This window comes from Mixophyes fleayi, chromosome 4 (genome assembly GCF_038048845.1).
Source record: "Mixophyes fleayi isolate aMixFle1 chromosome 4, aMixFle1.hap1, whole genome shotgun sequence".
Lineage (NCBI taxonomy): Eukaryota > Metazoa > Chordata > Amphibia > Anura > Limnodynastidae > Mixophyes > Mixophyes fleayi.
The window spans coordinates 228,821,490-228,882,696 of NC_134405.1; the positions used below are offsets into that span (position 1 = coordinate 228,821,490).

The window sequence follows — 61,207 nt, forward strand, 5'->3', positions numbered from 1 at the left end:
TAAACAATACATTAGAAAAAAAACTCCCACAATCAGACTCACTGATTCTGCACTGATGCTTACAGTTTGCAATTTGGCAATATCAGTTGGTAGAAAAGTGCTGTGCTCTTAAATTTTCACCTCACACTTAAACCTTTTCCTGCAGGAAAATGGGGAGGAGGGAACTGTGTTTGCATGCTATTATTATAGGTTATATACAGTTCTGGGTGCAATGCAAAATATTTGCACTCATTTTTTTATGTAAATGATTTAAATCAACACTCCCAGTGAGCCGAGAGTGAGTGGCTTGATTGCCATTATAAAGTTGCTGCTGATAATGGATGAGTGTGAGGACCAATTGGTAGCTGCAAGCTCCGTGCTTGAGGCTATTGATATTTGTCCACGTGGTCACACACCCCTCAACAGCTTTTAGCTAGGATAGCTTCTGGGCTCCGATGTAGAGGGGGTGAAACAAAGCTGGCAATGCTCCTCAATAATTAATAACATCATGTCGCTCTCTCCTTTTAACAGTACGCTCTCAGCCAGCTGTCTCCCGCTTATTTCTGTGTGCAACACCCTCTCCCCTTCAGTTCTTTGTCTCACAGTTCTGTCACACCACAGCTGTCTCTGCACTAGCCTGTTATGTTTGTCTAGTCGCTATTCAATGAAAATTGTCCTCTTCGAATAGTGTGGTTCCAACTCACAAAGTGATTTAATAGCAAGAAGAAAAAATTAATAAAATAAGTAAAGCCGATTACATACGCAGGCGCTCTGGATGCAGCATACAGTCATTCAATTCTGAAGTCATGAAGACTGTATGATAGTCCCAGAGATCAGTTTATATGCAGTTGGTGTTACATTGAAAACAGTAGAGATGATATGGCATGTTTCCATTGGTTCAGGCTTCAGGACAGTCTGGTATAATGCAGGTCATAGGTCCGTTCAAATGATGCCCTCCAAAGGTGGGGGTCAACTCTCCAACAGCTGCATACGTATCTTCCGGCCGAAAAGCTGGTTCAAACTGGTCTATTTTCATTACACACACACACAATACCATTCTGATCATTAATTCCCTATCATTCATAACTCACATACGCAAGGTGCGATCTCTTGGCCGATAGGAACGGATGTCTGAGGATAAATAGGGTATTAGAATGATACTAAACATGATATGTTTCCTGTATCCTGAACCTTAGGTCTCACTAAAGTGCATTTAACATTATTATATTTAACTATAAACTCTATTAACTTTGGTTATAAACGACTGTGTTTTGGAACTATTTTAAGGTGAACTATTTACAAATGAATGTGTAAGAGTACATGTGTGTAGAAGTGTTCGCATGTGTTGTGGTTAAATACACCCTTTCACGCCGTAGCGTTCTATTTGCATATTTTCAAAGACAACCAGATTGATGGATATTAATTTGAAATTACTACATCCAATTATTTTACTTCAGCAAGCCTTGAGTCTGTTTTTTTCTGTCCCTGAGCATTCTCTAAGCCTGGATCTTTACTATTTACACTGTACCCACTGACACTAACGTGAAGTATGATCAGAGATAGATCATTTAAAAGGAGAAAGGTGAGACTAAAGAAGAGAAATAAAACTTAAATACAGAATAAGGAAAATAAAAATCTGTCTTCCAAACAAGCAGCTTTGCAGTATTTGTACAGTGTTTACTTGTGGGCAAAAAAGGACGTTACAACTGTGCAAGCTTAGGGTTCTTTGTTCCTGTGAAGTAGCACGTCTTTCACATGACAGCTATTGAGGATGTGGCATTAAGCAAAACCAAGCATGGGAATGTGCACTTTTCTCAGGTTTTTAATGACCCATCACAATACAATAAATTGCAACAAACCTATAATAATCAACAGTCTACTTGGAGCCTTCATATAAAGGCAGTAAAGGGTAAACCAATGAAACATTTTTTATTTCAGTAGAAATTACAGTACATTAAATACTGTACTATATTGCACTGGTAGTCTGTAAATAAAAGCCAGGTTTACAAATTGCGTTTTCCTATACTGCCACCTCCTACTACGTCAGCGTGTACAAGGTAGAACTAGTTTAAAGACGGCTACCTGGTTTATTATATGCTATGTGAAAAATCATATGTACAACTTGACTTAAATGCAAATAAAGATTCAGTCTTCGAAAGGGAGCCTACAGCTGGATGTTTAAAGAAACTGCTAGCCCGATAACTATAAAGACAAAAACAAAATAAAACACACTTCTTCAAACCCAACATTAATCTCTATGACAACCCATGCAATTAAAATAAATCCAGAAATTGCCTTCAGCATTCACAGAATCTAAAAGCTCTCATATTTAAAATAAAAAGAATTACATAACAATACAGCACACTGCAATATTTAATGGGCTTCATTATCTGTACCCTATCAATTTAAACTAAGAAAATAATGTCTATTTACATGGACCTGAATTGATTATATACATAGACTAAACATTTCATAAAGTGCACATATTTAGTGTTAATAAAATACATGGAATTTATGGGGTGGAAAAAGTAAACAGGGTAAGATAAGTGATCAAGTATATAGTCCTTTCAATGGAATCCAAAGAAAAATAAATAAAAGAGCAACATTTTTTAAAAACATTTAATCACAACAGTGTAAAAACATTGTATGTTAGAACATGTTATGTTATCAAAGGACAACTTAACAAGTTATTTTTTTTTTTTTTTAAGAGCCACTAATAACATTCACAAATATGTGTGTACAGGTTGCAGTAGCTTTCCAGAACTAATGATAGGTAGGATAAATTTCAGACTGTGGGGAAAGATCTTTTTCCTATACAAATTTGGAGCAAATACACCTATTTTTATGGGGAGGTGAATGAATTTATAGACCAAGATATCTGGATGCAAAACTGATCTTTCAATTGGAAAAGCTGGGTAAATGGGTTATTCCTTATTCAATGAAGGCTAAACATATATTTTAAAAACAAAACAAAACACATAAGATGCACTAAAAGGGGACTTTCTAGAAGCGTGGGGGCCCTGAAAGTAGTTTTCTCCCCCATTCTTGGAGATGAAGGAAACCAGGATCAGTCTATAATTATTAAGGGTGTGCACCGGCCACTTTTAGTGTTTTGGGTTATGATTAGCTTGAGGTTTTGGGTTCTGATTTGTTTTGCCAAAACATCCGACAAAAGGTTTTGGTTCCGATTTATTTTTAAAAAAAAGCATAAAAAAAGTGCTAAAAACCAGTTTTGTGTTTTTTTTTTCACTCCTACGCTATTATTAACCTCAATAACATTCAATAACAATCATTTCCACTAATTTCCAGTCTATTCTGAACACCTCACAATATTGTTTTTAGGCCAAAAGGTTGCACCGAGGTAGCTTGAGCACATAATGTCAAAAAAAGAGGTACAAGATGGAATTGTTCTGGGTCCTCCCTCCCACCCCTCGCGAGATTCGACGCGAGACTTGGACGACAGAGACTCGTTTTCAATTTTTTGCCCGCCGGAAATATCCGAACAGTGCTCGGATCCCGTTCAGATCCGCACTGTTCGGGTGGGCTCGGATTAGCGGAATCCGAGCCCGCTCATCTCTAATAATTATACATTCAATGGGATGCCTTTTACATCTTCTAGGCACACTTAATAAAAGGAATATGTACTTTTCTAGTTGAATTTTGACCGATTACATAAAACAGACAAAAGACCCTCCACTCTCATGACTGATTTAAGACATAAAACATGTAATTTACTAGGTAAAATAGAAAAAGGTAAAAATGAATGAAAGCTGTGGTCCTAATGTGGCAGTAGATGCATGTTTTTACACTTTCCACCATGTGCTTTTCAAGCTGGATCTGCAAAATCACAAAGTAGGCTCAACTTGACACAGGAACAGTTCCAAAAATCAAAATGCCACACTGTGGTCCTTATGTCCAAAATCAATAAATAGGCAAATTTGCACAAACTAAAATAGGCTGGTTGGTTGTTATGTCAACAACAGTTTTCATAATTGTGCAGCTATGGCAAAAACTTCCATCTCTGTCAGGTTATAGGAACGGTCACATATACATTTCTGAACTTTAATATGAGCTCCTTTATAGTGAGCTCCTGTATTTCAGATTAGTGGTCTTTAAGGAACTACAAAGAATATCATTTTAATTTACATGTTTACATCTACATTTTATGTACCTCTTGGGCATGACTGTAAATCTTTTTTTGCTAAACAAGTGAATGAGGCTGAAGGGGTCAATGATTTGGAACTTGGCAATCAAGGTTATGAATAATGTTATTTGATCACAAATGACCCACACAAAAATGATTTTCCATATTTGGTAATCATTACACAGGTCTGCAACCAAAAAGCTGTTTTCATAATTTTATCTGATTCTTATGTTTTTTGGTGCGCTGAATTCGAAAATGACCACCGTTTTTTCCTGGGACGTCAGGTTTTTTCACAATCGAAATGTGCCTTGGTCAAACAGGTAGCTGAAAATCGCTAAATTTCAAATTCATCATACTTGGAGGGAAAAAAACTGAACATGGAAAAACAAATTTATTTTCACTGCCAGTGCTCCCAAAAACATGAAAATACATGTTTATTGGTCCTGGTGGTGATCACTGCATTGTTGAGTGTGCTTGCTAGGGCCTGCCCGGACATGTTCTTTCATGCATTAACTTGTTCTCTGATTCCTCCACAATCTTGTATTTCATTTCAGTCGTCATCCTGCTATTGTCTGTGTGGTTCAATATTAGTGCAATGCCTCCAAAAAGTGTGTAAATTCACCTGACAGTTTCTGTTTCATATGTGGAGAGTTCATGGTGAAAAAGCAGCAGTTGAATATTACGGATTTTGTTAAGAAAGTTTATTTTGTATATTTTAAATTAAACTTTGGTGACCAAGATAAAGTTTGGGCTCCTCATAAAGTATGTAAGCGTATGTACTTGAAGGAGACTTATGAGAACTTGGAGTTGGTACTCAAGAAAGTGGGTTATCAAAACCAAAACTGGTTGGTATGTGGGGATTTAAAAGTATTGTGTATGCTGCTGGGACAACAGGCTGGGTACACCAAATACCCTTGTTTTCTATGTTTATGGGACAGTAGAGACCGACAAAATCACTGGAAGCAAAAAATATTGGCCACCAAGAAGTCTAGTTGTTGGTGAAAAGAATGTTCTCAGAGATACATTGGTACCGCCTGAGAATGTTTTATTACCACCACTCCATATAAAATTAGGATTAATGAAGCAATTTGTTAAGGCACTTCCCAAAGATAGCGAATGCTTCAAGTACTTGGGATCCAAGTTTCCAGGTTTAACGGAGGCAAAACTGAAAGAGGGGGTTTTTGTTGGCCCGGATATTAGAAAACTCATATCCGACAAAGACTTCATCAGTTCAATGACTCCAACTCAAAAAAAAGACTGGGTTGCCTTTACTGTGGTCATAAAAAACTTTTTGGGAAACCAAAAGGACCCAAATTACAAGGAAATGGTGGAAACAATGTTGAAAGCGTTCCACAAGCTTGGTTGCTCCATGAGCTTAAAAGTCCATTTTCTCAACTCACACCTTGACTATTTTCCTGAAAATTTGGGAGCAGTGAGTGAAGAGCAGGGAGAACGTTTCCATCAAGATATAAAAGAAATGGAAAGAAGGTATCAAGGGAAATGGAGTGTTACGATGATGGCTGACTACTGCTGGATGTTGTACAGGGATCTTCCGGGAAGCCACCAACAAGAGGAAGTGCTCAAAAATAAGTGTAGAGTTTAAAAAAAGACGATTTCACAAGCAATCTACTTGAGTGTGGTGTTAATTTTGTCGTCACCTGTGCAAATGAGTTAATATTTTTCATGTAAATAAAATATTTGCGTTAAGAGATTTTTATTAAACAATGACCACCCGTTTGTTCGATAACCTGACGTCCCAGGACAAAACGGCTGTCATTTTTGGATTCAGCGCACCAAAAAAAACGTAAGAATCAGACCTGTGATTAGTATAAATCACTTATGGTATGATGCAGTAAACAGGAATTTCACATTTTAAATAGTTATAACAAGTTCATACATTATGCTTTCAATTCAATAAAACACACTTAAAAAAAGAAAAATACAAAAGTATTTAAAAATGTATAAAAGTCAATGTACAATTGTCTGTAATAAACTAGATTCAGCTGTTTCACTAATCTCTTCTTCCTCTGTATTCCTGTGCTGGTGCCCGGAACCACTGGTCTCTACCCTGCTGCGGTCTGTGGGAGGACCAAGTTCTTCCAGTTGTTTCCTCTGTGTCATTTCCAACTCCTCAAGTCGCTTTCGGAGCATGGAAATTTCTTTTTGGTGCTGTTGCTCCTAGAAAATGAAAATAAGTATACTTGAAAGAAAAATAATATGCCCTCCTGTAAACTACACTTATATACGCTAAATCAGTGGTCAGGGAACAAAGGGTAAAATTACCCCAAAAAAAAATGAAATTGCTGGGGGTAATGCTGCCGATTCACATGCTGTCAGTTGGACTGTAGACCCCTTTAAATGTGAAATTGCTGTTGTACTAGAAGGGTTGGCAGAGGCACTTATTGAGCTTCAATGCAATAATGAAGCACGTATTGCATTTGAAAACAAAGCAGATCTGTCATATTTTTGAATGTCAACAGCTGCAAAGGCATTCAAAATTGCACATGAGGAGGCAGTCAAAAAGTTGCTGCCTTTTGCAACAACCTACCTTTGCGATCAAGGATTTTCCACTCTAACAAACATAAAAACAAAGCAGAGAAATCGATTGGACACTGAAGACTGTATCCAACTTGCTCTGACATCAAATTGCCCCAATATTGATGCTTTCGTATCAAATATGAAGCAACATCATTTCTCCAAAATATGAAGTTTTGAAGTTGGAGCTTTCAAAGAAATTTTCAATAGATTCAATAAAAATTTGAATTCCAGTAATTAATAATATATGATTTCCTTCCTTTCAAATCAAGGGGGCAACAACGGCGTATTTAAATATATTTTGGGGTAAAAGGTAAAAAAGTTCCCAGACCTCTGCACTAAATGGACAAAGGATTCAAATGATTGACCATTACACCAACAGGGACTGTAATGGCATTGTATTCAAATACATATACTTTAATATGGAGTTGGACCCCCTTTTGCAGCGATAACAGCTTGAACTCTTCTTGGAAGGCTTCCCACAAGATGTTGGAGTGTTTCTGTGTGCCGATTCATTCTATAGAGCATTTATGAGGTCAGGCACTGATGTTGGACGAGAAAGCCTGGCTTGCAATCTGCATTCCAGTTCTTCCCAAAGGTGTTCAATGGGGTTGAGGTCAGGGCTCTGTGCGGGCCAGTCAAGTTCTTCCACACTGAGCTCATCAAATCATGTCTTTGTAGTCCTTGCTTTGTGTACTGGGGCACAGTCATTGGAATAGAAAAGGGCCTTTCCCTAACTATTGCCACAAAGTTGGAAGCATATCATTGTCCAAAATGACTTGGTATGCTGAAGCAATAAGATTGCCCTTCACTGGAGATAAGCGGCCTTGCCCAAACCCTGAATAACAGCCCCATATGGTTATCTCTCCTCCACCAAACTTCACATTTGGCATAAAGCAGTCACGCAGGTAATGTTCTCCTGGCATCCGACAAAACCAGACTCGCTCTTCTGGCTGCCAAACAGAGAAGTGTGATTCGTCACTCCACAAACACATTTCCACTGCTCCACAGGCCAAGTGTCTGACGCTTAGCATTGGTCTTGGTGATGTGAGGCTTGCATGCAGTGGCTCGGCCATCGAAATGCATTCCATTAAACTCTCGCCGCACAGTTTTTGTGCTTACATTAATGCCAGAGGAAGCTAGGAACTCTCTTAAGCTATGGAATCAGCAGAGTGTTGGCGACTTTTACTCACCATGCGTCTTAGCAGTCGTTGACCCCGCTCTGTGATTTTACGTGGTATTAAGCTTCGTGGCTGCAGGCAATATCTTAAAAGAACAATCTCAAATCTGGCCAAAACTGGACTAGTATTAGCAAGCAGTGCATTACTTTGTAAACAATGTTTTACTGCTCCCAGCCCAAGCGGTCAAGTACACATTTTCCTATAAAATCCAAGTGAAAAAAATATCAAGAAGTACAAACTAAAGATCAGAGCACTAATTAAACCACGGTAACATAGCTAGATGGTGGCTAGATTGTCTACACCACTGTTTTTCAAATCTGATCCCCAGGGACTGCTACCAGTTCATCTTTTCCATGTCTCCGAGCTGGAGTCATAGATATATTAATAACAGACACAAGAGATCTGCAGGAGGTGCTAATTATTTCACTCGCTACTCTAGAGGAGACTTAGAAAATGCACTATTAGCGTTTCTGGAGAACCGCGTTTGAGAGACCCTGAACTACACAACCATGGCATGGTTGTGCTTGAAAACCTCAGCAGTTTTTCTATTCTAGGTAGCCAAGTCAATAAGAAGTACAGAAATAAACTGTACTAAATAAAATGCCCAGTGTGTATATCTATCGTATAATACCAATATCGGGTTAATATACAACTTTTTGTTTCCTTGCATATGTATAAAAAAAGTGTCCATACTCTAAGATTCCAATGCAATTCAAATAAATGAGTCATGCGCATAACTATTTATATAAATCAGCAGTGATACTTTATGGTACTAGTGGAAAAGTTTATACCGTTGAAAAGCCTATAAATTAAGTTCATCCCATTAAAGTATAAAGAGTAAGTAACATAGATACCTGAGCATTATGGAAAGAAAACTCTGCTTCTGGGACCATCGTGGATGACATGTAACCAACTGGATTAAGGAACCCAGAGGTTGCAATATTTGGTCCAAGTATTAAAGTTCGAAACTCATTATGTCTTCGCTGAAGATCCTTTAGCCTTTTCTGAAGACGTACATATTCTTCCTGAGGAATGTTCTGTCTAAAGTAGACATGAATATAGAGACAGTGATTAAAAGCAGCCAATCCCAAACAGGTCTTAATTCTAGAAACAGATATCGAATATGAAACCAACCCTAAAATATTCCCTAGTTCTGGTCTTTGGTTTTAGACTGTAGAACTCTACATGAACATAGGTAGATAGCTCAGTGCGCACAGTTGGTAAATACAGCAACTCACCAGGAACTGTGATGTCTTCAGTTGCCAGTTATGTATAGCTACATTTCCTTGAGTTTGAGTCCTGCTGTATTATGCTGCAAGCACGCTTGACATCTACATGGAGCATACTTATACTATAGACAAGCAACCCACCGGAGGACTTTCCAATAGGAGGGTGATTGAGCCTGGCGTCCCCTGATGGGTTGGTTTGTCTGGTCCACATGCCATTGTGATGGATTTTCTGCAGTGCCTGAACATGTTCCCTTCTGGGCTTCCAACCCGCCAAGAAGACAGAGAGTTATATCATACTATCTCTTCCTAAGTGAGTTTAGAAAAATCTAAAAGTAATAGTATGGCTTAAGTAAAGTTTTCTTTTAAGAAAGATAATTAAAGAACACAATCTATACTCTTTCCCTCACTGCCAAGAATATCTTACATATATCTAGTTAACGGTTGGTATGGGCTACGCTCACCGAGATTTAATGTGCGGAATGCTGGCAACTACATAAGATTTGATACATGAAGTTCTTTAAGTACTCCTGCTACTTAATTGGATGTTTACACGCTAATATTCATGAATTTATACACGCCCAGAAGATTGCCAACTGTTAAAATAGAAGAAAGGATATGCTTGCAACACACAGTAAATGTAACATACTTTTAGTTATATATAGCTGACATTATATATATCCAGCTGACATTGGATGGTGTAGCGTCAGAGTGCTGACAAATGCGTTAGGTGTATAAATTATAATCATAAAAAATGTGAGAAGCTTTTGCTTTTAATACAAACGGACAATTATTAAATACATTTCGGGACTAAAAATGATAACCTGCAATGGGGGTTATGTGCCACAAAGACGGCAGTCACACACTGTAGCTTGTGCAACCATCGTTGGACCACTGGGTTGCTGAATGGCCCTTAGTTCCGTTACCTATAAACATAGACACCTGCAATGCAGGAGTGTTAAAGCTCTTCCGCATATATAGAGATTTTAGGTTCTAAAATATTGCAGGAATACAGTACCCTGGCAACATTTTAAGATCTCACAACCCTATCTGGCTAAACATCCAATAATAAGAGTGGAAAGGAGAGCGTATTGGACTGTACATCAGGTCCGGGATACAGCTCTATGTCAGCCTGAACGCACCCTCACTCACCTATTTAAAACAGATTTTTCAGTCTCAAGTTCTTCTTTCTTTGCTTCCAAAAGTTCTATCTTTTCTTGAAATTTTCTACATCTGTTCTCGTGCATATTTTTTCTCTGAAAAACAACAACAGGTCAGAAAAACTTAACTAAGGCAGAGAAAAAAAAGTTGTGAAGCTTATGATGAACAGATATACTATTAAGAGATAGTTGGATTTTGCAGAAAAGCTTGTGAAATTACCTATTCGACTCTATATGAAATTTGCTGTAGAAATAAAGAAGCAAATATTAATATAGAGGACACAGTTTTTGTCAGTAAAGTTTGCATTCTAATGTGTGCTACACAGAGCACAGATAAATTGTGACATAACTTGTAGAAAGCCCAGGAGTGGAAAACAGATTAGCAGTACAATAGATTAATGTGTTCAAAATCTGTGGAAATTTCAGTAGAAGATTGCTCTGCTGAAAACATCTGTCAACACTTTAATTGACAGAGCCACATCATTGGGTAAACACCAACTCAAAATTGTAGATATGGACATCTTTCACACCATACCCGTTGGGGCAAGACAAGTGAGAAATCTAGAGGCTGGTCACACAGTTTTAGGATTATAATTTATACATGAAGATGCAGCCGTTAAAGGGTTGAGGAGAGCATGAGCAAGGTATCTTAGCACTCCGACAATCCTCTAGTCCGGCGGTTCCCAAACTGTGCGCCGCGGCTCCCAGGGGTGCCGCCCGCCAGCCATTAAAAAAAAAAAAAAAAAAAAAAAGAACACAGAAACTTACCCAATCCGTCGGGCGCCGGGACCCAGCAGCCTCCTCTCTCCCGCAGCTGTCACTGAATATCGACGTCAGTAACAAGCTGCGGGAGAGAGGAGGCTGCTGGGTCCCGGCGCCCGACGGATTGGGCAAGTTTCTGCGTTTTGTTTTGTTGTTTTTATGGCTGGCGTCTGGCGCGGGGCAGAGTGAGAGGGATCGCGACAGCGGGACAGAGGATGGGGACAGCGGGCCAGAGGATGGGGACAGAGGGCCAGAGGATGGGGACAGCGGGGCAGAGGATGGTGACAGAGAGCAGAGGATGGTGACAGAGAGCAGAGGATGGTGACAGAGGGGCAGTGGAGGGGGACAGAGGGGCAGTGGAGGGGGACAGAGGGGCAGTGGAGGGGGACAGAGGGGCAGTGGAGGGGGACACAGCGTGAGAGGGGCAGTGGAGGGGGACACAGCGTGAGAGGGGCAGTGGAGGGGGACACAGCGTGAGAGGGGCAGTGGAGGGAGACACAGCGTGAGAGGGGCAGTGGAGGGGGACACAGCGTGAGAGGGGCAGTGGAGGGGGACACAGCGTGAGAGGGGCAGTGGAGGGGGACACAGCGTGAGAGAGGGCAGAGGAGGGGGGACAGCGTGAGAGAGGGCAGAGGAGGGGACAGTGTGAGAGAGGGCAGTGTGTCTGGATGCAGAGGGGGCAGAGTGCCTGAGGGCAGAGTGTTTGGATGCAGAGGGGGCATTTTTGCATACAACTAAATAAGTATTTCTGTCCTGACCTAAATGCTTATTACAATTTGTTGACCCAACTACTTCTAAAACAGGACTGCTCAATAATTATTTTGGAGGGGTGCCTTGAAAAAATTTGGAGACTCTAAGGGTGCCGCGAACTGCAAAAGTTTGGGAACCACTGCTCTAGTCATTAAAAACCAGCATCCTTGGTAAGTGCTTGCTATGCAAATATTGAAAATGCCTGATGCGCCACCTGGTGGCAGAACTGTATACAATTTTGTTTTATTTGTATAAACCTGGTAAGACAGCCAACACACTGAATAAGAACCTTACATTTAAGACAATGGGTGCTTTCAGAGTCCAGGCCAAACATTTTTACCATGTGTCACTTACGCTAAAAATGCATTTCTTGTAAAGTGAGTTTTATACGGTTTAAAAAACAAAACAATATAATGTATACAGTGCTGTAGGTCTTTACACTAGCCTGGGTTTCCAGAGCAATGGGAGCATGCAGCAATGCCCTAGTCATTGTAGATAATTGAGGTGAACAGTGGTCCAGCCATTACCACAAGTAAATCCAGGCTTTATGGCAAATAATGTTTACATAATGTCATACAGTGCATAAGCAAGTCTGGTCCTGCCTGAGTTTTGATAGAATACTGTTAGAAAAATAGTCACACAGTTCAATGCATCACATTCAGCTCAATGCAAGAACTTGTTGACTATAACATTAATCGACTGGTTCTACATATTAATGACACACAACTGGAATAAAGCACAATCCAGAAGCACAAATGTTTTTACATTAAATTCAAATTCATTAGTTATAAAGCTCAAAAGAATTTAACATTATGCACCTATGATGATACTGTGCATTCCAAGTAAAACAGAGTTTCTCAATCTGTGGTATATCTGCTCACAGGGGGATTTTGTGAAATTTACAGAGAGGGTGCACTTAGTAAACCTCTACATAAAAGAGGACATGATAGACCTAAATGTGGAACTGGGTCAGCTGCTTTCTGGCATCTCCTCTGGTCCTGTCAGAAGGTAAGGAGTTTTTGGGTAGCGGTTGGTGCATGTATTCAGTTGACAGATATTAAGATCCCCTTATTGTCTCCCAAGATCTCCATTTTGGAATTTCTCTTGATCTTCCCTTAGATAAATCATCCTTCCAGTATGTAATCAACCTGTTATCTCTCAGGTTATTATAGCGAAAATGTGGATGGCAAATAATATACCCTCTTTTGGCTGCTGGGTAGCCTAAGTAAATTAAACTGTTGACCACGAAAGTTACATTCATACAGCCAGGAACTCCATGCCTAAATATCATAAGATCTGTTCCTGGTGGGGACAGAGGATTCAGATGATGATTCATCCTAGGCGCCGGCCCAGTCCTGCTCTCATTTCTACTGCATTTCTTCTGCTTGTTTTATGCAGTCTCAAGTTTTTCACTTTGCCCTTGTGAAATATAGGTTGTTATTATTATACAATTTTGATGCTTTCCTATGTCCATTCTACTTTGTTACGTATTTTGCTTGTATTTTTATTACATTTACCTCACTGTGTATTTTGTACTCGTCTACACTTTGGTTGACATTGTATTGTTGTACCTTAGGATATTGTGTTTTGTTTGGTGGGGGAGAGGTTTGATTTTTACTCTCTCTGTATTTTAATACAAAAGATTTGTTTTAAATTAAAATAGAAAAAAAGATAAAAAGAAGAGGACATGCATTACCACCATTTATATTACTTGATCACAGACACAGAAAGGTGTAGTTTAACTAGGAGAAAAGACTGAGAACCGTTCGAGACAGAAGGGCCTCTGTACTGTACGGGCGCTTGCCATCAATGACTGTACTCTACACTCACATCAAGCTCTGTACTGTACAATAGCCAGAGATAATGGACTTTGTTGCCTATACTAGTCAAACAAAAAAGGCTTTGTTGTAAACTGGTCAAAGGAATGGACTCTGCTCAAAGTCACTCACTGGATAAGAATGGTTGGATAATCATATCTCTTTCATGCACATTCCACCGTGGCTATGGCTCCAGCTCAGGCTGTGAAACACACTTACACAAAACTGCACCATAGTCATCACTGCCTTTCCTAAACTTTAACATGCAAATATTGCTTTTGAAGATGATGCATTTCGTCTTCTATGGTCGTATTAATGCGCCTTGATCCATTACAGTAGCTCAAAGCAAGAGTTGCATAAACGTTGAAAGCATGATGGTTATTACAGTCACCATGCCTTTCAGTGAAAAGAATAAAAAGAAGGGGTAATATATATATATATATATATATATATATATATATATATATATATATATATATATATATATATAATCTATATATAGTTATATATAATCTATTTCTATACACATATATACACACACACATTTTCATTGTTGCACTACACACTGTGTTTGAGAATAATCTTTTATCGCTATTTATTTTCTTGTCCACTTATTACTAATAAGAGACACCTACTGCTGTAATAAAAACAGCAGTAGGTGTCGGGAAAGAAGTGGTGTTGCTTCGGGGAACTATGGTACTTCTGATTGCCGTATACAGTTTAGAAGGAGGAGGAAGAAAGGGAAGGGGGGGAAGAAACCCCCATAGCCAGCCACCAAAAAACCCAAAACACAACATTACCTTTTTCTGGGCTTGGGCCGCTCTGTGCATTTTCTCTTTCACCTCTTTATATTTTTCTTGTAACTGAGACAGGTTCTCCTGTAATTTGTGTTTTTCCTGTAACCACTCTATGTGGTTCCCCTCTAATTCTCTGCATAAAATAAGTGGAAAAACATATTGGTAAGTCAGAGGCATGTGTGTGTCTTCATCACAACATTTCCATTTCAGGGACATAAGAACAGTATTGCTCATGTTTTGTATAAAGTCGTACAGTTATGGAGTAAAATACAGAGTACATGTTCAGTTACGGAGCAAAAAGTTCAATAACATATTGGGGTCCATATGTGATTTTTGCTGCAGGGTGATAATCAACTATGTACAATAAATAGGGATGTACCAAACCCGGAATTCTATTAGGACTTTGGTCAAATCCTAAGGGCTTTTATTAATGTTCAATTGTTCGGCAACCAATGTAAAATCTTAATTTCCTGAAAGTTCAGCACACAGGTCACAAATTCATTGCTTACAAGAGCAAAAACAGACTGAATAAAATCAGATCCTCTGGTGAAGGCCAATTGTAAGGCGATTGTGTCCTCCTTTCACAATTGATTTTCACCAGTGTAAACTTTGAGCTTCCACAACACAGAGATTAAATATTTATGCAAACATATTGCATGTTTTAATTTTATATTGTAACATAAAATGATTCCAAAATAAGATAACAAATAGTATGTTTTAGTTTCAGTGCTTTGAAAAAGAAATATCAAAATATCAGTTTAGGATTTGTTATTCAGTAACATGAGAATTGGTCTTCTTTGGGAAGAAACTGAATGTTTGTGTTCTATGTAAATATGTTAAAAATGCACAGTAAATATTTAGTAACTACCATTAAGTAATGCAAATTTACTTGACTATTTTGTTGGCACAAGTTATTCTGGAGATATAAACATAATGATCTATATCTATTTAAAGAACCACTAAACCTGAAATATAAGTTGCTTTACTAAAAATTTCAGGTGACTTCTGATCATGGGTGTTGATCTCTTCCTAAAAGTAAAGAACATAATTAAGTAAACTCTATGGGGATCCTGATCGTGAGTACATACACACTGCAGAATTGGAAGGACATCGTTTCATTGTTGAACAAGATTCATTTAAAAATCAAATGAAGTGATATGATGTACTTTGGAACCATAATCGCTTCTTGTTGCAGTGTACACACTAATGCAATATGGGGCCGCACAGTCACTTATTGTGTGATTGGCATGATAATTACCTGAAAAGTAATCCCACTAAGTATTTTTCTGACTCCACTGCAAATTGTGTTTAGATAATTTTCTACATTTTCTTGCAATACATTTTCATTATTAAATTAAATGAAAGCATCTCAATGTCCCTGCACCTCATGGAAGTTAAGGAAATGTACAGTATGCATGATTCAGTGGGGGCATGGATAAAAACATTTGTACAAATAAACTGTGCAAAACAGTGCAACTAAGAAATAATGGTCAAAATACCTTAGCATCCATTAAAAAGAAATTAAGAAATTATATGAAAGTGACTAGTGGGTTAGGGAGAACAACCTAAATTGTGGTTTGTTTATTTTTAAAGTACCATTTCTATTAACAGTGTAATCCCTTCTACACATATAAGCTGTGCTTATTTAACAGAAATCACTCTGGTTACCCATAAAAAGACAAAAGTTGGTATTAAATGTTTTACAGTATGCTAAGTGTCATGCGATTACCATGGCAACCACACTCAAATGACATAATGTAGTGGGCAGAGAGGCTTGGAATGTTCATAAAATGACCCCTTGTTCTGCCATAACATGACCACAAAGGAGCTTGGCGACTGACTGGCTCAGACTAAGAGAACAAGCTACACTCTTGTGGGAACGAGCAGAAACCAAATGTTTCCAGGAGAGAGACTTTTGTTTAAGCTTCACATTAAAAAAAAAAAAAAAAAAAAAAAAAGGTACAAAACGGTTTAAGAATAAATTAATAACTAAGTTATGATAAAACAGTCCAATCATCATTTGCATTGTGTTACAGTATAAAGCCTTTTTCCAGAGAAAATTATTTTTATACCATCAGATTAAGTTATGTTAGAAAACAAGCAGCAACATTTACAGACCAAAATGAATTACACTTACTTCTCTGCATCTTGTTGGGCCCTTTCTGCCTGACTTCTAGCACTGCGATTTTCGTGTTTAAGTTGTTCCACCATTTCCCGGAGTTTTTCATTAGCACGTAGTAAATTATTTTCTGACTCTGACAATGACGTTACCTGAGTTTTCAAGTCATTCATTTCCTGGGTAAAAATAAAAAAATGGAGAAAAAGTCAGCACTATTCTTAAACAAACTGGATACATATAGGGGAGTTTAGGTTAGATTTGGCTAGGCAATGTCAGTAGTGTAACTGGGCTGTGCTTACATCCAATCCATCCCCAGGCTATTGAAAACTTTCATCTTTCAGCAGTATTGTAGTGTATCTATAAGCACATAGATGATAGAGAAATTCACCCATGGCCTGGTGAAAGCCAATACAAATGAGGGCCCACAACCATATCGGGCACTCCATCAATAAGCACATTGACTTTAATTCCCAAACGTAAGTGCGTTTGATGCAAACAAACAACTGCTTAGTTATATCTAGTATTTACAGATGTTTTGCTACATTTGGACATAAACTGTTGCCACCTTTCCAGGTTGACATTATATATGCCAAGTCCTGCTCATCAATGTGATAAATGCAGAATGCCTCATGCTCATGATTGTTTTTTTCCAAAAACAGTATGTATGAGGCATAAATATTGTTACCCGCTTGAGATCTGCTTCATCGTGTTTTTCTTTTTTTATTTGTTCTGTGTAAGTCACTTGTTGTTGGAGTTTAGACCTAAGAAAGGAAGTAATAGTAAATCTTCAGGTATCATGAACATCAAATTAAGACCCCTTAGTGTTTAATGCACGCAAAAGTAAATTGAAAATTATGGAATCTACTGATTGCAAAGACTCCTAACCGGATACTGCCTACTCTATTTACTTGAGTCATTGGAGTGTCCTCTACTGCTCCCCCCTCCCTCGACCTCCAGTGCAAGCTTTGCTTAACCACAGTATGTCAATCATAATATGCCAGTTGGTATCCAATCTAATAATTTTGTTAGGAAACAATTGCTGGATTCTTATTGAGTTCACAGAAGTGTTTAACTTCTCAACACAATTGTCAAAGTTTAGTACTGGTAATAATAATAAAATAAATATTGTAAAGATGCTCTACTTGCATATAAGCCAAGATATGTCTGAATCCTTGCGTTTCAACGTGTACATTTGGAGGTGCACGTGTCTTAAGATGCGAGCAAGCTTTAATCTAGAGTATAAATGCGCTCAGAACAAAGATTGGACAATCATCACAACCTGCAGCCAAAACTTGCATCTATCTAGTTTATGCAGTTGCAAAATTGACATATCTTAGCTAATGTATTTAAAAATCTATGACAGACTGAATAAGATTAATCTCAAAAATGGCATGGATAACTTGCACACCTGATCCTCCTATCCAAGCATAGGGGCCCATTGTGCTCTAAGGCGCATTTTTATGTTGCACAAATGCACTTGCATGCAACTGTAAATCAGGCCCCAAGTGCTCAGAGGTCAGTGACCAATACCTGTAGGTTTCAGAGTCTACCTGGGTCTTGTCAGATCTGACTGTGCTGGGAGAAGCCAGTATTCAGAAATTATGAAAGTCATTACCATAAAAGACAGGTTTATAAAAAGTCCTGTTATCAACTTCACTAAATGGTATAGTAGATAATGTGAAGCATTGAATTGTTCTCGATAAAGTATACACAACTAGTCATAGAGCAGGATCGTTACCAATATTAATGCTCCTCTAGGATGGGCATTTAAAAAAAAACAAAAAAAAAAACACTAAATAGTAAATATAAACTATATAGTGAAAAGCTAAGCGGAACAACAGTGGTGTGTGAAAGAGTTAAAGTAATGTACCCCATATCTACCAGGAATGTTTCTTACATGGCACCACATAACTAGGCAAAATTAAAGGTGATCTCCTTCTTCAAAGAATTCTACTGTTCATGCAGATTTGTTTAGTTTGATTCCAACGCATAACCTTGTGCCATCAAATCAAAGAGTCAGAAAAAGAAATACATTTGCCTGGACAATATAATACTATGAGGGTAGATATCCCCTTTGACCCCACTTTGGCTCCTGCGTGCTTAAAACACACTTAGCTGTGTTGCCACTAACAGGTTCTAGCATTTCTACCTAATCTTTGCGCCAATGTTATCCTGCATGTAGTCTTCCATATTAAGGTTTCAATAATGCATCAATTTGGGACAGGTTTTATCTTTTCTTAATAAAATTTGGTGCTGCTTTTAAAATAAATGATTATATTTGTCTCGATTTTCTGATAAAACACACCATTAAGAAATAGGACACATAAAGCTGAATGCATCCACACAGGACATCTAACCTTAAACTCTGAAGTTGCCTTCTGGCCGATTCCTCTGCTAACTGTGCAATACGCAGTTTTTCTTCCAGTTGGCCTATTTCAGATTGTTTTTGTTGGTCCTGCTCCAATTTATACTTTTCCAACTCAGTTACTCTACTTTCCAATTCCATCCTGAGAGAAAAAATGCCCCATTAAATGAAAAAGTCACATAACAGAGATATATAGTGAACATATTGAGGAAAATATATATGTATTTTGTATAACCTTTCATCCTGGATTGCGGCAATTTGCTGGAATCCTGCTTCTCTGGCTGCCTGCACCTTACGTATTACTTCACGCTCTTTTTCAGCCAGTAGTTCTTTTTGACGTTCCAGCGTTGCTTTTAGGATTTCGTTTTCAGTCTCTATAACTAAGGAGATAAAATTTCATGTAAAACCAATGTGTTAAAAGCAAAAAAGTTTGTAGAATTAATTGTACTAATGACTAGCACTGATGTAAAAGATATACAATGAAACCAAAATGAATGAACTGAGCATTCAAATGTTTTAGTCTGGTATTATTATCTTGTAGTTTAATGGCACAATCATATTACTAAGTGCTGTATGGTCAAAAGAAAAGAAAAATGTTCAGACACTCAGGTCCTTACTAAGGATGAGCGGGCTCGGATTTCTCTAATCCGAGCCCACCCGAACAGTGCGGATTCGACGGGATCCGAGCACTGTTCCGGTATTTTCGGCGCCCAAAAATATGAAACTGAGGCTCTGACGTCCGAGTCTCGCGTCGGATCTCGCGAGACTCGGAATGCATAAATTCCTCGCTCGCGCCCGGCATCTTCAGTCGGGCTCAGATCATTGAAGAGGGAGGTTATAGGTTTAGTGGTGCTCCGTCCTGTGTCCTGTTACTCTGTCCTGCTTAATATCCAGGGGTTACTTGTCCTGTGCTTTGTCCTGCTGATCAGTCCAGTGGTTATTTTTTCCAGTGCTCTGTCCTGCTGAGTGCAGTGGTGCTTTTGTCCTGTGCTCTGTCCTGCTGAATCCAGTGGTGCTGCCTGTGTCCTGTGCTCTGTTCTGCTAAAGGCATTGTCATTTATAAATTATTCAAAAGTTATAAAAAAAATGTAAAAAAAAATTATAAAAAAATAATTGAAAAAAAAGATTAAAAAATGAGTTAAAAAATACTAGGTACTGCTATTTCAAAGTCAAACTATGTTCACTGTTGCTGCTGTACCAAAAAATAATAGGTACTGCTATTTACTATTTATTTATTTATATACTGTTCATTATTTCTGTAGTTCCAAAAAAGAGGAACTGCCATTTCTATTACTACGTTCATTGTTTGTGTAGTTCCAAAAAATAGGAACTGCCAGTTATATTACTACGTTCATTATTTCTGTAGTTCCAAAAAATAGGAACTGCCATTTCTATTACTATGTTCTTTGTTTTTATAGTTCCAGAAAAGAGGAACTGCCATTTCTGATACTATGTTCTTTGTTTTTATCTGTGCAGCGGAATTCAGACCAGTTGAGGGTGATATATTGTGGCCCCGGTACCAAATTGGGTACCGGGGCCACTCCACTACGCAGTCCAGATAGATGCGTATCAGATATTAAACTACATTCAGTGTTGGGGCCAAATCCAAAATTAATGAAAATGACCTGTCATCGTCAAAAACAAGAGGTATTGACGCGCTCGAACTACACCCTATATACGCTGCAGAGGATGTAGGAGCAGGCAGCTGTGCAGTGGAATTGAGACCATTTGAAGGCGGAGGTATTGTGGCCCCGGTACCAAATTGGGTACTGGGCCCACTCCGCAGTCCAGAAAGCTACCTCGGTGCAACGTTTTGGACTAAAAACAATATTGTGAGGTGTGAGGTGTTCAGAATAGACTGGAAATTAGTGGAAATGATCGTTATTGAATGTTATTGAGGTTAATAATAGCGTAGGAGTGGAAAACAACAAAAAAACAGGATTTTAGCGCTTTTTAAAAAATAAATCAGAACCCAAAACCCGAAATCAGAACCAAAACCTTTCGTCAGGTGTTTTGGCAAAACAAATCAGAACCCAAAACCTCAAGCTAATCAGAACCCAAAACACAAAAAGTGTCCGGTGCACACCCCTAGTCCTTACCCAAGTGGAGCTTGCAATCTAATTAATCTACTACAGGCACGCATACACACATTTAACAGGGCCAGTTTAGGTGGAAGCCAATTAACCTACCAGTATGTGTTTTTACCTTGGAAGGAGACTCACACAAGCACAGGAAGAATAGACAGACTGCATACTACTTTTGCATATTTTAATTTTACTGTAGTTTCATGTTGGTTATTTTTTCATACTAGTGATATTTCCCGCATGAATCTATTATGCAGATTGCTGTATAACACACAGTTGCAGAGCCGTAACTTAGAATTCTAGCGCCCGGGGCAAGAAAGACAAATGCCGCCCCCCTAGCCCTCAATTTTAACCAAATTAACCTAAAATATTCCTAAATTGCGCCCCCCTTCAGCGTTGCGCCCTGGGTGGTCGCCACCGTCTCACAGCCCTAGTTACGGCCCTGCATAGTTGCCTACTCTCCCAGAATGTCCAGGAGATTCCCGAATTTTTGGGAGTTCTCCCATACAATAGGGAGAGCAGGGCAACCTCCCGCTACCTGGCCTATTTGTGGGTGAAGTGGGTGGGGCTAAATGCGTCATCCTGGCCCCACCTCCTGCTGAGGTAGGCAGATATTGGTAAGGTTTGAGAGGGGATGGGGCCTAAATACGCAGTTTACATGGCCACGTCCCTATAACGGAGCCCCCCTTGCCGGACATCATGCTGCCACAGTTGGCAAGTATGGTATAACACTAACTGCAGAAACAGGGAAGACTTGCATTTTAAGTCTTCATAGCTTCCTATGAACTGTCTCGGAAAATCTTATAGGTTCTTTAACTTTGCACCACAGTGATGTTCAAGGACAGAGAATTGAGAGCGAACAGGAAAAGGATAAAGTGTGGAAACCAAGTAAATTGAGATAATATATCACTCAGAACCCCATGAAACAGGAGAGAGACCAAAGAAAATATTCTGTTCAGATGTGGTCATTTACAGATGTAGGATCTTTGTAACTAATTTTCCAGTGTGTTGACAGAGGAAGAGATTCAGATAATACCATTATAAACCTACATCCATAACATCAGAGTTAAATGCATCTGGGCAATAAGAATCTTAAGGACCTTTATACACTGGATTTTTTTGTATCTGTTAGTAAATGCAAGTAAAAACACATGAAAATGCATGTGAAATGCAAACCTGTTTGACATGTTACTAGCGCTTTGAGGCCACTGGAGGTCACTGTTGGCTTCCCCAATGTATAAAACTTGTGTTAAAATACACTCAATGAAACAAGATGCATCTGAAACCGCACAAAGCAAAATGCAACACACCTAAAATCTAGTAAAAGTGCTAGTGGGTATGGTAGTATTGAAAACAGACCTGTTTACATGAGTTGTGCTATCATTTTTAATGCTAGTACAACGCACAACATTTATGCTGGGTACAAGGTGTAAAGTGGACAAAGATTGTAGTGAGAGAAAGCACAAATTTGTATACTTTAGCGATTGTATCCTTCCCGCAAGTTCAACCCCAGTCTCCATTAGTTCATAATCTGCAATCTGGCTTCTGCTCCCACAACACTTCCCTCACAAAACTGAATGATTTCTTCACTTCAGCAGCTTTGTATACAGCTGTCCACTTTCTCCTCTAAAGCCGGTAATCTCTTGGCCTCTGTGATTAAGCAGATTCCTGTATGCACTGTAACTCTGCCCCTACCCTTCCTTCAGACACTTCCCACTGCCGGACAGCTGTACAAAGTAACAGATAGGAGGCAAATATGGTAGAAAGAGTGGAACGTGCCCCGAGTACACGCACCTCTTAGTGTCTCACACAAATGAGAACATTTTCTCCTCTCCTTTCAGTACTGCAAGATTCTGTCCTAGGCACACTTTTGTTTTCATTTTCCTTCCTTGGTAAACTGGATCTCTAGGACAACCATTATCAACGCAAATGATAGCCAGGTTCACGTCTCTATCACTCAGCCAACACCATTCTCACCATCTCATATTCCAGATTTCCTATCTGACATTTCAGTTTAGATGTTCCACCACCACCACCACCATAAATTGAACTAATCTAAAACAAAACTGTTAATTTTTCTCCCATATTATGTTTCTAATGTGCCCAAATATTCCATCACCGCCAAAAACATAATCATCACATCTCTGACATTCTGGGGATTAACTTTGTCTTGACAGTCTTATTCGAACATACAATCGTCCAACCAAATCCGCCTTAACGTATGCAATACCCCCAAAATACACCTCTTCCTGGCGCACAATAACAGTAAGCTCGTTGTTCATGTTACGGATAACTGCCTTTCCCCTCCACAAGCCTTTCTGTCCATTATGAACGCTGCTGCCAGGTTATTCACCTCAACAACTACTCAACCTCTGCTACCCCTCTGCCAAGCCTTGAACTACCTCCAATGACAAAATGCAAAGTAGACCTTCACATAGAAAGCCATCATTTTGACCAAACCCCTATGCAACCTCATCGCTATGTACTCTCCCAATCACTCACATAAAGACCTGTTCCTCATCACCTCCTCACAAATATGTGTACAGGACTGGAGTGACTCCTGCCTCTGGAACACCCCCTTATTCACATTATATCCCCCGCTTCTTAAGATTTAAGCATTCAACAAAAATGAGTCTTTTCAGAGAAGCTTACCCAGACCCCTTTAAGGTCTTCCAATCGCAGCAGTTTTAACCTGTAGGACCCCACATCAGCCCAAGTCTTGTGCATAACTTTTTCTACCTTTTAGATCTAGGACCCTCTTCACTCTTTTGTACTGTTACTAATGTAATGTCTGTGTCTTACAATTTGCACAGCACTAAGTAAAAAGGTTGGTGCTTTGTAAATACTGAATGATAACAAATAATGCCTTGTTAGCACCAATGCACAATTATTGAGGAAAATACTGAAGAGTTAAGTTATAATCAGGGTGATATGTCAACTTTAGTTTTGTTAGTTGGAGCCATGGTTTATATTTCATTTTCAAAGCAATACATGGAGTTTGTGGACTATAAGGTGCTTGCAGATAGGCAGAGACAGAAGCTCAATCCAAGCGCAGAGTGGCCAGATCTCAGGGGGTAAAACTAGTGGCATCAGATGAAGGCCGCACAATGAGATACTGGTCATTGTTCTATTGCACTTTCTGCCAGACCCAACCGATATATGAGCAAATCAGGATAAAAAATATTGATCGGGATTGACAGTTGTCCTGTGCTCATACATGCAATTTGTGGCCAGTTAGGTCTAAAGCTGGCCTAACTGGTTGTCAGAAAGTAAACCATGAATAAGTACCTTAAATCTGCAAGTAGAAATTACAAGAGACAAAATAACCTGACGTAGCAGTTTAAATACTCGCCCATCCAAAATCACAATAAACAAGCGTAAAGACGTAAAATTACCATCAAGCCGACTTTGAATCTTGTCTTTATCTTTCTCAGCCTCATTCTTTGTTTTTGCTGCTTCAAATTTTATGTTGTCGATATCAATTTTTTGGGAATGTTTGAGTTCATCAATCTGATAAATAAATATTACAGTTTGGTGGATAGTGTAACTTGTCAAAAAGAATTAAACAATTGGATAAAACCTCAGATGCATGACATATAAGATAACAGATATTAAGATATATTTAGAGAAATAAATCTGACAGGAAAATAAGCTGTATTGCCACTAGGAAAACCAGTAGACATGACTTTCCTGTTGCACATGATCATATTTTCAAAGCCCAAACTGTCATACAAAATAGTCATGTAACAAAATATTAAACTAAACAACTTCAAAAAAATAAAAATAAATAAAAAGAGCAAAAACGGCCATTAATCTTAAAACCACAACTCTTAACTATGGATGGAGATACGCCACAGTTATTTGGAGGGGATGCTGGGCAAGGGGGCATTTGCCCCCTGGGCTGAACCCATAGTGGGGAGAAAGTGAGGTGGATAAAATAATGTACAAATCAAGAAGCCAGCAAGAATTTTAACATAGCCAGGAAAGATGTGTGTCCATTGACATATATATATAAATGGCTCCAAAATGGTAATGTGGCTAAAGTACAGAGATGAGAAATTGTGAGGGATTACACAATCAGTCACCCTTGGGGATGTCTGAATATTCAAAGGAGGAGCAATTTTAAAGACAATTAATTTTTTTACATCTGTGTGCTATTTTTTTTTTTTTTACATTTTTAAATGCTAAATACAACAGCTAATTGCATTCACATTAACTATGAATGTCAATCACACAATACTTACTTTGCTAGCGAGTGTATGAACTTCTCTCTCAGATTTGTGCAACTTCTTATTCAAAGTATCACTTTGTTCAGCGGCCGCCTGAAGTTCATTCTCCAAACGTTCAAGCTGCAGTTTCAAAGACTGCTTCTCAGCCTAGAGAAAAGGGATAGTCACCAATGACAACAGGGCTGTGATCTCCTTACCATCACTGGGCTACATTTACCTGCTGATCTTGTTTCAAAGCTATAATCTGATACCCATTTAAAGAACTTGCTGAGGACTCTTTAATCTACAAGTTCTGGTAGGCAGGTAGTCCTAGATATATGTGATTAAGGATACCATATGTGTTATATTTTAAACTGATGTTATTATTTTTTCATATGAGGAGAAGGAGAACCATATTTTATTAATCCCAATTATTACATATTTTGTTGTGTCACATCACAATATATGTTTAACCGTATTACACTATATATGTTTTATTTTGCTTTTTATATTCTACAATATTTGGAATTTCACTGGAGAAATATAATTCATCGAAGTGAAAAAGATCACCATGTACTACTTTAACATATTGGACTTTTTCTTGTTCTCAAGTGATTTTGTATAAACTTTTGCAAAATATTGGTTTATAAGTCACATGATCAATTGTGTAGCGCCAGTTGATGCTATATTCTTTTTAGTGCATTTTGATGTTCATTGGTGGGGTACAGTGAACACCCCGAGAGCCATTGTAGGCAGCCACATTCCATATAGGAGTGCTCCCAAGTTATATTATATCTCTTTCTTAAATGTAAACTCTCAGTAACGGCAATGGGTATATTGAAGTATTGAGACATATTAGTCAAATACATCAAACACCACATCATCTGCTTAGCAGTTCATATTACATTGTGATCACTGTCTCAACCTTATTAAAAACTTTTATAAGTAAAGACTACAGGTTGCAGATCAGAGAACCAGATACAGCACTGCTCATATACCCAAAAGTTACTGGGCTACAAGCAAAAGACAAACAGTGTTCCCCTAGCTGTGACATATCTTCTAGTACAAGTTCTGGATTGTAAGTCAGAGAAATACTAACAAACTTAAGTAAATATTCCAAGAACAGACAAATCGAAGGACCTTTCTAGCCACAAACCGACATAAATGTAAGATATCCCTGTAGGAGCAAACATGTAAACAGACAAAATACTCAATTCAACATAAAAGTACAATAAGCATGTTTAGCACGTCTTTGCATCTGTTAGTGTGGTGTAACTAATGGAATGCATGGAATGTCCACATGAAGGTAACAAACATATATAGAGTATATAAAAATAATCATGGGGGGGGGGGGGAATTAAAAATGAACTGGGCCTGGATTTCAAGTCAAATTACAGTCAAAGGGCACGTCCATATGGGTATATTGTTCCATGTGATCTGTTGCATAGTTCATGGAGCACATGTTCTCTAAACAACATTACACATGCGGAAATAAACAGATCACACATGGAACAATATGTGCCCACAGTAGTGAGCTCAAGTTTTTATTTAAGTAACTTGAATAACAGATGGAGAGTTACATCTCCTCTCTCTGATTTTTCTCACGTCTAATTAGCTTCATAGCGTTCGTTTGGTTTTTTAAATTTCATTTTTATATGTTTACCCAATTCACATTATTCACATTTCAAAAGGAAGATAGGAGATTCTAATTGTGTTTACTCTGATATTTAATTACATAAAAATGATTTTAAACAACAAAAAAGTCCTTGGGGATTTAAAAAACCCGAAAACAAAAACAAAACCAAAACATAAATAGGATATAAATCCAGTAGCACATCCACAGCTCTTAAATACAGCTTATTGGACACCTACAGATAGTCTTAGCCTGCCAGTGCGGACCAATTGACATTAATCAATATTTAAAATTTGTTCTACATCTTATATTTAAGATAACTTTATTACCTCAAGCGATCGAATGGTTGCCTGGGTCTCAGCCATCTGTCGCACCTGTATCCTCTGGACATTTTCGGCTTGAGTACCATATTGGTCTCTCTCTGCTCGTAGCTCTGTCACTTCAGCTTTTAAATCCTTTAGTTTTTGGCATAAGTTAACTTTTTCTCCCAGGAGAGCCTCCACACGTTTGCAATCTCTTGTGGGATCAATACTTATTAACTGATTATTAAGTTCTTCTTTATCTTTTTCCAGCTGTGAGATCTGCAAAAGTGAACAATTCAGATATTTACTTAATCAAGCATTGAGTATTAAAAAAGCTATTTTTTTTTTTAGGTTTTGCAATATATACATGCATTTCATATGCTTGGTTTCATGAACAGATATAAGCTAAATAATTTAAAAGAGAAGACTGGTGCCCCTCCTAATACATACACCATTCCACCTTCCCTAAAGCTGCAACAGCTATGTTGTTGTTTTTGGACCAAACTGGTCCAAAATCACACTGTGTTTGGGGCTACACAGGCCACTAAAAAAGACTTATTGATTTTATTAATTTCCGAATTTAAAAAATACAAGTTAATGAGCGCTATAAATGCGTGTGCGGTCATCAGCTGACTGTGCTAATGGAGCCTTTGTGAGATCAGGAAGATCTGTCCAGTTAGACCAACTATGTTTGCTTCAATATGCTCCATTTGGCAATCACGCTGTCCGTCTGGATGTTAACATCTTTACTTTGTCTCGCAGAGTGGTGGAAAAGAAACTGTGAGGTGGCTGATTATGGAGAGCTATCATGTAGCCACGTTGCACGATTTCCGCAATCCACCAATTCTAAGTGGAAGCCGCCCCTTGGTTCAGGAATAACAAGAGGCATCCACCCACAACAGCCGCGAGGTGAAGAAGAATCCCGGCAGGTTGCAGGCTTTTCAGGGTTTTAGGCCCTGGACACCTGTTGGAGTAGGACAGCCTGCCCTTCTGTGACTGGTCTCTGAACGTGATAGGCGTACCTCTATAATACTGCCCACGGTTAAAAAAGACACCCTGAGAAGGCAGACGAAAGGAATCAAAACAAGGTCCTCGTGGCTTCTGGACATTAATAGGGAAGAAGAAACTTTTTCCTCCTGTAGCCTGACTTATGATGTTGTATAGCTCTGCACCTAAAAGAACAGAGCTGACATAAGATTCCAAGAACTTTTTGGATTTGTTATCTGCATTCCATGAACACAACCACAAAATTCTTTGATCTGTAACTACTGATGCGGAGATGGAAGAAGACAATGAGGCTGCATTCCGAGCTGCCTCATATAGATATTCTGAGGCTTCTTTCAGATGTAATGCCAGAGGAAGCAAATCAGAATCCTGTATACCATCAATAAGCTGACCTGTCCAGGTCTCTATCTATCTAGTCACTTGTGTGGAAGAAAGCATAGTCTTCAAAGTACTTTCTATTTTACGGTCAGAGCCCTGACCACATCCAGAGACTCCATGGAACCTGTCCCTGAAGACTGTGGGCCACCCCTAAATACCGGAACCACTATTTCAGCGTTCACATGATAGCTGGACACCACCTTTGGTAGGAAAGCGGGAACTGTTCTGAGTTAACTAAGCTAACTCAATGAGATTCATCAGCTCTTCAGAAGGAGGAAGGCAGACTACACACTTCTTCTGTCTCTTTCCCACTGGACCTATGCCTTTTACAGGAAGTCCGAGTTCTAGTGGACTCAAGAAACTTATTTAATATTCAAGGTTCTGTACCAATGAAGTAGACCAAGAAACTTTTGCCTGGATTTGACCCTAGGAATTAAGAGGAGTTGATAGGACAGAAGAACATTCCCTTGCAACCTGTGTCCTATGACTGGTGCCCTTACAAGGCTGCACTGATACATTTTGAAGCAGAGTGATAATTGTATCCACTGCGGATATGTCCGCAGGATGGGCGCGCAACTGAAATAACGCCGCCACCGTCTGTCCCAATGCAGTCGCCTATGCTGGATCCCCCATCTGAGGGGTGCCCTCGTGCGGACCCGCCCGAGCCATCTGCATCACAGTCCACATAAACTGACCCCGGATCCAACCATCCACTGGGTAGTTTGGTTTTACATTTTGCCGAGGTAAAATATTCCACCTTGTTTGTTTTACCTTTGTCAGACATGTTTCGCAATATTTATGATGCAACAGAAATAGCTAACCTGCAACTCTATATCAATAGTCGCAGTTACACTACATTTATTTAATTTACTTATTTTTATATATCAGGCATATGACCACCAGGATACTTCTAGTGATATTTGTGAGCTACGGTGCCCTCTTTCTTTCTTTGTACAACTTTTCAAAGCATCACATACATATAATTTGTGAAAAAAGTATCAAAACAAAAGTCTGTTAAAAACAATACCTCAGCTTCATGCTTGACCCTTTGTTTTTCTAAAACATGAATTTGTTCTTCTTTTTGATGCTCAAACTGAGATTTAAGAACACTATTTTCATATCGAAGTTTGTTGTATTCTCCTCTATATTTTTCAACCTCCTGTAAACATGAAGCATGCTTGTTATAAAGGAGTAAAAAACAAGTACAATAAGGAGTATTTCCCAACAACATTTCAAACAGCTTAGAACTTTAAACTATACAACAATACACACGTACTCAGATTGCCATAAAGCAATTGATATTTTCACAGTAATACAAAAATGTAATGAAATTAATGTTCACAAATGCAAGATGGTCCCAGTCAAATTCATTAGCCAATTTAAATAAAAATGGACGGATATGTGAGCTAACATGATCATAGTAATCTATAAAAAAAAAAAAAAGACGATTTTTATACTTACGATAAATCCATTTTTCTGATTCCATCTGGGGGACACTGCTACCATGGAGTTGTGAAACTGGAGGTGGCACTTAACAGGTTAACTTTGTTAATGTATCAAAGCTGACAAACCCCTCCTCTCTACAACCCCATGTAGCCTCTCCAGTCCAAGTTATAAAGCCCCAAGGAAGGGGAGACAACCAAACAGAGATCACATAGCTGAAGAGCAGAAGGAAGGGAACACAGTGTCTCCCAGATGGAATCAGAGAAACAGATTTATTGTAAGTATAAAAATCATCTTTTCTCTTTCATCCTATCTGGGGGACACTGCTACCATGGGGATGTTCTAAAGGTGGGGCCTCCATTTTTCCTTAAGTGAAGGGCCGATCTGGCCACCCGGCACGTAGAGCACTACTGCCAAAAGCCGCGACTGTTGATGCAAACATATTGAGTTGATAAAGTTTGGTAAAAGCATGGACAGAGGACCACATGGCTGCTCTGCACAACTGGTCAGCTGAGGCCCCATTTTGTGCAGCGCAGAAGGCCCCCACTGAATGGGCTACAATACGATCTGGCACAGGTCTGTTAGCACCGACTTAAGCCCGCTTAATAGCATAAATAAGCCACCTAGCCATCGATTGCCTAGAGGCCGGCCATCCTCTTTACACTTGGAACAGGTATAATATCTTGCCTGAGGTGCCTTTCCCTTATCAGACATATTTTTAAGGGAATAATATAACAGCAAAAGAATGAAATGCTGGCAATCAGTCACAAGCAAAACAGAAAGATACTAACTAATCTATGACAGAGTCAAAAATTAGTACTTCTTGTAAAGGCGATGTGTTATTCAATTAGTACTCTATATTTGTTAAAAAATGCTATTGCAGCAATTCTATTTCAATATACCCCTATCTATATTATAGATATAAGAAAAAACGGTACTTAGCCTGCCAATCAGGCTAAGATTCTTATGGAGCAGGAGAGGTCTATCAGCAACTCAGTATCCCAGAGAATGTCTGCAGCTCCTTTCCCGGGCAGTGTTTGCCACCCTTGGAACAGCCCACTTGCTTCAAAATGCAGGAGGGGGGGGGGGGGGGGCTCTGTACTTAATATCCTCCAACTGCACCTTTTACCTGCTCCTCCTCGAGTTTCCTGCTGTTAAAGAAGGCGATCTGCTGCATCTCTTATGTAGCAGACACCTTAGCAGAATTCTGGTGGCCGTTTTTCTTATTACACAATTACCCCTGAAAAGAGAAAGGTTCTATCGCACTAGTTGTCATCTGGAAATGTAACCCCAATAAATGTGTAATCTTATTTGTATATCAACCTGGGGGTGCCACCTAAACTTTAAATACTAATATTTATAGAAGAAGAAAAAAAGAGAGAAGAAAGTTATATTATAGGTGCACTAATACTTTCAGATGATTATGTTTAATTTTACCCCCCCTACTTTGCTGAGGAGGGGACTTGGTATCTTCCAATATGGCGGTCCCCGGCATTCCGATGACCGGAGCTCTTTGCCGTTTCTGACAGCACAAGTATATCGCTCTTCAAGTTCCGATGTTACTGAGAGCCATCCAGCTCTCACTGTCTGAATAAGTGTGCTCTGTATAGCAAACAGAGCACATTGCTGCAAAATTAAAGTTAAGTTATTAGAAAAAAATGAATATTTATTCCTATCATCTAAAGTAAGCCCAACTCCCTTGGGCACTTAACTAAGACTGGAGAGGCTACAGGGGGTTGCAGATGGGAGGGCTTTGTCAGCTTTGATACATTAGCAAAGTTAACCTGTTAAGTCCCAACTACACCTCCACTCTCACAACTCTATGGTAGCAGTGTCCCCCAGATAGAATGAAAGAGAAATCAAATCTATTTTTCTATTGATGAAAAAATATAATAGCCAGTCAATGACAGGAATCTGTGCGATCTAGATGTCTTCATGTGATCTATCCATTCAGCCAATACGCCAAACTGGATCTATTCAATTTGGCCATAAATGTGTGTGGCCTAAATTGGATACAGATCCGATTATTCAGCGACCAGGCCTATCAACCACATCTTAACGTGCCAGACAGCAGAGGATCTCCAAATGAGTCAAATTCACAAGAGGAAGGCATTTAACATAAACTAAGCCTAAAATAAAGCAGGTGATACAGAAAAAGGAGGGGGAAAAACCCAAACGTACTACATCCAATTTTTGAAAATGTTCCCGCATTGGAGCTTCAACTTCTCGTTGCACTTGTTGTTTTAATAGTTCCAATTTCTGAGGCGACAGCACCTACAAGTAAAAATTAAAAAAGATGAATAATTTCTCTTCACAAGTGGTCAGCCCCCAGCTTGCCCTCCAAGTAAATGTCCACAAGTACAAAATAAAGTTCCAATTTAAATTTCCCAAATAAACCAATATAGTTTGCTTTGTTTGAATTTTATGCAGTCTAAAGGTGTTGTTCACTCAATACGAATATTTTGTATAGGTGTGTTTGGGAAAAGTAAAAAGATAAAAAAAATCTTTTCATATATATTATATGCTTCATACTTGCTCCCCCCTCCTCATTCACACTTTAGTAAAAGTGGGCAAGCATGAATTGCGCAATTTTGGCTCCGCCACTGGGACATCATGATGCAGCTGCGTTATTTCGCCATGAAGGATAGGGTCAAAATGACAGAGGTCCCCATCCTGCACACTTCACTAGGAAGTGGACAGAATATGAATTCAAAAGTTTCCCAGAAAATCCGAGAGTGAGCAAGTATGATATACTTAGCCTTCAGACATCAGCTTTTCAGCTGTTGGCTGCCAAGATCTGTTTGCAATGCAGGGGAGATGCTGTAGTTATTATGCAGAAATGCCTGTATAGTAAGCCAACAAAAATTAGAAATCATCCGCACATATCCTGGACTTGTATTAACAGCAGACTCAGACTGCTTCCACAGCGAATCGAATGCTGCATCATAGCTATAACTCATACTTGCCTATCTCCCGAATTTCGGGGAGTCCTCACGGACTCCCGGAAGAGTAGACAAAACTCCTGAAATTTGGCGAAATTCACGGGAGTGGAGGGGACGGGGCTTAATCATGTCATTAAGCTCCGCCCCTCCATCCAATGACGTTGATTTCGGCCTTTTTATAGTGGGGGCGGGGCTGTGGTGACGCAAAATGTCACCACGCCCGCCTCCTACCTCATGTCACATGACTTCTCCACCGGGGAGAAATCTTCTTAAAAGTGGGCATGTATGCTATAACTTTGGTCAAGTTGCCATGCAGGCACTGCCGTCTAGTAACCACGGTATCTCTCTTCTATTACGGGCCACCGTAGTAAATTAGAACGGAAAAGCTGAAAAAGGTCAGCGCTTGGAAGGTTGAGATTTCATTTTTTTTTTATTTGCATCAACCCACATGCAACTTAAATATTAACATAATTATTAAAAACAAACTCACAAAGTTTGACTCATGCAGTTTAAAAAATAACTGGAACAAAAATAACACAAGTTACTATTTCCAAAATCAAAGTTTCTCCCTCCCGTCATAATAGTTTATTTAATATATACAGTATATTGACAACTTTTAGACAAAAGCAATAGAGGACTTCCTATTGTATTTATCAGTACTTGATTGCCTTGCCTACTGGAATCCATAGTAAGTCTGTAACACACATTCACACATCGCTTTCAAGGAAATAAATATCTAACAACTACACAACTGTTCTTTGGGCTCAGTCATATTTTGTTGTTATGACAGCCACTAAGGGCCAAGTAAGTAGTCTCAGAAGACCTACTGCAGTAGCAGGTGTTACATTTCATGTGGGCTTTAGTAAAACACAAAGAACAATTACATAAAAATGTAAAATACACAGCAGCAGTTTGTTAACCCAACTAGATCATTTGAATTAATCTCACTTGTAGCTTCAGTTCCTCCACTGTTTTTGTTCTATCTAAAAGGTCATCTTGTAGCTCAGCAACTAAGAGTTGAAAATTTTCTTCCATGTGCTGCTTCTCAGAGAACAGTTGTTTAAATTCATTTTGAGACTTTATGTAGTCAGTGTGCATCCTGAAAATGAGATTAAACGCATTGCAATGTAAAAATCTTAAATGGAAAAACAAACAAAAAAAAACAAAAACATCACACAGTGGAAGTGCAAATGTAATGTAAGTCATAACAGCCAATCAAACATTTATGAAAACTGCCGCATGCAAAAACAGATTAGTTGTAAATGCCCTACATTATGTTCCCCAAAGGAAAACCTGCCTTTGCTCTACACCAGGTCGGATCTTGTTCCGGACAAATGCCTCTTTTTAGAAATACTGTGCCAATGTGCAGGGTGGAGTTTGTTTTGTTTCGAAGGTGCAGGAAAATAATATTTCTTGCACCCCTGCTTTATAAGTATGACACTCTACTGAGCACTATATTTGAAAATTATTTCACTCACAAAAGGGCTTTATAAATGTCCCTGGTGGTCCAACTTGTCCCACATAAAGCAAAACAAGGTCTAGAAAAATGTATCCAATATTTAAGAGTCGGGACCAAATATTAGGAACCTACGATTTTGGAACATAAAAATGTATCAGCCTCAATGCACAATACACCGATCTGGAGTGTACACCCTCTTATATACACCAGTCTGGGCCTACATTTATTGACTGCCATCAGAACTTGTTCTTTGCACATGGAGTTGAAATGCACAGTATTTCCGAAAGTGGTGGCAAAAGATGCACTGGTACACAGATACCTTGGTCATAAAGGTCATCAGGGTTTCAGGGGAATGCCGAAGTTCAGTAATAGTACTATGAAATGCTTTCCATGTTAATTAATAGCCAGTGCATCCTTACCGTCCCTCTGCATTATACACAAAATCTAACATATATATATATATACACACACATATATATATATATATACACACACATATATATATATATATATATATATATATATATATATATATATATATATATATATATATATATATATATATACACACACACAGAAAACAGTACAATAGATTCTAAACATGGCACTGTACCTGGTGTGTTCTGCTCTCAGAGTTTCATAGTTGGTCTTATGGTTTTCGTATCTCATTCTTTCATCAATTAAAAGCTTATGCAGCTCAGTTTCTGACATGGTGGCACTATTGTGTCCACTCAGTTGGGAAAGCATTGCAGGAAGGGATTCCATCTTGTCAATAACAGTGGTACTTGCAACCATGCAAAAAGCTAAAGAGCACAGAGGCAGCAGTTGTTGATTTACTCCTTTTACATCATCTCTCGTGGGAGTAAATTACACAGGTAACTAGAAGGAGGAGGAAGGGAGACACAAAAACAAGTAGGTACAAATAACAGTTTACATTAATTTACCTTAAGATACTGTTTTGTAAAGAACCAATCAGCATAAGGAGTGACGTTTTGTCTTTCATAAGCATGTAGTTGTCAGCACGGACACTGAGGATGCTATACGTCAATCTGCCATGCTGTCAGCGGTGTTGGGATCATTTATATACACTGTTACATCATACTGCATTACAGGATTTCTGGGTTTCCAAAATAAAAATGCTACTAAAGCATCTACATTTCTTCCAAAGTCTTTTTCAAAATAAACTTTTTGTTGCCATCTAAAACTATGAACACGTGGTGGTTGTGAAGTAAATGTTATTGGTTGTAACATATGTAGCGTACTAAAGTCTGAGAAGAATGTTAGGATTTCTCTCAGGGTTTGATCAGCCAGTATGTTCACTTGGAGATAATATAGTTTCTTTTGTTTACGCATGTGCTTATGGCCATGCGGTATACTCATCGGTGACTGTGGAGGTGCTAAACCTTGTTCCTACTTATGGGGGGATCTGGGCTATCAAGGCTTTCCCGCTGAGTGCAGGCTAGTAGTAATGTGCCTCATACTGAACCAAAAAGCAAAAACAAGATTATATATTGAGGAACAAAAGTATTAAAAGAAGCACCAAGGTGCAGGGGTGAAGAGTGACCCTCAACTTTTAAATTTTCTATTGGGCATAGCGTGTTAGAAGGTTACATCAATCAGACTATATTGTACCACTCAGCAATACTTTATGCAGCAAAGAACATTTCTATGCATGAGAATAGCAATGCGATTAAAGGATTAAGAAGTACAGATGGGACACAGGAAATAAAAACAGTAATGATAGCCTCTTATCCTTGTGACTTAGAGATATACAGGAAGCTCCAGAGAGCAGCAGTTTAGTTGTATGGATATGGAAAGTTGTAGTAATTAAAGATATGATCCAAAGTGATAGTAAGCAGAACTTGCAGTGACATTTTACATTAATGCATAATAAGAGAAAAGTAATGCTCAAGTGTTCTTCCCAGCACCTATTTCCCGGGTGCTATACCCGGCTGTTTCTACTTGTCATCCAGCTCTTGGAATCCAAAAGAGTCCTATTTGATAGAATAAGCCATTATTTCTCCTATTAGAACAGGCACTATGTGAGCACTACAGTCAGCAGTGTGTGTTAGACCACTGACCACCAGTCTAACCAGTCCTGGCAGGTGTGGATAATAGCCTCCAAAATATTTCAATATTATTGCAAAGTATCACAACTACCCCCACCCAGATGCTTCTTAATGCCACCCAGCTGGCAATTTTTTCTGGGGAGAACACTGTTGTTTCATATACAATTTACATTTGGATAACAATTACAAGTCCATATGTATATAATAATAATAATAATAATAATAATAATAATATGATTACAGAATAGAAACAGATGACAATTGTTTCCCACAAGGCTGCTTACAAACAGGTTGGTTTGCTATGTATGTTAATCACTGATATTAAGAGAAAATATAACACAACATGCAGTGACCTCTTCACACACCACACTTCACGGAAATGCCAAATCATGCCATGAACATAATATGCCGTAAAATAAAGCAAAGACCTCAAGCTTGTACTACAAAATTACTCCCTCAAAAATAAAACAAATTTATATTATATAAACGGTCATCTGCATTTCTGGCAAGTGATCTCGGTGATGTAGCTGTTTTAACCCAATTTTTTTTTTTACTCGGGCAGGTAAAAAAAGCAAGTTACCCCAAGCACGTACTCGAAGGGTGTTTCCAGTTGCCTGGAACACCCCCCATCAGCCTGTCTGCTCCTGCATTACTGATAATTTACTTTGTATTCTTAATAAACATAGTAGGTAGACTAACCTTCCGGACCACGAGAAAATGGCCGCTGCTCATAAACAGGGACAGCTGTTGTTACTCATTTAATATTGATTAGTGACCTCCATCACTTGTCAAATCACTGCTTTCAACCCTGCATAGTTAACTTTTAACAGGACTGGTGCTAGGAGGTTCTGGAGTAACCTGAAAGCGAGTGGTGTTTGAATGTAGAAAGCTGCTGTATGGGGGGGGACAGAAAATAAGGTACTTTTTACTTATGACTTCCTTCCTCTGTGAGAGATTGTTTAGAGAAATGTAAGAATGTTGACAGGTATACATTCTGTACACGACCCTGAGCTATCTGCTTGCCTGCCATAATAGGACTGAATACTGAATCTGGACACCTTCTTTACTTGGTATTTGCTGTTGTCCATATACTCCACCACACAGATATATCATTAGTAAAATGTATCTATCAAAACTACTTGTATTGACTAATGTAATGCCATAGGGAATAGTGAACACTTTTACACATAACACTGCTTTGACCCAATGTAGTGGTTTTCTCCCTTACAGCCATAGATTTATGCAAGTACTGGTTTATTGTGCCTAGCAGACACAAAAGATATCAGAATTTACTGCTGGATGGACACCTGGGGCGAGATTTACTAAACTGCGGGTTTGAAAAAGTGGATATGTTGCCTTTAGCAACCAATCAGATTCTAGCTGTCATTTATTTAGTGAACTCTACAAAATGACAGCTACAATTTGATTAGTTGCTATAGGCAACATCTCAATTTTCAAACCCGCAGTTTAGTAAATATAAACCCTGGTTTCCTTAAGGTTTTCATGAGTCACTAATAATTCATACACTGTTTTTTTAAATGTAGTTTAAAATAAAGGTTTTACTTCCTGCTGATTGCATGGGAAGGATTTTCAGTGCTATTTGGAGCAGCAGTGTTTAGTTTTTACTATCTTGATTGAGCATGGAATGCAGAAATTCACAAGGATGGCTCTACCCTCAGGGAAGCCCCACTTTATTTTATGGGACTGTGTGCGTGATTATGCATGCTGATCTTTGTCAATAGGGTCTCTATATAGATGTAACCGGACTCCCAGCAGAGTTTGGTAATTTCATATATATTTTCCACCTGTTGGTACTAGACACATTGCTGTGTTTCACTAGATATGCCAATAAGAGGCGCTAGACCAGCCCCCCTGGATTGCTATACATCTCATTTTAATGGGGCGGATGAACCACAGGTCGGTGGGAGCAGAAAATGAAATACATGGAAGGAGGGTAGGGAATGAATTACAGGGGAAGGGGAGATTTTTTTTACTCAATCCCACTGTACCGCAGACAGGACTTTGTACCGACAGCCAGGACAGTTGGGAGGTATGTCCCCCGTTTTGCTGTGCTGCAAAGGAAGCGGGATGGAAGAGGATTATCTTTGTTAAGTGCCACTCACGCCTCTTCAATGTGCTGACCATTCCCCCTCAACATTCAAACATTTGGCAACCGTCCTCTAGAAATCCTGCATTTCTCAACTGGATTCCTCTGATCAAGACCCGCTTCTCTCATTCACGCTCATTAGTTGGTCCAATTACCGTTGATAGAACTTTTTTTCAGAATGCAAACACTGTTGAATTCCCTCACTTGTACAAGCTTCGCTAAAAACGCACCTCTTTATGTAATCTTATCAAGTTCCTAAACTACTTTCTTAACCTCCCTAGGCTATTCAACCTCATTACCAATCCTCTACACAGTTCACACAATTTACAAGTATTTTCCTTCTATACTTAAATAACCTGGTGATTCCCAGACTAACACTGTTGTGTAACTGGATCACATTCCCCATTAAGCACGTTTTCCCATTATTATTTGGCTGGACTGATATACAATCTGTGGCAGTTAACATCACTTATCAAACCAACTATTTCCGTAGTTTGTAAGATTCTGAGCAGAGCCCTCTTAACAATTTGTTTGTTAATACCCAGTGTTGCTTTATAACTTGTTTGTTCCCAAATGTAAAGTATATTGCCATTATATAAGGGTTAATAAATATAGCTTCCAACAAACATTCCAATCTCAAACTGACAGAGACAACCTTTTCAGTGCCTGCAGAATCTAGGACAGTTGTAGGATCTTTAGACTAATTCTACAATTACAATAAACACGTTATTCAGCTTTAATTGGATAAATGGAAAATATACCATATTTCTATCTAGAGTTCATATTAACTGCATGTTTCTATAAAACTGCTGTAAAACATTTGGACACACATTATGCAAACCACCTACAAAATTTTATTGCAAGTTATTTCTTTGCAGTGTAGTGTGTCTCTCTTTGTTACCAAGTGACATGAAGTCTCTCCTTGTAACATAATATTCAGCAACTCTAAGGAATAATTTGCCACTCGTAGAGCGGTGCTTTTTACCTCTGGGGGAATACTGCACAGCACTAGCTGCTTGTACATGCAGTAAAAAAAAAAAAAAAAAAAAGGGGAAATCTCACACATCCTGCAGGCAAAAATTGAATGCAACATATGCTTTAACTGCTGTCAGTTGCATATATTATTAGCCGTTATTTATAAAGTGCAGATATATTACTCCGTGCTGCACATTGAGAGGACAGCAATACAAACAAATTACATATACTGACAAGAAACTGAAAGTAAAGTTGGCCAAAATGAACTTACAATCTAAGACGTCTATTTATTAAACGTCTGGAGCCCATAAATCATGATGAAGTCCAACCTTCTAATACTTCCACCCCCTTTATTATTTTTGCTTTTTACGTCTCAAATACTGCTTTAGCTAGCTTCATTTATTTCTTAATTAATCATGTGAGCAAAGGGATGACTTGATTGTCTTTATTACACGTGCCACTTTTGGGTGCTTTTATTACAATGGTTAAATTTGCTTTTATGCAAAAGTGCAACTGGACACCCAATCTCTGCCTCATTAGAGGCATTGAAAAAATAAAGTCTTTCTGCAAGTAAAATGGCAGTACGCCCTCCAGCAAAAACAAGGAGCAACCACTGCTCAACCCCTTTTAGCTCAGTTAAATAATCTCAATCTATATATACACTCTTAATACCTTCGATACACCCAATTCCCCCTCCCCCGCCACCACCAATTCGCATGCCGCTGGCTTTAATATATTTCTTTACACCCGACATACAACCATTAGTTGACATCTGAAGGCCCTCCTGATCATGGCAAACCTTCTCCCCTATAGACAAATATCTAATAAGAAAAGTAAGTAATTCTATGCAATAATTCAAATTATTAATTTAACTAGTGTTTGTAGCAGGCATCATCATCATTATATTTATATAGCACCAACATGTACTGTAGCGCTTTACAATTGGGGACAAACACAGTAAACTAATAAACAAACTGGGTAAAACAGACAAAGAGGTGAGAAGGCCCTGCTCGCAAGCTTACAATCTATGGGACAATGGGAGTTTGATACAGGAGGTTAAGTCTACATTTTGCATTTCGGCCCAGCCAGACTGCAAAGATAAAAGTGACTCATAAATCAAATGATCCTGTCACACAACAATCTTGGTCAGGGGGTAGTTGTCTTGTGTGAAATTGTGTAACGGGTGGCAATAGGGTAATGTTATGAGGTTAAGAGGGTGGTTGAGGAATATTATAAGCTTGTCTGAAGAGGTGGGTTTTCAGAGAACGCTTGAAAGTTTGTAGACCAGAGGAGAGTCTTATTGTACGAGGGAGAGAATTCCATAGAGTTGGTGCAACCTGAAAAAAGTTCTGTAAACGGGAATGGGAGGATGTAATAAGGGTGGATGAGAGACGCAGATCTTGTGCAGAATGGAGTTGCCGAGTTGGGAGATATTTTGAGACAAGAGGAGATGTATGTTGGTGCAGCCTTGTTGATGGCCTTGTAGGTTAGTAAAAGTATTTTATATTGGATTCTGTAGAAAACAGACAACCAGTGTAGAGGAATAGCAATTTACAAGGAAAATCAATCTTGCCGCTGCGTGCAAAATAGATTGTAGGGGTTTCAGTCTGTTTTGCGGAAGACCAGTAAGGAGAGAATTGCAATAGTCAATGCAGGAGATAAGTGCATGAATTAAGGTTTTTGCAGTGTCTTGTGTGAGATATGTGCGAATTCTGGAAATGTTTTTTAGATAAATGTAACATGATTTAGATATAGAGTCAATGTGGGGAACAAAGGATAGGTGTGAGTCAAGGATTACACCTAGGCAGCGAGCTTGTGGGGTGGAATTTATGGTTATGTTATCAACACAGATAGAAATGTCAGGTATGCTCTTGTTGGTGGGTGGAAATATTATTAACTCTGTTTTAGAAAGATTAAGTTTGAGTTGGCGAGTGGACATCCAAGATGAAATGGCAGAAAGACAGTCAGTTACACGGGACAACACAGATGTCGAGAGATCAGGAGAGGATAGATGAATTTGGGTATCATCCGCATAGAGATGATACTGAAATCCAGAGAAACTTATTAGATTTCCAAGAGAAGCGGTATAGATAGAGAACAGCAGAGGACCTAGCACTGAGCCTTGTGGTACTCCAACTGATAAAGGAAGCGAAGCAGAGGTGGCCCCAGAGAAACTAACAGTGAAAGAGCGATTAGAGAGGTAGGATGAGAACCAGGATAGAACAGTGTCTTGAAGACCTAGGGATTGCAGCGTTTGTATGAGAAGAGAGTGGTCAACGGTGTCAAATGCAGCCGAGAGATCCAGGAGAATTAGGAGAGAGTAATGGTGTTTAGTTTTAGCAGTGATCAGTTCATTGACAACTTTAGTCAACACAGTCTCTGTGCAGTGTTGAGAACGAAAGCCAGACTGAAGAGGATCCAACAGGTTGTTTGTGGAAAGGAAGCGTGTGAGGTGGTGAGTGCAGGCAAGTCTCTCTAGAAGCTTGGAGGGGCACGGGAGCTGAGGGACAGGACAGTAATTTGATAGAGAGTTTGGGTCGGAATCTTGTTTCTTTAGAATAAGAGTAATCACTGCCTGCTTGTATAGTGATGGAAAGATGCCAATAGAGAGCGAGAGATTACAGATTTAAATTAGAGGTGAAATGAGCACTGTGGTGGAATGCACAGAAAGCTGCAATTGAATCTCTGTCGGCTTTTCTACTTTTAGTGTTGCATACATTCCTTCATAACAACGTTAGTTAACATTCTTGAAAGCTTTAATCATGGGGTTAATGTGCCTTTACAACTAAGACTATGGGCTATATTTACTAAGCTGCGGGTTTGAAAAAGTGGGGATGTTGCCTATAGCAACCAGATTCTAGCTGTCATTTTGTAGAAGGTACTAAATAAATGAAAGATAGAATCTGATTGGTTGCTATAGGCAACATCCCCCACTTTTTCAAACCCGCAGCTTAGTAAATCTAGCCCTATATGGAAAAGGATCAAATAAAGCAGGTACAACATCTTTCTGCCCATAAAAGTAGGAAAGCATACACAATGAGAGACAGAAACAATACATATGGTATATCAACAGACTGAACGATGCAAATTTGACATGTATTGTTGTTTGCTATCCATTTATTTTTATCGTGTCGGAAAATACAACATACCCAACATAAATGAGTAATTCACATTCGGTAATTGCACAAAACGACCCTTTATAACAAATTATAACTTTACAGCCAGTGATAGATGTAATTCGTACCTGTATTTCTCTGGTAGAAGTCCGCATACCCCTGTGATAATGAACATATACATTGAACAGGCGTGAAGCGTCTGGTTCCCATGGCAACCACACAACTCCCGGCCCTAACACTATGTTAATCCCTAACACCGTGCATCGGCGAACATAGATGAAACAGCCGGCAATATAAAGTAGCGTGGAAGAGTCGAATGAACGATAGTTTTATACAGGAAATAAAATCAAGTCACCTCCAGTACTGATTGTAACGCACACATAAATATAAACATTGGCTTACTGTACAAGGGTGAAACATCGATGCTATTGCAGACCACCCATGGAAGACATGAAGGAAGGGAAAGAACATTCAATTCTCAATCCCTTACACTGTTAACCGCAAAACATTTTAAAAATGGCGCCTTTGTCCCTCCCTCAACCAGAAGACTACTGTCCTTCCCTTCCCTTGGTGATCAATAGATGTGGGTGGGGAACTTGAACCCTTCACGACGCCATTTTTGAAAGTCCAAATTCATGGTACAAGACACAGACTGACGTCATATCATAGCTGTCAACGGAAGCGCCGCCCTAAAGACATGCGCATGCGCTATATGATCGGGTTGCTGCAATTGCATCTCTAACTGTCGTCGTCCGCGGGAGGGTGCGCGCGCTACTCGGTGAGCGGGAAGAATGGCGGATTCTTCTGTAATGGCTGATATCAGCACCTTGTGTGCGTGCCCACAACCTGTCCCGAGAGTCATTTCAACCATTCAGCAGACAGGCAGCCTTTTTTTCAAAGAAAATTTTGATTTTATTTGTATAGAGTCATTATGGATAAGGTTGTTGATGGCGTTCAAGTTAGAGTTTGGTTAAGGTTTTTTTTTTTCCCATTTTAGTAATATTTGATGTTTAGTTTATAGAGGAATATATTAACTATATGTTGGGACTAACTTTAGTCCTGCAAATCCATTCGTTAAACCCTGGACCTAAAACCTTTTATTGAGTGCAATTGTTTGAAATAATTGGCAGCCATAGAGGACTGCCTGTCTTGTATTGATTGTGTACACAGGGGAAGGGATGCTCAATATGCCATCTTTTCTTATAACAGGTCCTCACAGCTAATTACTAACAGAATGGGGAATATAATTTTTATGTACTTGATTTGCGCCTTCCTTGCACTAACATTTTATAAACTGCTAATTGGAAAGGTTATATCTTGCAACATTCTCAGTATGGAAATGATGGCATTGACGTCGCAGTCAGTACTACATTCTTCAGAGCCACTACTTCAGATGGTTTGCATGACATTTCACATATCTAGGAAATATTAGGAAATGTAGACTGTAAACTCCAATGGGGTAAAGACTGATGTGAATGAAACCGGAATTAGTGGCGCTAGAGAAATAAATGATGATGATATCTATCTTTAATGACGGATATCTGTAAAAGTAAAGCTGTGACCACGAAGCATTGCCTAAGATTACCACATATATTGCTGAGTTCAGACTAGTTTATCTGATGTAACTCGTACCTATAAATTTGTACATTTGATAATTGCTAGATGCTTCAGAAGCTTGGCTGACCGTTTTGCCCATAGTCTTTATATTTCACCTAAAATACAATGGGATAGAAAGAGGCATTTTCCAGTGTGGCTCAGGTAATGTCAGCTACAACCAGGGTTCTTAATGCATAATCTGGTAATATATAATGTGTGGATTACACAAGTTACGTAAAGGATATAAAAAGACAAGGTAAAGGTGACAGGACTGGCACGCATTTTTTTTGCAGCCTCACAGAGCCGCCAGGTCCTCTTCTCCCTGTCATCAGGGGTCCATACTGGATGTAAACGTCCTTCTCTTATAGTTTCAGTAGCATAACTGCTCAGGCCTCCTCCCCTTCCCCTGCAAGCACTGGGCTGTATTTAAACTCACCATGTGCACTATTTGGGCGGTAGTGCGTTTATCTCTGTGTCTGCAGTGACACCTGGCTCCCCTGTTCATTATCCGTATTTTGTAATCCTTCTTTGATACGTTTGTACCCCTGGTATCTGCAATCTGATTAGATAATCCTGTATTTTTCATTGCCTGCACATGAACTACACTCAATTCCCCCCCCCCCCCCCATCAGGGGCCTTGGCCTGCATGGTGCAAACTGGCATCACGTTAGACTGCGCTACCCCCACCCAGGGAGTGGAAACTTGAGCTGGTTCAGGATCTCTATCTCTGTGATTCCTGATAGACTGGATGTGAGGAATAAAGCATAGAGCAGTGCCAACAAGTCTAATACGAAGAGAGCAGGCAGGGGAGACTGAGGAAATTGTGGTGTTTACAGTGAAAGATTTGAAGGGAGGTTGTGATTCTGAGAGTAGGGAAGATGAGATCAGTTTTGGATATGTGAGTTTTAGGTAGCATTGAGACATTCATAGGGAAATAGTAGAGAGACAGTTGGTTACTCGAGTTTAGGGGTAGATTTGGGTGTCCTCAATTATTTAATTTATACCCCCAAAAGAAGACTTTTACAGTGAGAAAAACAGGGCCGAAAACAAAGCCTTGTGGAACTCCAACAGATAGAGGGAGTGGAGGAGAGGATGTACCAGAGGTAGAGACACTATGATAGTTGATAGGAATGAAGTGAACGAGGAGAGAACTGTGGCCCAAAGTCCAATGGAGTGAACAGGGTGATCAGCGTCAAAAGCAGTAGAGGACTCTAGGAGGATGAGTATCATGGAGATGTGACCCTTGGACCTTGCTTTAAGTAGATCATTGATGACTTTTTTGAGTTTAGTCTCAGTGGAATGTGTGGGTGGACGTCTGATTGCAGAGAGGCGAGAAAGTGAGATGGCGGTAGTACAAAAGTCACTCAAGTAGTTTGGAAGCAAAGGAGACGAGAGAAATAGGAAGATAGTTGGAGAGAGAGAGGCAGGGTCTATGGTTACTTTAGGTTTGTGAGATTGTAACGTGTTTAAAGGAGGATGAAAATGTATCTCTGGAGTGACAGGTTGAAGAGGTAAGCTATAGTGGTGGGTATTGTTGTGTGAGGGAAAAATGGAGGAAGGAGAAAAATTCTTTTCTGCACAGGTTATATTCCACAATGAGAAGGAGTGATACAAAAAAGAATATAATGCTCAAAATGAAATATTTGTTCCTATTAAAGTTGAAAGACATTCATCATAGTTCATTTGAGCACAGAGTGGTCCCCTAGAGAATAAAAAAAATGGTATAATGCAGTGGTTCCCAAATATTTTCAGTTCGGCGCACCCTTAGAGTCTCCATAATTTTTTCAAGGCACCCCTACAAAATAATTACCGAGCAGTCCCGTTTTTTAAGTATGAGTCAAAATAACGTAATAAGTATTTAGGTCAGGACAGAAATACTTTAAGTTTGCAAAAATAATATACATAAATCCAAGGGAAAATAATATTTTTATATATTTTTTTGTAATTATATTTCTGTCAAAGAATAATTTACAGCTAATATTAGGAATAAGAACAAAATAAAATAACGTACTAAAATCATCACACTGTCTGCCCCTCTTCATCCTCACTCTGCCCCCTCCTTCATTCTTTTGCCCCTCCATTGCTGTTTCCTTTCACCTTCCCCTCCGTTTCTTTACTTACCATACTTGGCCTTCTTCTATTTCTTCTGTCTTCTATCTTACCAATGCGGCGGCGGCCGTGACCCAGCATCCTTCTCTCTCCTGCCGCTTCTGCTGAAAATGTCGGGTGTGATGACATTCAGTGAGGAGGTAGCAGGATGCTGGGTCCCAGGCGCCGCAGGGAGCCACGGTGCACACTTTGGGAACCGCTGGTATAATGTAAAGAAGCAAAATGATTCTCTTCAATGAGTGGCCCCCCATGCAAGAGAATCTTTTTCTTCTTTCCATCATATAGTGGTGGGTATGTAGTGGGAGACAAGGTGCAGAGAAGCTGGGAAGGGATAGGTTGTAGTGTGAGATAAGGAGAGAACTAGCGAGACTTCATCTTTGGATACTGGAGAGAAAAAACTAATGGTGGGTAGGGAAGTGTAGGAGAACGTGGGTTGGGTGTGTGGCATGAGGAAATATCTTGTCAAATGGTGATGATATTGCCTTTGAAGTACCTGGCAAAATCATGGGATGTGAGAGAGGTAGGAGGTGAAGGTGTAGGTGGGTAGAGAAGCGAGTTGAAGGTGGAAGAGAGGCATTGGGGGTTAGAAGACTTGTGGATATTAGAGACGTGTAGTATGTTTACTTAGCGGTTGAAAGGGCAGTGCTGTAAGATAAAGTGATGACTTTATAGTGGAGTATGTTGGCACTAAGTAGTGTGGAAACACTTGCATGTTGCAGATATGTTTGGTGTGCTATGGTCGAGGACTGGATGATCAGAGACTGTGTTGGCAGGAGCTGCATTGTATATGGCTGAGGAGAATGCTTTGTTGTAGAAAGCGGCAACCTGATCAGGACAGGACAGAGTAGTCATAGGATAGAGGTCCTGTTTTAGTGAAAATCAGAAGTGGATCCAGTTGAGAGTATTTAGGTGTCGCGTGCAGTGGGGAGAACAAGGTAAGGTGAGGCTGAAGGAAAATTGGTTGTGGTTGCAGAGCGTGAAAGAAGACAAAGGTCAAGGTAGTGTCCACAGTATGTAGGAGATGAAGTCCACTGGGAGAGACCAAAGGAGGAAGTAAATGAAAGCAGTTTTGTGGCAGCAGAGACAATGGGAATGTTAAAGAGTAGGCAGATCAAATCAAATAAGTGAACAGGCTGCAAAGTTGTGAATTGTGAAACTGGACTTGTCTACACCATCTTATCTGTTTCAGGGTCTGGTAGTTTATGGGGAAATAATAATAGGAGAGAAAGAAATAGCATGTTGGAGAGAGATGTGTGGTGAAAGTAAGTAGGAGAAAGTCAATTGAGTAGGTGCAAGATGTGGATTAGCTGGGGTAATGAGTAGGGAGGAACAATTGATCAAAGTTGCAGGGTAGTGGAGGCGGTGAAGACATTCTCTGCCACTTTGCTATGTGGTCCTGGATGCTGAGTGGGCCCAGAAACCAAACATTAATATGTCAACAGGAATGTCAGTTGAGCTCTGTGGGTGCAGCAACTGAACAGAAATGGAAAGCCTAAACTAGTCTTGTTTGTAGTGTGATGTCAATTTTCAGAGCTGTAGTTCACCAAAAATATCCACAAATATTCAATGCTTTGGGAGAATAAGAAAAACTGGAAGGTAGAACATAAAGGGGAGCTAATAGGTAGCTAACTTTAACTGCTATCCACATGCCAATAAAAAGTTAAAGGGGCAGATTCAATTAGTAAAAATCCACACAAGGTACCTCGAACGGCCACGAGCAAACTTGTGCTAATTTTTTTTTTTTAATAGATATAATGCTGATTTTTGCTCGCACCCCATATAGGTGTGAGCAAAAATCTGTGTTACTTATTTCCGTAATATCGGTTAAAAAAAAACAAAACGCGTCTGATGTTCTTAGGAACATGGTGGACAATTGAATATGCCCCCAAGTGTATACAATTACTAAAATGGCATATTATTTTCTTAAACTCATAATTGCAATTTAAAGAAAGTTTCAATGGTTGATTTAGAGTGGATTTTTTTCGGTAGGGGAGGAGATATTACAAATAAACATTTTCAGCTGGAATGGTAGTGGATTAGGCTCCTGTAATCACAGGCAATATTGGAGGACTTAATATTTACCGTTGTAATGAGACAAGTAAAAGGTGGAGACATGGAATGAAGCTGTGACTACAGCAGAGGGGTCAATTTAAGTGATTCATTCATCGGAACACACAGGGAAGGTGGTACAGTACAAGTTCCGCGTGGACTGGGGCTCCAGCGATTCAATGGGTATATTGCAAAGGTAAGAAAATACAGTTTAATAAAAAAAAATTGAGAATTATACTCACTGTTAATTTCCTTTCCTTGAGATACTCCATGGCAGCCCTTACAATGGGTTAATCCCTAATCAGCTAGTGTAGACAGGAAGAATTTTGTCCCACCTGGCCCCTATATAAGGCAGCTCCTCCTCTTCCTCAGTGTCTTTCGTAACTTCCCAAGCCGTCCTATAACATAACTGTCAGAACAAGGGTAGGAAAATATAGGGCTGCCATGGAGTATCTCAAGGAAAGGAAATTAACAGTGAGTATAATTCTCAATTTTCCTTTCCTTACTCCATGGCAGCCCTGACAATGGGACATACCAAAGCAGTACAATAATCGGGAGGGCAATAAAACAAACACCTTAATAAGGTCAAACAGAAAATTTTATTCACAGCGCTTGCTGGAGAATCTTTCTCCCAAACTGTGTCTCCTCAGAGACCGAAACGTCAAGAAGATAATGTTTAGAAAAGGTGTGCATCGACGACCATCCGGCTGCCTTACAGATATCGGGTGCCGATGCAAAAGTTCTATGTGCCCAGGAGGTCGCTATCGCCCTAGTTGAATGTGCCTTCAGTATCCTAGGTACTTCACACCCTTTCCTCCTGTAGGCCTGTGCAATCACTTCTCTCATCCGTTTCACCAATGTGGGTTTGGATGGAGCCTGTCCCCTGCGAGCACCTTCAGGAAGTACAAACAGTTGCTTTGTTTTCCTAAGATTTTTTTGTCTTGATAATATACGTAGATATAGCTCTCGCCACATGTTTCATCACTTCGTGGGATGAGGGTAGAGAGATGGCAGAATCAACTCCTGATTGATGTGAAAGGAGGATACCACCTTGGGTAAATAATCTGGATTCGTCTTCAAAACTACTCTATCTTCATAGATATTCAGCAAGGGTTCTTCACACCACAAAGCATGTATGTCAGTTATTCGACGAGCTGAAGTGATAGCCACCAAAAAGACCACCTTCAGAGTGAGGTATCAAAGAGATATGTCTTGCAACGGTTCAAAAGGATAGGCTGTTAAGGCATCCAAAACAATATTAAGGTCCCAAGTGGCTAAGAATGGTTTCCGTCTTGGGCGTAACCTCTTTAGTGCTTGAAAAAAACGAAGATAAGACCCTAAGATGCCAGTTTGATATGAAGAAGGATGCTAAGGGCAGATACTTGTACCTTTTAATGTAGGAGGTGCTAGTCTTTAACAAATCCATCTTTGAGAAATTCTAACACATCCAACATACTGGCAAACATGGGATCCTTCGCCATGTCCCCTGCCCAAAAAATATTTTTTTTTCCAGATTCTGTAATAAATCATAGAGGAGTTTTTTTCCTGGCTTGAATTAGAATGTCTATTACTTCACCTGACCGGTAATGGCCATGGATTTTTCAGCAACATTCCCTGTGCTACAGCGAACCAGGGATGCCGTGGCCATGCTGGGAGGACCGCTATAATCTCCACTTTTTCTTTCCTTATTTTCCTGAATATCTTAGGGATGAGTTGAAAGGGAGGAAACAAGTACACCAGTTTGAAGTTCCACTGCATTGACAGAGCATCTATCCCTAGGGGCCCTGATGTTTCTGACAGGAGTAGAAGAGGGGTACCTTGGCATTTCTTCCTGTGGCCATAAGGTCTATTTCTGGTGTTCCAAATCTGTGTTGTACCAGTTGAAAGACTTCTTTGTGCAGCTCCCATTCCCCTGGGTGGACTTGGTGTCTGCTTAAGTAATCCACCACTACGTTGTCTTTGCCTGCTACGTGAAGGGCTGAGAGAAATTTCAGATGCACCTCTGCCCACTCTATTAGCGCGGTTATCTCTGGCACCATGGCTCTGCTCTTGGTACCGCCTTGCTTGTTTATGAAGGCAACCACAGTCCTGTTGTCGGAGAAGACTCATAGATGCTTGGCTCGTAGATAGGGCTGGAAGTACTGGACCGCATGCCAGACTGCTCTCATCTCCAAGATGTTTCCCTGAAGAATTCTCTCTTTGTCTCGCAAAGTGCCCTGCGTGACCATATCTTGCATGTGAGCACCCCAACCTTGTTGATGTTTGTGGTAAGGACATACCAGTCTGGCACCGAAAGAGTCACACCTTGTTTTCTCAGGCCTGGGAGTTGTCACCAACGTAAGGCCAGCCTCACTGACCTTGAGAGGTTGACTTTGGAGTCTAGAGACCCCACTGTATGATCCCATTGCGCAAAGAAGTTTGCTTGAAGATCCCTCATATGCCATCTTGCCCACAGGAGGATTTCTATTGTTGAGGAAAACATTCCTAGGAGGCGCAGACATGTTCGTGCTGACACACGAGGTTGAATTTGAACTTGATGCGCTAAGGACCGGATTTTGTCCGTCCTTTCTTGAGAGAGGCAGACTTTGTGTGATCTTACATTTATTTGCACTCCTAGAAACACAAGCTGTTGTGACTGTGTCAGATGGCTTTTTGATACATTGAATAACCAGCCGTGCTGCTGCAGAAACTGAATTACTTGTGCTGTAACCTCCAAGGCTGTACCTTCTGACTTTGCCGAAATTAGAATATCGTCCAGATACGGCCACAAAGTCACTCCTCTATTCCTGAGTGCCGCTATGAGAACTATAAGGACCTTGGTGAATGTTCTTGGAGATGTGGAAAGGCCAAACGGAAGGCAAGTGAACTGGAAGTGACGTCCTTGAATGCAAAATCTCAGAAATTGCCGGTGACTGAATGTAATCGAGATATGAAAATATGCATCATTTAAGTCTATTGCTGTCAGAAAATCTCCTGTTTCCACTGCTTTGAGAATTGAGCTGACAGATTCCATCCAGAAATATTTTGCTTGTACATAGCAGTTGAGAGCCGTTTAATCTAGCATTGTCCTGAAGGCACCTGATGGTTTCTGGACAAGGAATAGTCTGGAATAGAACTCCATGTTTCCCTGACTTGATGGTAATGGCACGATAGCCTTTGTTTTCACCAGGCCTCTTAGGCTTTCCTTCAGCGCTTGCTGTTCTAAGGGAGACTAGGGGCTCCTTGACGGAATAAATTTGTTTCCCACTGGGTTTGTATGGAATTCTATGGCATAGCCCTTGGTGACTATCTCCTGGACCCATTTGTCTTGTGTGGTCTGAATCCAAACTTTGGCAGAACATGATATCCTGCCACCCACTGGAGTTAGTTGAGACTGGATCTGTAGATAGTCATTGGGATCTCTGCTGTCCTTGTTTCCCCCTTTTTGGTCTGAAGGGCCGAAAGGACTGTCTTGCCATATTATCTTGATGTCTAGAGTATTGTCTCTCTGGCCTTTAGGTAAAGGCCTCCCTGAACTGTTCTTTAGGAGAATAAGAGCAAAAAAGTTTTACCTTTCTGTCCTGTGGTAGGCGATTGGCATTGCCACTTGCAAGCCTCTGCATTAGAATATCCAGCTTTTCACCAAACAAGAAACTGCCTTCATATGGAAGTGTTGTCAGACTGCTCTTGGATTGGTGATCTGCTGTCCACGGACGTAGCCAGACCGTCCCTCTTGCTACAACCACTGTGGTTATGCTCCTGGAAGAAAAAACAATTGTATCCAACGAAGCTTCACACAGGAAATCAATGGTTTTCTGCATAACCTCTAAGGATTTAAGAAGATATAATCTATTTATCTGATCCTCAATGTCTGTATGTAGAGTACTGGCCCATAGCCTCAGGGCTCTAGCTACTGAAGCCATGGCTATCCCAGACTTTATGCCTGAGGAGATGTGTAATTTCCCGAAGGAAGTTTCCTTTCTCCTATCCATAGCATCCTTTAATGGACCCCCATCATCCCACGGGAGAGTGGTCTTTGAGGATAAGCCAGCTATGGCTGAATCCACTATAGGCACAGAACACAATTTCAGTACATCTTCATCCTGAAAAAGATACATACGATTTAGTCTCCCTATGTTAGGATGACTCTTGTCTAAGGCCTGACATTCTTTAGCAATCAAGTCTTTAACCACTTTATGCGTATGGAACAGTCTAGACTTCACTTGGTGCTCTGAAAACAATGCATCCTGTGGTTTAATTGGTACAGTTGGCTCCTCAATACCTAAAGACTTGTTAATATACTTAAGTATAATATTTACAGTATCCAAGTTAAACATCCTGGGATCCTCTTTCACTTCCTCCTCACTATCTGACTCTGAATCCCATTTCTGAGCAGAACTAAAAGTTTCAGAGGATGGCCCTGGCCTTACTTCCTCCATATCTTCTGCTATAGGGATCCTGTCCCTTATCCTTCTCTATTCTGGGGTCTGATACTCTTACATTGCTTTCACCATCCATGAAAAGAACTGCTTAAATTGCTCAGGGGGCCCAGGCTCCTCTACCGTTTCTGGGGTGCATGACACACACAATGGATCAGTACAATCTTTCGGTAAACTGACATCACAAGCTGCACATACACGATTCTTCAGTTTATATTTCCTTTTTCCCTGCACAAGCTCCACAGAGGTACTGTAAACGATAGAAAAAAGGACCTAAGTAAGCTAATAGAAACCAAAACTCCGTTTTTAAGGGCTTACCTTGGGGTGTCCTTTAGCTTTTATTGGGTGGGCTCCTGGTCCATAGTGTACTATCCAGTTAAACTGCTAGATCCTGTAGCATCAAACACCAAGCCAATACTGAGCCTCATAAATGGGCTGCAGCTGCTCAACAGTGCCTGCTTTTGATTTAAACCAGGTGAGTCATTAGCAGATTATTTTACTACCTCACCTGTTTCCATCCTGACAGGTGAAGTAAACAGGGAATAGCGCTGCCGCGGCCGGCAGTGCACTGCGATTTCCAAGTGTGCACGCCCACCGGCAGTCTTACTAAACTTCAAAGAGGCAGACTTGTCCGACACTTGCCCTGCTGGAGCTGTCATCCCAACAGCCAGCTCAGAGGAAAGCCAGCAAAACCTCCAGGTAAGCCCTCGAGTAAAATAAAAAATAAAACAAAAACCACTCACTACACTTCCTGTTCTATACACTGCTGAGACAGGAAGAAAAGACACTGAGGAAGAGGAGGAGCTGCCTTATATAAGTGCCAGTTGGGACAAAATTCTTCCTGTCTACACTGATTATGGATTAACCCATTGTAAGGGCTGCCATGGAGTAGGGAAAGGAAATGTAATTTCTGTGCAGAACTGTGATAACAATGTAATAAACAATATTCAATACAAATAGTCAATAATGCAGTCCTGCAGAAGACAATGATTAAAATAGGTCAACTTGTGTCCATGGTAAAAGATAGTAAAAAAGGGCTACTTGGTACTCCTATATTTGTTAGCACGGTAGTACGGTAGTTCAGGGACACCTGAGCCCAGGGACAGTTGAGTTTAATATGTCCACCTAGTCCAGAGGTAGAAATAGGGACTTATGGGCAGATCCCAGTACTGGACTTGGTTTAGTCCACGGGTGCAGGTTATAAACAGTTTAGTAAAAAATGTAGGCAAAACAAATCTTGCTTGAATTGTAGAATCACTGGATATCTAGGAGATGGCTTGTAGGGACTTTTTTCCATACCACTCAGGATGAGTGGCTAGTGTTGCTTTAGATCCCAGAAGTAATCCTCGGCCCATTGTGTGCCAAAAGTGAGGAAAAAATAAAGCTGCAGTTTTAGGGTAGTAATGAAGAACAGAAGGTTACTGCTGAAGTAGATATCCATGTATAAGGAAATTCTTCCAGACTTTTATAGCAATCGTAAACAGCCCTTACAGAGCTGTTTGTTCATGTTCCAAATTATAACCCTTTGAGAGTTACTACAACATACAAATCTAAGTAAACCAAATTGCAGGGCAAAGGCAAATTGAATGTAGTCTTCCTATATTCGCTTGTTGTCAGAGGTAGGGACTGACAGTCTTCACTTACAATTCATGGACCGAAGCAATGTTCTGTAAAATAATACAGTTGCAGTAAGTGAGCAACCCGTATTTACTAAATGGAATTAATCCATAGCCAGAAAGGTCCCTAAATCGAAATCAAGGTTTAGGCCCCTTGGGGAGAGGGTGTAGAGATCATAAATCCAGCAGGCCTCTTCTCTGGATATGGGGACCTTCTTGATACCTATGAACTTAAGTGTGGTAGGGTCATGCTTGTGATGTTGCAAATAATAGAGACACTGTAGGGTTGCCTATAGTAACCAATCATTCTAGTTCTCATTTAGTACATTCTACAAAATGACAGAATCTGATTGGTTGCTATAGGCAACATCTCCACTTTTTCAAGCCCACAGTTTAATAAATATACCCATGTCTGTTTCCATCTGTTTTTTTTAAAATATTTCTCGGGTGTTCCGAGATTCTTATGTGCAAGCTCCATATGGTGCACACTATGTACTGGAATGTACATGGGCATTCAAAAAGGTAAATTACCCCCACCGTATTGCAATTGATTTTTTTATTTTATCTTAAATTCTGTGCTGGCGTGATTAGATTTGAAGGACCTGATGACTTTAGTCATAATTTATCCTGTGATTCTTCTTGCTTGGTCGCGGTTGCAATAGGAAAAACCTTCTGTCTCTTCACCTAGCAATGTCTCTAGCTTCCTTTTAATCGCACATGGTAGAAAGCTGGAAACTAATTTGCTTCTGAGATTAGATTATTTTTATATGTGAACGTGGGTTTAGCAGGGAAAATGGTCACAATTTCGCATCCTTCATAAGAATTGGCCAATGTTTTTCGACTATTTTTTTCAAATTGTTTGGAATGGTCGTTGTATTGTGTGATAATGGACAAATGTTCGGTTTTGAGTTTCCTGTTTTGTTTGAGTAGGGGATCTCCATTTTTACTGTGTCTTTGTAAGCTTAATCGACTGTTTTGAGCTCATAGTTCCTTTCTAGAAACGTGTTCCTGAGTGAGGTGGCTTGTTTTTAAAAAACTTCAACCTAAGAACAGTTCCTCATGAACTACCCCATGGGGATGTTCCTAAGCCATGTATGGTGATGGCTGCTTGATGCAGGTATAAATGTATTGTAATCAACTTTTTTTTTTTATAAAAGTGTTAGTCTTAAGTGTTTTTCATTCAGTATACACTTCCATATCGAGGAACTCAACCCTGGTCTTAATCCTGTAGGGCGTGAATTGTTGAAGTCATTGTTATTGATGCAAGTGATGAAGGATTCTAGATGGTCGTCAGTGCCTTTCCATGTACATAGTATATCATCTATGAATCCTCTCCATAGGCAAAGATTATCAATGAAGGGGTTGTTTGGCCAAATGCACCTATCTTCCCAATATGCCATGAAAATACTAGCATAACTGGGCGCAAATTTGCTGTCCATTGCAGTCCCCTGGATCTGTTTACGATATTGGCCTCTGAACCACAAATAGTTGTGCTCAAGCACGAAACGAATGACATCAATGATAAACTTAATCTGGGTTGTGGGGATGTTAGACTGTTTGGTCACAATAACTATCATTATCGTCATCAACATTTATTTATATAGCGCCAGCAAATTCCATAGCGCTTTATAATTGGACATGTGGTACTTTCTAGGTGATAGAAGGTGGGTAAGATGCCTTGATATAAGTGTAGTGAAATATTAGTCCAGCTGGCTTATCAGGATCATCTGTGATTATACAATCTGCTATAATAGTTGATCTTAATATGTCTAGTAGCTGAACAGAGATGGTGTCATGTTCAATTTCGTTTTGTTCTGCTTGTAGCAATACTCCATTGGCTAGACCTCATTTTGATATGCAGAGCCTGTAGTTTAGCATCTATTGGACAGTGTGGGCCTGATTTAGATTGGAATGCAATGTGCATGCAAGTTCCAGTTTATAAAAAGAACATGGATGCAAAAAGGGTGTGATCCCATATTACAAACAAAACAGTTGTTAACTCTTTGGCTAAAACATAAATACCACACATTAAACGGCGCTAAAAAACAATCCTAATTTATCCTAATTTCTGAATTCTAGATCAGGCTCTTGTCACTGGGGGTCTCAGTCTGTCATGGTGCTTCAATAAAGTACTGTGGAAGTGCTATGGAGAGCTTGCAGTGTGCTAACTTCCTGCATGAATGTTGCAATCTTGCTCTGTTTAAGATAACAGGATGGGGGACTTTATTGAAGCACCATGACAGACTGAGACCCCCAGTGACAAGAGCCTGATCTAGAATTAAGAAATACGGACCGAGAAAGTGATTACAAGAAGAAGCATATGGTCGGATACTAGTTCTCAAACATCAGGAGTATTGTGCGGTATTGATTAATCACTGATTGGGGTAGTCTCATCTCCGCTGAGTGAGTGTGTCCGTTCAGATCGTGTCCTGGAAGCAGCGGGACAGCTCGGATAACAGTGACAGCATTGGAGAGTGAACTCCGGAGTGAAGCCGTCATCGTGGAAACATCTCCCGCAGTTTGATCACGGAAGTCTGGTGAGTGCATTCCCTAAGGGGACACCGTGATGTTTTGAAGAAATTGATCTAAGTATTATTTGAAAGGGACCATCATTGTGGGAGTTATATTGCGGCTCTATCGTGGAATACCATACCGATAATTTGGACATCCATGCTGATTCTAGAAAGGGAACAACATAAAGACTATATATATGATTGACTACTATAAATTAGGATTGTTTTTTAGCGCCGTTTAATGTGTGGTATTTATGTTTTAGCCAGTGTACTTTTGATTCAACTCCGTTGTGGATAGACGTTACCTCACATAGGCAGCTTTAAAACTAAGAGCTTGCGCTGTTTATTCTATCTATATTTGCTTGTGTTTAGTTGTTGACTCTTTGCTCGCCGAAACATTATTAATAATATAGCAACTTCAAGCTTTACTCTGTATTAAAATAGGGACTATTAGTTCCACATATTGTGGAGCTCTTACACTGTGTTTTTAAGATTTGGGGTTTTGTATTGCATACTATTTTTTGTTATTATTGTCCTGCTTTCTTTTCTCTCTCATTATTGCGATTTGGACTCCGGACCCTGATACACCATCCCACACGAGTAGGTTGTGCTGTGATTTAGCCGGCAGCTACATAGCCATTGTGGTTTGTTATAAAGCTGCACAAGTTAGCAAATATATTTGTCAGAATGCTGAACAACCAGATGAGAAGCTTTTGATACCTTGTCAGTGAAATCATGTATTCTATGCAATTTATAAGAGTGCTGTTGCCACTTGAAGTTAGCAGGGAATCAGCAAGTGGCACTTAAGTTACATTAGGTCGGCGGTTCCCAAACTGTGCGCCGCGGCTCCCAGGGGTGCCGTGGCGCTGTCACTGGGGTGCCGCGGCGCTGTCACTGGGGTGCCGCAGGCCAGCCATAAAAAAAAAAAAAAAAAGAACACAGAAACTTACCAATCCGTCGGGCGCCGGGACCCAGCAGCCTCCTCTCTCCCGCAGCTGTCACTGAATATCGACGTCAGTAACAAGCTGCTGTGGGAGAGAGGAGGCTGCTGGGTCCCGGCGCCCGACGGATTGGTAAGTTTCTGTGGTTTTTTATGGCTGGCGCGGGGCAGAGGAGGGGGACAGAGAGCAAAGGATGGTGACAGCGGGGCACAGGAGGGGGACAGAGAGCAGAGGATGGGGACAGAGAGCAAAGGATGGTGACAGCGGGGCAGAGGAGGGGGACAGAGCAAAGGATGGTGACAGCGGGGCAGAGGATGGGGACAGTGGAGCAGAGGAGGGTGACAGCGGGGCAGAGGATGGGGACAGAGGGGCAGTGGAGGGGACACAGTGTGAGAGGGGCAGTGGAGGGAGACACATCGTGAGAGGGCAGAGGAGGGGGACATTGTGAGAGAGGGCAGAGGAGGGGTGACAGAGGGGAGAGGGGGCAGTGTGAGAGAGGGCAGTGTGTCTGGATGCAGAGGGGGCATTTTTGCATACAACTAAATAAGTATTTCTGTCCTGACCTAAATACTTTTTACAATTTTTTGACCCAACTACTTCTAAAACAGGACTGCTCAATAAATATTTTGGAGGGGTGCCTTGAAAAAATTTGGAGACTCTAAGGGTGCCGCGAACTGCAAAAGTTTGGGAACCACTGCATTAGGTCATAGTCTCTTGTTGTTGTGCTTTAAACCTATGTATGAAATAAATTCTTACCCTGAACTCCAATTGGCTGCTGGAAGTTAAAGCAGGGAAGAAAGTCATTGCTTCCAGCCTGTGATTGTCTGGCACTGGGAGAAGAGTGGCTCCTTAAGAAAACAGAACACTATGCAGTGGGGGTCACTGAGAATATAACTGGCTCACTGTTTTATGCATGTAACCATTTTTTCTTTTTGTCACAGAAGTATGACTGTTATTGAAGCCATAATTTGGAGACAATAATACAAATGGAGCCAGTTACGTTGAATAGGATAAATCTTCTAACAGGATTCACCTGATATGGAAGAGGCTGGGAACAGGCCCAAAATTGTAGCAAGGCCACAAAAGTCTGAAGTTTGAGCAGCAGAATTGTGCGGTTAGCTGCTTTTTTGTTTTATCAGTTTACCCAATTTTTCTTAAGCTTCTGATGGCAGGTATGTAGCTTATAGGTCTTCTGAGAGTGGAGGAGTAGGTATGTTGGACTATAAGAGCCTTATATGGTGTGGCGATTGTAGCCTTGGTGCTCTACAAGCTATAGGGGTGAAATACATTACAGATGTGGCTCAAAGGAGATGGAGAAAAATGCTTCATATCGCGTTCTGAATCTCTCCATCCATATAAATGTTTTTTACAAACTAGCATATACTCTTTCAGAAAAAAAGTTGTTGGAAGTACATACAGGAGTTTTGTGCAAGAATACTTCAATGAAATGTAATGCTCACAAACATATGGTATATCACATGAGAACATTTCATTTCTAAACAGAAACAGACTTAGTTTAGGTCACAGAAACTTCTGGGATATTAACACAACTGTAAGCAGATGTTTTAGATGAACTAATGTCAAAACTCACAAAATTTTAAGTTTTAAGATAATACAACCTTTACAATAAATGAAATTCACAAGGATCAGATGACATTTAAGGATTTATTTAGTGTTATAACTAAATCTATTTTTATTTTTTTGTTGCTATAAATTATTAGTAACAAAACAGAGAATCTACATGTAAATCACAAACAAACTAAGGCCTTTATATACGAACATACATACAGCTGCAGTGCTCCATTTTTTGTAGCATAGCATACAATGGGGAGGAATTCAATTGGCTGCATTACTGGTAAAAGTAACGGTAATGCGCTTAATTACCGTTTTATGGTAATTTCAATGCCGGCTTTCTGCTCGCAGCCGGGTTAAAATTAGTGATAACATTTAACGCGCGCTAATTTGGGGGAAATTGAATTCCCTCTCGTATGTAATATTACATACAAAACGGCTCTGCTTAAAATATGGAGCGGACTTGACCCCAGCCACCTCGAGGATGGGAAGGAACAGCGCACATGCTGCATCGTAATGATGAACCTCCTTATCATGTTAGCGCTCTGCTGGGCATGCCTCCCATTCAAAGACACAGAGGAGGCAAATATAGAAAATACTGTGGAAATGTGCTGCCACTTCTTCCATATTTGCCTTAGTACATAGATCACAAAGTATTCCCTGCAACAAATACTGAGGTCTTTCTATTTCCATGAAAACATATTTACACTTTCTTATAAATAGACAATCTGTTATGACAGTGAAGTGCAAATCTTGTTATTTAGGGTGATCTTAAAATAGAACAGAACAGTTTGAAACTCATAAAACATTAAATCAACATATACTGCCTTTGTTGGTCTAAGAGTAAGGGTACATACACAAAGACATTTTTACATATTTGCAGTATTTTGACCCATCAGATATGCTCTTAAACACCCCTCTATTCATTTGAATAGGATTCTTTTGATACATTCATGCTAAAACGCCTATTTTTAAAAATAGAAAACAAAGCCATCTGAACATAGCCTGTACGTTTTCAATGATTATAGACACTGTTGCAAGAAAATTCAGCATAGCAGAAGTTTTACACATACATTTTATTAGTTAAAATATCACCTTTACTTAAATTATGTTACAATGAGTGGACTTTTAATCTTTATAAGTAAAGACCCGTAATACATTTCTACTGTATTTTTTGCACAGAAAAAATTAACCATTGTGGCATTGGTATAATTATTTGAATGATACTTCCTATGCAGTGACTTGTACATGGTGCAATGGAACTCGTACTGGGATTCACATTGGGGTCTCTAGCACATATCAGTTTAATTAAAAGGGTTTTAGATTTAAAGTAATTCATATACAAAACACCCTCCTTTCCTAATAATAGTACTTTGGTAGTAGTTCCTCTCTTGGGATCCCCACCATTTGCTCTGTTTAGCAGGATCCGGGCCTTCACAGCTGACCTCTGCTGGTCACCTATGGTGTTGCGCAACTATCTTTAGCCAGGAAGATCCTAGACAGAATACAGCCACTGAATTTGAGCTCTTTTGCTATAGAGAAAACTAAGCAGTGTCAGGATGGCTATATGTGCAGGGGTTATTCAAAGTGGAAACCCCTATATTCACTGAGCTACATTTTATGCTTCCGTAACCTGCCCTGCCCAAACTGGTTACAGGTGATGAATTAATCATGACAGAAAGCCATCCCATGTAGTACAGTCTTTACTCCGCTGTCAAGTGATTTGGGTTATCTTGTGCTCCCCACTCGATCTGAAGAAAACAGACTCCTTCCCTTGAATGACAGGTGGCCGAAATAAATGGGCACCCGTATAATTCACAAGTACCTATGTACTGTG

General features: G+C 39.8%; 1 protein-coding gene across 2 annotated transcripts; it reads right to left on the reverse strand.

Moving 5' to 3' along the window:
* Positions 1–5,767: 5,767 nt before the first annotated feature.
* CEP83 (centrosomal protein 83) lies at positions 5,768–43,154 on the reverse strand. 2 transcript variants are annotated; one of them, XM_075209405.1, is made up of 17 exons: positions 42,959–43,154; positions 37,058–37,250; positions 34,903–35,168; positions 33,779–33,929; positions 32,070–32,162; positions 29,473–29,604; positions 27,090–27,341; positions 25,164–25,295; positions 24,315–24,429; positions 19,071–19,215; positions 18,828–18,977; positions 17,156–17,231; positions 16,489–16,646; positions 14,355–14,484; positions 10,218–10,321; positions 8,694–8,880; positions 5,768–6,301 (listed from the first exon to the last, which is right to left on the reverse strand). In XM_075209405.1, exons 3-17 carry the CDS (start codon positions 35,082–35,084, stop codon positions 6,092–6,094), a joined length of 2,217 nt encoding a protein of 738 aa, XP_075065506.1. In that variant the 5' UTR covers positions 35,085–35,168; positions 37,058–37,250; positions 42,959–43,154; the 3' UTR covers positions 5,768–6,091. The 2 variants fall into 2 exon arrangements, with proteins under 2 accessions (XP_075065506.1, XP_075065507.1); XM_075209406.1 differs by lacking the exon at positions 37,058–37,250.
* Between the last annotated feature and the right edge of the window lie 18,053 nt (positions 43,155–61,207).

Bases quoted from the DNA above. Each gene is read 5' to 3' on its own strand.
- CEP83 (XM_075209406.1), bottom strand. From the start codon at position 35,084: ATGGTTGCAAGTACCACTGTTATTGACAAGATGGAATCCCTTCCTGCA. The intron at 10,322-14,354 runs GTAATGTTGTGT...GTTGTTTTTCAG, and splicing joins CGGCCCAAGCCCAGAAAAAG to AGAAAAAATATGCACGAGAA. The intron at 8,881-10,217 runs GTGAGTGAGGGT...TGTCTACTTTAG, and splicing joins GAAAAATCTGTTTTAAATAG to ACAGAACATTCCTCAGGAAG.